Source organism: Heteronotia binoei, chromosome 19, assembly GCF_032191835.1.
Source record: "Heteronotia binoei isolate CCM8104 ecotype False Entrance Well chromosome 19, APGP_CSIRO_Hbin_v1, whole genome shotgun sequence".
NCBI lineage: Eukaryota > Metazoa > Chordata > Lepidosauria > Squamata > Gekkonidae > Heteronotia > Heteronotia binoei.
In genome coordinates, this window is record NC_083241.1 from 33,593,614 (window position 1) to 33,664,952 (window position 71,339).

At 47.7% G+C, this 71,339-nt stretch overlaps 1 protein-coding gene and 1 long non-coding RNA gene across 2 annotated transcripts; both read left to right on the forward strand.

Moving 5' to 3' along the window:
- Positions 1-8,666: 8,666 nt before the first annotated feature.
- LOC132587661 (oocyte zinc finger protein XlCOF6-like) lies at positions 8,667-25,250 on the forward strand. Its single transcript, XM_060259978.1, has 4 exons — positions 8,667-8,828; positions 9,177-9,916; positions 10,277-11,529; positions 25,195-25,250. Exons 1-4 carry the CDS (start codon positions 8,667-8,669, stop codon positions 25,248-25,250), a joined length of 2,211 nt encoding a protein of 736 aa, XP_060115961.1.
- A 17,095-nt stretch (positions 25,251-42,345) lies between these two features.
- LOC132587762 (uncharacterized) lies at positions 42,346-47,711 on the forward strand. Its single transcript, XR_009556467.1, has 3 exons — positions 42,346-42,410; positions 42,607-42,733; positions 47,431-47,711. It is a non-coding gene; the product is annotated as an uncharacterized LOC132587762 (long non-coding RNA).
- The last annotated feature ends 23,628 nt before the right edge of the window (positions 47,712-71,339 follow it).

The window sequence follows — 71,339 nt, forward strand, 5'->3', positions numbered from 1 at the left end:
AAGCTGGTCTTTTCCCATTAAATTAGGAAAAGGACCCCTGCCTCTCCTGGAATCGCCTGCAGCCCCATCCCAAGTCCCTGATGCCTTCCCACTGTGGGGCCAGCTGGGGCTGCCAGCTGCTGTCCAAGGCCTGCCCAGCAGAGGAGAGGGACATTTTTAACAAATAGGTTGTGAGCATGCAAGGAGGGATACCAGCAAAGATCATGGAAACATGACCAACGCCCCCCCCCCCCCCAGCACAGCAGAAGGTGACTCCCCCCAGCCAGGAAGAGAGAGGTGGAGCATCAGGGGTTTTTCTGGTAGCAGGAACTCCTTTGCTTATTAGGCCACACCCCGGATGTAGCCAATCCTGGAGCTTACAGTAAGTCCTGTAAGAAGAGCCCTGTAAACTCTTGTAGGATTGGCTACATACCAAGGAGTTCTTGCTACAAAAAAGGCCCTGTGAAGCATGCTGGTATGACCACACCCCTGGTGTCAGTCTTCCCCGGAGACAAATGGAATATAGGCATGCAGCACTGAGGCCCCTGGTGTGAGTGACCAACGCCCACCCCCACCCCCCTGCACAGAAAGAGGTGACTCCGGAGGGAATTAGACGAGAACAAACTGAAATGGAAAATGTTCTGCTTGGAGATAATGAAAAAATAATTTCAAAAACTTATAAGTTACTTTTAAAATGGTCTACGGAAGATGAAGTAGTGAAATCTCAAATGATTAAATGGGCAATCAATGTAAATAAAGAAATACAGATGGATACTTGGGAATATTTATGGAAGAACTCCATGACTTTCAACATGTCAGAGTATTAAAAAAAATTGTTATAAGATAATGTACAGCTGGTACATGACACCGAAAAAATTAGCAAAGATGAATAACAAGATGCCAGGCGGTTAAAAAGTTGTCAGGGGAAGCTGACTGTCAGTTGAGTTTGATTTGAGTCTTGGTGACTGGTGAGTCGGTTCTGGATGGTATGGTCAGGGCCAGTTATATATTACGGAAAGAAGGAGCGTTTTATCCCCACTTTCATTTATTACTTCTGTTCACCCTGTATTTAAGAATGCCTGTAAATAGTTGCATGTTTTAAATAAATGTTTTATTTGTTTAAAAGGTACTCCCTCTGTACCACCAAGGTTCCCCAACCACACTACTGTTAGAGGGGAGTCCAGGAAGGTATACCGTTGGCAAGGGTGCCAATCCTCCAGGGGTTTTCCAAAGAAGGACTTTGGTCTCTGGGTTAACCAGGTACTGGGTTGGCAGAGGACCTTGAGGCCAGGCCTCAGAACTGGCAGGAAGGGGGAGTCCTGTTCCTCTCAGTCAGGAACCCCTAAATTGAACAAGTGGTGGCAGTGTGCCCTAGTGGTGGGAAGAGGATAAGCTCCCTCCAGGAGTTGGCAACTCCGTAATAAACAATTTTATTAGTAACATATGGTAGCAAAACTGTATCTACAACTTATAAAAACTTAAATAAAAAGAAAAAACTTTCTACCCCATATCTTACTTTTCCCCCACCCCTCCCCCCGTTACTTGATCCCTGCCAGTGTTATTTACTTAAAGGAAACAAATATTAAAGGTACCCTTAACTGTTAAAAAACAAAACAAAACGAAAAGTTATATTCTTATTTTAAAAGATTTAATCATTATCAAAGATTGTCCAATGTCCTTTTATTTTCCACTCTTTTTCTACGTATTTTCTGAACTTCTTCCACTCCAACTTAAAAAGTTCCAAATCATAGTCTCTTAATTTTCTTGTTAGTTTGTCCATTTCACTCCATGACATAACTTTTGTAATCCAATCCCATTTATCTGGTATTTTTTCTTGCTTCCACAGCTGCGCATACAATGTCCTAGCAGCTGAGAGCAAGTACCATATTAAAGTTCTGTCTTCTTTTGGAAATTTTTCCATTTGTAATCCCAGCAGAAAAGTCTCTGCCACTTTATTGAATTCATATCCCAAAATCTTAGAAATCTCTTGCTGAATCATTTGCCAAAACATTTTAGCCCTTTCACAAATCCACCTCATATGGTAGAAAGAACCTTCGTGCTTTTTACATTTCCAACACCTATCTGGCATCTTGTTGTTCATCTTTGCTAATTTTTTTGGAGTCATATACCCTCTATACATCATCTTAAAACTGTTTTCTTTAATACTTTGACATGTTGCGAGTTTCATAGAATTCTTCCACAAATATTCCCAAGATTCCATCTTTATTTCTTTATTTACATTAATTGCCCATTTTATCATTTGAGATTTCACTACTTCATCTTCTGTAGACCATTGTAAGAGTAATTTGTATACTTTTGAAATTAATTTCTCATTATCTCCGAGCAGAACTCTTTCCATTTCTGTTTGCTCTTTCCTTATTCCTTCAGTTTTGATATCATTCTCCACCAAACTTTTTATTTGTTGCATTTGAAACCAATCATATTTATAACTCAGTTCTTCTGCAGTTTTCAGTTCTATTTTTCCACTTTGTATTTTTAGTTGGCAACTCAAAAGGGGAGGTGACGGGACGGGGTCTGAAGGTAGAATTGGGCCGGTTCCATCAATAATGCCTCAAGATTCTTAACCCAAATCTCAGCCTTGTGTGCTTTTCTCTCCTGATCTCAGGTGTTTGTTCTTCCCACAGACAAATTCCTGCCCCTTCCCCTCAGCTGGGTGCTCAGACAGAGCTCTGGCCTAACACTTCAGTCCTGTTGAAGAGATACATGCAATGGTTAAAGGGTCACCAATCCCTGTTGCCCTTTTGGGCTTCCACTTTAAAAATTAACCCCTCGGGCCCAGCCATGGATAGCCCAGGCAAACCCGATCTGAACAGATCTTGGAAGCTAAGCAGGGCAAGTACTTGGATGGGAGACCTCCCTGGAATACCAGGGCAGGGAGGCAGAGGCAGGCTATGACATCGATTATCTTTACACTCATTGCCATCCGTCTCTCTCTCTGTCCCCCTTAGGGAGAAGCCTCTCTTCATAGCCAAGTAAATACAGCCATCTTTTCCCAGTCTGAGGTGACCCAAGAGAAGGGGCAGGAGATGGAAGAAGAGGACCCAGGAGGACCTGGGACTGGCAAGATAGCAAGCAAAGGCCCCCGTCCCATCCCAGCTGGGAGTGCTGTTGAATTCTGGGAAAGAGCTGGGCGAAAGATCCTAGCTCAGGACACCATAACCTCTCATGTCAATTGCCAGCACTTACAGCTGTTCCACTACCATGAAGCCGATGGGCCCCAAGAGGTCTGCAGCCAGCTCCATGAACTTTGCAACCAGTGGCTGAAACCGGGGGAGCACAGCAAGATGCAGATCCTGGACCTGGTGATCCTGGAGCAGTTCCTGACTCTCCTGCCCCAGGAAATGCAGAGCTGGGTCAGAGGATGTGGGCCAGAGAGCAGTTCCCAGGCGGTGGCCTTGGCGGAAGGTTTCCTCCTGAGTCAGGCCGAGGAGAAGAGGCAGGCAGAACAGGTGAGGGCTTTTCCTACAGGCATGTCCAATTCAAGCAACGATATCTGGCCTCATCCTGAAGTTTCCCTGTCAGACCTTTGTCCAAGTGTTAATCATCCAAATGGGAGATGTATCAGCTTCCCTTCAGTTGCATCGTGTGCTAGAGAATTTTTATCTCCATCAGATAACTCACCAGGTCTGCTGACAGAAGGGTGCAGAGTCTGGGAGTGGGGCAGGACCCATTGAATAAGAAGATATTGGATTTATATCCCGCCCTCCACTCCGAAGAGTCTCAGAGCGGCTCACAATCTCCTTTACCTTCCTCTCCCACAACAGTCACCCTGTGAGGTGGGTGGGGCTGGAGAGGGCTCTCACAGCAGCTGCCCTTTCAAGGACAACCTCTGCCAGGGCTATGGCTGACCCAAGGCCATTCCAGCAGGTGCAAGTGGAGGAGTGGGGAATCAAACCCGGTTGTAAGCCAAAATGCCCTCAAAACGAGGTTGGGGAATTAGTTTAATGGACACTTGGCTTTAATAGGAATCTTTTTACCAATGTATACCAGGCTCAACCATCCAGAAGGTAAATGCTCAATAAAATGGACTCTAATTTAATAAAATCAATTGTAATTTATTTGGAATAATAGTTCTTTCACACAAGATAAAAATACAAAACAATCACACATTCACACAGGTCTAAAGAAATAAAGATAGATCGATAGGGGTACATATAAGGATAAACATACAGGGTGATACTACCTCTCGCAGACTCCAAGGAAGACTCCGATGGCGACGAATGAGGGAATGGGGGAGGACCCGAAACTGATCAGGAATCGGGGATGTATCTATACAGCAGGATATGGGGGTTGCTGAATAGAGAGCACACCTGTGGGTAGCTAGTCCACAGGTTATAAAGAGTCACCTCAGTCCCGAGGGGATGGGAGGTGGCTGGGAGGGGAGATGGGAGGTTCTGCTGATGACCACAAAGGCTGGACATCGGCTAGACCAATGGTGAGTCTTTGGTGACACCTGATTGGGTGTATGCTTTAGCCAATGAACTTCACCTTCATCCTGGGCATCCTGGAAACTTCCAAGTTGCGACAGGGGCTAGGGCGGCTCCAGTGATATCAGTATGGAAATGGCTGGGTGATTGGGATGAGATGGGATTATCTGGGAATGTGACAATAGGGAATCAGATATGGACCTAGGTATCCCCGGTGTAGACAAAAGGCGTGGATGTGACAGGAGAGGTCCTTCCTCTTTCTCATCATCTCCTATGTAAGGACTGCTGTTCAGGATGTTACTGAGCAATTAGGATCAACAGTCGAGCTATTAATCCATTCATAAAACAGAGGAGTTGCTTGCGGGCTAGGACTGACTCAGGATGTGTACGTGAGATTCCCATGAAGAAGGAATGAAGTCCAACCAGGCAGGAAGATGGCTACAAGTGGTGTTAGCGAAACACAGTGGCTTCCATGCTTAGCGCTTCAACACCGTTCGCCTGGACAGCTCTGTGGCGGCGTAGTTTCTTCCCCACCATGGCGGGCTCCACGCAGTAGCGGGGAAACGTCCGTGAGTGTTGGCAAGCACTCTGTGCCTGTTTAGAACACTTATACACTTAGGCTGTTTGTACACATGAGTCCCATTTAGTTCCTGGATGGCTTTACTCACACTCTCTGGCCAGACGGGTGCAAGCTCACTTCTCCAGGCGCCCTGGCAACCGTGCTTGTGACTATGATATTGGGAAAAGAGGGGTCATTTCCTCACACGGTTCTCCCAGATAAAGAGTCCGCACACTTAACCACTACACCAAACTGGCTCTCCCATTGCTTGCTGTCTTCCATTCCATCTCTCACCCCTCTCCCTCACTGCTGTTTCAGATGTTGGGACCATCCGTGAAGATAGAAGTTACAATCCCTGAGGCGGAAGGAGGTCCTTCTAAGGCGGGGCAGAGGGCGCAGGCCGTGGAGCGTGCCCAAGATAGTCTCTCCTGTGGTAAGGACTCACTGTGCCTGGGCACAACTGGGGCACCTTTTGAATATGATGGGTCTAGAGTTCAGGTCAGGAAAAATGTTAAATACTTCTTCACACAACACAGAGTTACATCCATACATACACCTTTCTTGGCATAACAACACAGAGTTAATTTGTGGCACTTAATGTCCACTAACTGCGATGCCTCTAAAAGGAGAATAGATAGCGTCATAGAGGGAAATTTCTTCAATTAATTTAAATATTCATATCTCAGCTTCCTTCCAAAAGAGGAAATCAAGGTGCCTCAGAAGAGAAAAGGTGAAGAGATCTCAGCAAAGTTATCCAGACTGGTGAATAAAGGCAGCCTCCATCTTATGAGGCAGCAGAGCTCTGAAAACCAGTGTTTAAAAGCAAAGAACTGTCAAAAAATGTTGACTGTATAGAGGGCAAAGTTTCACGAACCAAGAAGGGGTTCCACGAAGCAGAGAACTAACAAGCAAGCACCCTTCCTTTTTTGTCTCAGTCGCAGGTGCTGTTGAGATGTTGAGCTGCCATCTTTTCAGAGGTGTTGAAACTGCTGCTGCACTACCAGTCCAGGTAGGCGAGGTGAGCAGGGGACAGCCTGGGTCTCTCCTCCTTCCTCAGGGGGGCTTTTGCTCCTGCACTTTCTACACGTTGTTTGGGCTAGAGGTCCTCTAAATGCCATTCCTTGTACCCACACCAAGCCATGCATCCTGTACCTTCCAGGGTGCCATCTCTGCCATGGCCACTGAGGAAGGAATCTGCTTTTTCTTTCAGGGTCCCTTTTCCTTTGAGGAGGTGTCCATCTATTTCACGGAGGCAGAGTGGGCCCTGCTGGATCCGGGACAAAGATCTCTGTACAAGGATGTTATGTTGGAGAACTACGGGAATGTTGCCTTTCTGGGTAGGGATCTTTCATAGGTGCCAAAGTGTGACTTGCTGCCCTTGTGATGAGGCATGAATCAAAATAGTGACTAGCAAAACATGATTTTGAGGCCTGTCCTGGTACTTGGGGAGGGGCTGTGGCATGTAGAAGATCCACGTTTCAATCTCCGGCATCCCCAGTGAAAAGGTTCAGGTAGGAGGTGATGGGAAAGATCTCTGTCTGAGACTCTGGAGAGCCACTGCCAGTCTGAGGAGACAATACTTACTGTGCTGGATCAAGGGTCTAATTCCATATCAAGCAGCTTCATGTGTTCCTATGTGTATGCTTGCTGAGCGGCAACTGAGGTCAGTGTTGTGGTTCTCACCCAAGCCAGAGAAGGTGTCCTCGCCTGAGGCAAAGGAGATGAGAGGCCCTCAGAAAGACTCTGGAAGGGGACAGATCCACATTTCTCTGTTGCCAACTTTTAAAAGTCACCAGGGCTATTTTTTCCTGGGGGAACGGGGCGGAACAGAGTTCTGGAACCTCTTTGTGGAAACAAAATTCTCAAAAAATGTTGAAAGGCTCATGAGGGGCACCCGTGTGTTTCTCCTTCATTTCCCTCTTGAGAGTTCTGGCGCCTCTTTTTCCAGAAAAAAAGCCCTTCAAGACATCCTTCACCCCTGGTTGGGATTACAAACTTCCTCTCTGCCTGTGATCTAGAAAGCACCTTGTCCAGAAAGAAAGCCTGGGTTGCCCTGGGCTAGTAGTCTTTGTCCCTTGGCAACATCCAGTTCATTAGGTTCACGAGGAGAGTGCATACAAGTAAAGCAGACCCCTTTTAAAAATGCATAAATGTTTAGTCGCATTAACCTTTGGGGAAGAAGGGTACTTTGTCTCACAGATCCATTCTCTTTATACTGTTTTTGTTCTTCAACTGGTGTACAATAAATAAATTCTCTCTTTCTCTCCCTCTCCCTCTCTGTCTGTGAAAGAAGTGAGAAGTATAAGAGAGAGTACAATGGAGACGGATAACAGTCTTACATCCAAAGAAAGCCTGCAGAGTTCTTCAAGAGTGTCCCAGGAGCATATTTCCTTCCCAAATGAGCTGGCCGAGAGTGAGTATCCTTCGTGGCTTTGTCAATGGAACAGGCAAGGCATAGCCATGGGGGATTTCTAACTCACTTCTGAATAGAGATGTAAAATTTCCAGAAATTTGGAAGCTTGGCAATTTTGGGGAAAAAATGCTATATTAGCACTTCTTTTTTCTTTTCCAAATTGAAAGTCATTCTGTTACTTTATGAATATAAAATATGACTATGGACAATTTTACTGGGCATTAAAGTATCATAACTAGCATATTAAAAATATAGTGCATCCAAACAGTTATTACAAAAAAAATTACTTTTTAAATATTTATTTGTAATTGTAACAAATGGAGCAACAATCTCCTGAACTAATAGTTTATGTGGAATACACAAAAAAACCTCCACAAAACAATTTTTTAAAATCCAGAAGTAACCATTATTCATATTTCCTCTCCACAGTATTAAATAAAATTAAAAAAAAAACATTCATGTTAAAATAAAATGTTCCATAATCAATATATTTTATTTTATTTTTTCAGTTTTTCCTATTTTTCAGAAAAAAAAACAAAAAGGCTTCAGGAAAAAACCCATTTTTTCTGAATTTTTCCCTTTTTCCCCCTGGGCCTTCACATTTCTACTTCTGAGCAACACTTAGTTGGAACAATTGTACATCCTTTCTGGGTAAGAAGGGAGGCAGGACTTCTGGGGACTAGAAATCTGGAAACTCAGAAACCCCTTCAGGGCAAGAACTCAGCAAGAACTCAGTTTTTTTTCCGGAAAAAAACAAAAAAGGCTTCAGGAAAAAACCAGAAAAACCATTTTTTCTGAATTTTTTTCCTTTTTTCCCCTGGGCCTTCACATTTCTACTTCTGAGCAACACTTAGTTGGAACAATCGTACATCCTTTCTGGGTAAGAAGGGAGGCAGGACTTCTGGGGACTAGAAATCTGGAAACTCAGAAACCCCTTCAGGGCAAGAACTCAGCTGTGGCTCTTGAGAGAGTTTGAGGTATCCTTAAATACTATATATTCTGGGGAAAGCTGGTTAGGGTAGTTAAGGTCAGTCAAGCAGAATGAGGCGAAAGGGCCATCAGTCCTTTTTTACTGCAATAGATGCCTTTAGACCTCACGAGCCCTCCCAGATGCTAACAAGATTTCTCTCTTTTTTCAGCAAAGGATGATCAGAGGAATAAAGAGGGTGAGGAATTTCATCAGCAAATGCAAGATAGAGATAAGAATGAAACCTTAAAAGAAAACATCAGGAATCAAAGCACAGCAAAGAGAAAGAAAGGTGGCAGTATGATTGAGAAACGAGATGGAAGAGAGCATAATGCCCATTTTCCAAAGCACAGGATAATGAAGGGACGTCAATCCATTCATTGTGAAAACTACAATGGAAATAGATCAATGCTCCTTGGGCACCAAAAAACCCACACAGGGGAGAAAACTTTTGAATGCTCCGTGTGTGGAATGAAATTCAGTCAGAGCGGCAAGCTTCAACAACATCAGAGGAGTCACACAGGGGAGAAAGCTTTTGAATGCTCAGAGTGTGGGAAGAAATTTAGTCTGAGAGGCAATCTTCAAAAGCATCAAAGAACTCACACACGGGAGAAACCTTTTGAATGCTCTGAGTGTGGGAAGAGATTCAGTCAGAGTGGCGGTCTTCAAGTGCACCAAAGAACCCACACAGGGGAGAAACCTTTTGAATGCTCAGAGTGTGGAAAGAGATTCCGTCATAGGAGCAATCTTCAACTGCACAAAAGTGAACACATGCGGGAGAAACTTTTTGAATGCTCAGTGTGTGAAAAGAGATTCAGTCACAGTAGCAAACTTCAGTGGCATCAGAGAACTCACAAAGAGAAACGTTTTCAATGTTCAGAGTGTGGAAAGAGTTTTAGTCAGAGTGGCGGTCTTCAACAGCATCTTAGAACCCACACAGGGGAGAAACCTTTTGAATGCTCTGAGTGTGGAAAGACATTCAAGTATAAAAGCAGTCTTCAACTGCACCAAAGAACCCACACAGGGGAGAAACCTTTTGAATGCTCAGAGTGTGGAAAGAAATTCAGTCTGAGAGGCACTCTTCAACAGCATCAAAGAACTCACACAGGAGAGAAGCCTTTTGAATGCTCAGAGTGTGGAAAGAGATTCATTCAGAGTGGCAAACTTCAGCGCCATCGGAGAACTCACACAGGGGAGAAATCTTTTGAATGCTCTGAGTGTGGGAAGAGATTCAGTCAGAGTGGCGGTCTTCGAGTGCACCAAAGAACTCACACAGGAGAGAAACCTTTTGAATGCTCAGAGTGTGGAAAGAGATTCAGTCAGAGTGGCAAACTTCAGCGCCATCGGAGAACTCACACAGGGGAGAAACCTTTTGAATGCTCAGAGTGTGGAAAGAGATTCAGTCATAGAAGCAATCTTGAACTGCACCAAAGTGAACACACAGGGGAGAAACCTTTTGTATGCTCAGAGTGTGGAAAGAGATTCAGTCATGGTGGCAAACTTCAACAGCATCAGAGAACTCACACAGAGAAAAATTTTCAGTGTTCGGAGTGCGGAAAGAGCTTTAGTCAGAATGGCAGTCTTCAACAGCATCTTAGAATCCACACAGGGGAGAAACCTTTTGAATGCTTTGAGTGTGGAAAGAGATTCAGTCAGATTCAGTATCTGCAAAAGCATCAGGGAACGCACACAGGAGAGAAACCTTTTGAATGCGGCGAGTGTGGAAAGAGATTCCGTCAACGTAGCAACCTCCAACTGCACCAAAGGACACACACAGGGGAGAAACCTTTTGAATGTTCAGTGTGTGGAAAGAGATTCGGTGAGAGGGGGTCTGTTCAAAAGCATCAGAGAACTCACACTGAGGAGAAACCTTTTGAATGCTCCTTGTGTGGAAAGAAATTCCGTGAAAGGGGGTCTCTTCGAAAGCATCAGATAACACACAAAGGGGAGAAGCCTTTTGAATGCTCAGTATGTGGGAAGAGATTCAGTTATAGTAAAGCACTTCGGTTGCACAAAAGAACTCACACAGGGGAAAAACCTTTTGAATGTTCAGAGTGTGGAAAGAGATTCAGCATGAGAGATAGTCTTAAAACCCATCAGAGAACCCACACAGGGGAGAAACCTTTTGCATGCTCAGAGTGTGGAAAGAGATTCAGTCAAAGTAGCAATCTTCAAAGTCATCAGAGAACCCATACAGGGGAAAAACCTTTTGAATGTTTTGAGTGTGGAAAGAGATTCCGTCTGAGCGGCGATCTTCAGCTTCATCAGAGAACCCATACAGGGGACAAACCTTTTGAATGCTTTGAGTGCGGGAAGAGATTCAGTAGAAGTGGCAATCTTCAACTTCATCAGAGAACGCATACAGGGGAGAAACCTTTTGAGTGTTCCGAGTGTGGGAAGAGATTCAGTATGAGTCGCCATCTTCAGCAGCATCAGAGAACTCACACAGGGGAGAAACCTTTTGAATGCTCAGAGTGTGGGAAAAAGTTCAGTTATAGAAACAATCTTGAAGTGCACCAAAGAACCCACACAGGAGAAAAACCTTTTCAGTGCTCAGAGTGTGGAAGGAAATTCAGTGACAGGGGGTCTCTCCAAAAGCATCAGAGAACCCACACAGGGGAAAAACCTTTCGAATGCTCAGAGTGTGGAAGGAGATTCAGTGAGAGAGGGTCTCTCCAAAAGCATCAGAGAACCCACACAGGGGAGAAACCTTTTGAATGTTCAGAGTGTGGGAAGAGATTCAGCGTAAGAGGCAGTCTTCAAACCCATCAGAGAATCCACACAGGGGAGAAACCTTTTGCATGCTCTGAGTGTGGGAAGAGATTCAGTCAGAGTGGCGGTCTTCAAGTGCACCAAAGAACTCACACAGGAGAGAAACCTTTTGAATGCTCAGAGTGTGGAAAGAGATTCAGTCAGAGTGGCAAACTTCAGAGCCATCGGAGAACTCACACAGGGGAGAAATCTTTTGAATGCTCAGAGTGTGGGGAAAAAATCAGTCATAGAAACAATCTTGAAGTGCACCAAAGAACCCACACCGGAGAAAAACCTTTTCAGTGCTCAGAGTGTGGGAAGAGATTCAGTCACAGTCACCATCTTCAAAATCATCTGAGAACCCACACAGGGGAGAAACCTTTCGAATACTCAGATTGTGGAAGGAGATTCAGTGAGAGGGGGTCTCTCCAAAAGCATCAGAGAACCCACACAGGGGAGAAACCTTTCGAATACTCAGATTGTGGAAGGAGATTCAGTGAGAGGGGGTCTCTCCAAAAGCATCAGAGAACCCACACGGGAGAAACCTTTTGAATGCTCAGAGTGTGGAAAGAGATTCAGTGAGAGGGGTATCTTCAAAAGCATCAGAGAAACCACAGAATGGAGGAACCTGTCATGATTCATGCAAGTCAGGGGGTATGAAGTCACCCAATGGTTGCGGCCAGGTCTAGGGTTGCCAACTTCCAGGTGGGATGCGGAGATGTCCCAGAATTACAACTGAACTCTAGACAACAGAGATCAGTTCACCTGAAAAACATGGCTGCTTTGGAGAGTGGATTCTATGGCATTTTAAATCCTAAACTGCTGTTGGGCTGGGCTGTGGGTGCAAACAAACTTCTACTACTCCCTGAATAGACAGATTATAATGTTGTTTGGGAAGGTGGTGTGAGGAAAAAGCCCCCTACTTTTCATACATATGGACATCGTGATCACCAGTATGGTTGCCAAGGTGCCTGGAGTTTTGACTCTCACACATCTGCTCTAAGAAGTGGACTTTGCTTACAGTTTCTAAGGCTTATGTGGATACTATAAGCCTCAGCTTTGCAGCAGCATTCTACATCTGGATGGGTGTTAGCCAGAACTACAGATGAGCTGCCAGCTACTCCTTGTGTGCCCAGACTTGGCCACTGCAGTGGCAGAAGCCACACCACCATGCACTGTATAGGCAAGCAGTTTCCAGCCTGTTTCCATGAACCAAACGCTAACAGCACTCGTAGCCATCTTCCTGCCAGGCTGGACTTCATTCCTTCATAGTGGAAAGCTCACGTACACACCCTATGTCACCCTTAGCCCGCAAGCAACCCATCTGCCCCATGAACGGATTAACAGCTCAACTGTTGGTCCTGATTGTCTGGCAAAACCCTAAACAATGGTTCCTGCCCAGAAGACGATGGAATAAGAGGAAGAGCATCTCCTGTCATTACCAAGTCTTTTGTCTACACCGGGGATACCTAGGTCAATATTTGATTCCCTATTGTCACCTTCCCAGATAATACCATTTAACCTTAAGTATCCAGCCATTCCCATTCTTACCCCAGTCTAACACCTTGGAGCCGCCTTAGGCCATATTGCAACTTGGAAATTTCCAGGTTCACAGGACTAAGGAGAAGTTCATTGGTCAAAGCTGGCACCCAATTAGGGGCCACCAAGGGACTCACCATTGGCTCTGCTAATGTACAGCCTTCATGGTCATCACAGAGCCTCCCATTTCTCCTCCCCGTCACCTCCCATCCCCTAAGGCAGGGGTCCTCAACCTTTTTAAATAGGGGGCCAGTTCACTGTCCCTCAGACTGTTGGAGGGCCGGACTGCCGTTACTGTACAAGGCCGCGGGCCATCAGTTCTCCGTCTTCTGCATCTCTCTCCCTTCCCCACACCACACACCCTGGCCTGGGAACTCACCTCACCTCGGTATCACCTCACACTCTGTCTCCGCCACCTCAGCCCAGTGCCGGAAGTGTGCGTTGCTAACGCAAGTTTAGGTCGAACGTCACTTCCAGTCTGATTTTGCCATAACCCGGCAGGCCGCATAAACGTCCTCAGCGGGCCGCATCTGGCCCGCGGGCCGTAGGTTGAGGACCCCTGCCCTAAGGGCTCAGGTGAGTCCTTATAACCTGTGGACTAGCTACCCACAGGTGTGCATCTAGCAGTACCCCAGTTCCACTGTCTAGATCCATCCCCAATTCTGGCCACAGTTTTGGGTCCATTTCCCCCGTCCTCTTTTGTCACCATTGGAGCCTTCCTTGAAGACTACGAAGGTAATATCACCCTGTGTGTCTACCCTTATATGTTTCCCTATCCATCTATCTATATTTCTTAGGACTGTGTGAATGTGTGATTGTATTGTATTTTTATCTTGTATGAAAGAACTATATTTTTCTTAATATATTACAATTGGTCTTATTAAATTAGAATCCTTTTATTGAGCATCACTCTCTGGCTGGTTGAGCCTTGTATACATTGGTAGAACGATTCTTATTGAGCCAGGTGCCCACCTAACTAATTCCCCAACCTCGTTTTGAGGGCATTTAGGCTTACAGTGGAGATCTTGAATGACTTTATACTGCCCGCTTTTGAGGGAATTTGGCTCACTCTTCCTGAATTGATTAAAAGCCGTGTTCCAGCACACCCACATTATCCAGAAGTGACATGAGCACATCAGTGGAATGCTTGCATCACTTTCAGATAACACGGGTGCTCTGGGGGCAGGGCCTGATGCTACCTGGAACAGCGTGCATGCATTGAGCTGAACACAGAGTCAAACCAGACAGGCAAGTTTGGGGCAAGTGCTGGGCAAAGTTTGATCTGAATTTTGGCTCAGATTTGGACCCATTCCTATCTAAGACTCAACCCACAAATCTCCAGGAATTCCCCAACCTTGAACTCACATCCTTGGCAAAGTGTCCTTCCTTGGATGTTTTAAAAAGAGGCTGGATGCCCATCTGATAGCAATGCGGATCCTGTGAATTTAGGGGGAGGTGTGTTTCCTGCATTGTGCAGGGGGTTGGATTGACACTGGAGGTCCCTTCCAGCTCTATGATTCTATGACAGGTCAGACAGGCAAGCAGGTCATGAGCCAAGCTGTACAACAGAGCGCACAGTCCAGTCCAAATAGTCACCGGCCAGAGATATGTTACAAAAGAAGACGTCCAGATACCAAAGTCTGGGAAAGGGAGAGTGGGGTGGAATGTATCCCTGCTGACTCTCCATCAGTACCACAGAGGGTAGTATCCATCTCTGCCAGGTAGCCAAGATGGCAAATGGGGGCACCATCCTCTAGTGCTATCCAGCTGGTGAGTCTCAAAAGGGGGCCTGAGGACCCCTACTTCACTTGTGGCACAGGGTCCCAGAGCTTTCTCTCTTGTCCTCCATGCTTTGGATTCTGGACTATTCTTCTTTAACTGAACATGGCAAAGATTAACCGTTCTGCGGTACCCTTCAGCCACTGTGCCACACTCCTTCTGTGGGGCCACCTGATGTGAACTGTCTTCAGGCAATGGGTCACAATGAAAGTGATAATAAAAGAATGTTCCTTCTGCATTCCAAAATATTGTCCTGAAGTGCCTTTAAGGCAGGGGTGGCGAAACTGCAGCTCGGGAGCCACTTGTGGCTCTTTCACACATATTCCACCGCCCCAACAGCAGGCTTGGAGAAGGTATTTGTCTCTTTTAATCACTTCTCTATGCCAAGCCAGCCGGAGACTCAGAGAATGCATTTGAATTTAAAGTTGCTTTCTGTCCACCTCTCCCTCCCCCCATCTATTTGCCTGCCTTCCTGACTTTCAGATCTGACGTTTACTCTGTGTGGCTCTTACATTAAGCAAGTTTGACCAGCCCTGCTTTAAGGCATCCCACTTTGTTTCTTTGCGGTACTGTTATTTGTTTAATGCTCTTTCTGGCCCTTTCTGTGATGTTCTAGAGCAGGGGTGTCAAACTTATTTGTTATGAGGGCCAGATCTGATACAAATGAAACCTTGTTGGGCTGGGCCATCTCAGGTTGGGTTGGACCAGGTCATATGTGTACCTATTTAAGATTTGGTAGATTAGGTAGCAGAGATATAAATTTTATAAAGGACACAGACAAACACAATTTAAAAAAAATTAAACTTAAAACATGCTTAAAACATCATCACTCAGTGGTATTAAAGGTGCTTTCTTTGTATCTCTCCCATGGGATCCAGGGATCTGGGCAAAGGCTCTCGCTCTTTCCTTCCTTCCTGGACCAGGAGGTGAAAGGAAGAGGCTTGGCTCAGTAGCTCTGCTGTGCAATTGAGCGAGCCTGGAAAAACAAGCTCTGCCTTCCCCTCTTCCTCCCCAAGACAGGAGCCTCAGCCAATAGAGAAAATAGAGGTTTTGCTCAATAGCTCCTGTGTGATTGAGCAAGCCTTGTAAAGCAAGCTGTTATTCAGAAGGAAGCAAGAGAGAGGAAGAAGGAAGCAGATAACAGCCAGTTGCTCAAGGGCCTGATTCGGCCCCTGGGCTGCATGTTTGATACCTCTGTCTAGAGGCATTTTGGCCAGGAAAGGGTTAATAAGTGCTCAGTACTTCTGCATTTAGATTTCCAAAATATTGTTCTGAAGTGACTGTAATGCATCCCACTCTTTTCTGTGGAACTATTGTTTGTTTAATGCTCATTCCGGCCTGTTCCATGGTTTTCCGGAGGCATTTTGGCCTGGAAAAGGTTAGTAAAAGCGCAAGAGGTCCATGTTTTAACTTTTAAAATATTTTTTTTAATTGTCTGTAAAGCACCCCCCCCATTTTTTTTCTTTGCTATACTATTATTTAATGCCTGTTCTGGCCTGTTTCGGGGTGTCCGGGGGGCATTTAGCCTGTAAAGGGTTAATGAAAGGGTAGGCAATCCACAAACAGCCCTGTGGAACAGAGTGGTAAGATGCAGTACTGCGGTCCAAGCTCTGCTCATGAACTGAGTTCGATCCCAGCGGAAGCTGGGTTCAGGTAGCTGGCTTGAGGTTGACTCAGCCTTCCATCCTTCCAAGGTGGGTAAAATGAGTCCCCAGCTTGCTGGGGGTAAAGTGTAGATGACTGGGGAAGGCAACGGCAAACCACTCCGTAAAAAGTCTGCCATGAAAACATTGTAATTCAATGTCACCCCAGAGTCATAAATGACTGGTGCTTGCACAGGGGACTTCCTCTACCTTTTTACCTTTATGCAGGTTTTAAAAGATGTCAGGGCAAATCTCTCATCTGCCAGCCGAGGGCACCTCCAAAAACCATCTGCAAGAAGGGTGACTTTCGGCTACCCAACTGTTCAGACGGTCGTTCCTTAGAGACTCCTGGTTGGTCTCTAAGGGGCTGTTTTCCCGATTTGATGAAGCACCTTTGCTCACCGGGCGGGCAAGAATATGCCTGTTCCACATCGGGGCCATTTTTCTGTCCTCAGCCTCCCTTGGCTGCCATTCTGCCCCCCCCCCAAAAAAAAATTATACTAAGGCTTTTAAAAACCATAATTCATTGAAATATTGATATAAATCAGAGAGCCTGTTTAGTGTAGTGGTTAAGTGTGTGGACTGTTATCTGGGAGAACCGAGTTTGATTCCCCACTCCTCCACTTGCAGCTGCTGGAATGGCCTTGGGTCAGTCATAGCTAACACAGAGGTCCATGAAAGAGCAGCTGCTGTGAGAGCCCTCTCAGCCCCACCCACCTCACAGGGTGTTTGTTGTGGGGGGAGAGGATATAGGAGATTATAAGCCATTCTGAGTCTCTGATTCAGAAAGAAGGGCGGGGTATAAATCTGCAATTTTTCTTCTAAATTAATTAACTTTAGCAGTCGATTATCAATATTGACAACATGATTAGGGTATGTCTGTTACATATTTTGGCAATGTCTGAAAATAGGCTCTGCAGCCACCTGTTTCATACCACTGGGACCTGCAATTAACTGCCATAGGTCTTAAGTTGCTAGATCTCATAGAGGAGTTCACTTTGGCTTGATCCCAGCCTCTCCCCCGCCCCCAAAGTACATCTGGGGCTGACTCTGCTGCCATCACCAGGCCAAGAGTCAGAGGTGCGCCTGTCTGATTGCCTGGTCCCCGAAGGCCTTTAAGAAACTTCTCCAAATTAAAAATTACCCGCCCCAAATCTCCATGGAAACAAAGAACCCTTGAGAATCAAATCAATTCCCAGCTCACAAATCCTGCCTATTTTGGCTGGTACCTTGCTAAGCTTGACCCAACTTTCTCCTTTATATGTGGGTGCTGTCAAGCATGGTACAATTGCAATGGTGATTTATGGTTTTATTGCTCCCTAAAAACTGGTCTGCTTAACATTATGGGGAGCTGGCTTGGCTTGACTATGTTATTTTTCCCCTTCCCCCCTCCTGCTTTATTGCGGTGTGTAGTAGATTAGTGAGAAACGAAACTAGCGAAGGGAGGAAGAGAAATGGCACCTTCCCATACATTCCGACATGGGAGTGTAGGCCATCTGGGAAAGCAAGGACGAGACACTGATAACATTGTGGGAATGTAGACATTTATGATAGTTTATGTGCTGACTGGCAACCCTGTTCCCATGCCATGGGCACCCTTTGAAGTATTCCTTAAAAGTATTGTACCTATGTAGTATTGGTATCACTCTCAAGGTCTCGAACCATGAGAGCATCCCGATTTAGCAATAAACATAGTTTTGTATCCACTTGACTCATTCTTTTGGAAATCGCAAGCTTGACAATGTACAGAGACACACATCCAGGCCCGTAGGGAGAGGTGGTCCCACAGGTAGGAGGTACCCAGCCCATGAATAGGTTTGCACATGATAGCAAGTACCTGAAACTGAAGCGAGGTAGAACGTGTGGCAGTAATCTAGCCTCCAGGTTACCATAGGCTGGATCCAAGCGTCTAGGTAGACATAAGGAAAGCATAACAATGAGCGCAACACATTGAGTGATGCTGAAATTCCATAGTGGGATCCTAGTTTCAAGAAGCTATGCACCGTAGCATGGATCACAGTCCCTAATAATTTCACCAAGTGACTTTGGGAACCATTTAGCACCATGTCACTCTTGCCTGCAAAGAAAAGCCCTCTTGAATAACGCCATGTTGCATGGCTTCTGGCAATAAAAAACAGCGTTATTTCAGATCTCAGGCCTCCCCGACCAGCATCTTCTTGCCTGGGGTATTTTCCACTTGTTCACTTGCAGCCATTTGACCCTCACCAGTCTGGCTCCATCCCTCTGGGAGAGGCTTCCTTAATGGGACGTTTTCTCCATGCCATGGAAACCTGCTCATCTCCACGCACTGAGCCTCTAGGAGAGGACATTTTCCTCCATGCCAGGTGGCAACTGTTGTGGTCCGTTTTGTCTACTCTAACTGGCAGGGGCTCAGAACGTGCTCATTTTTATGATGCTGATGGAGAACTCTGCACATTCCTTGTTGAATGCCTTTTTTCACATCTCACTTTTCAGACACGTTCCGATCTTGTTGAATTCTGCCTCCGTCTTCTGGCAGTGTTTGCTACTCTTCCCAGTTTGGTGCCATCTGCAGATTTAAGGAGATGACCCTCCGTCTCAGTTATAAAGATATTGAAAAGTCTTGGGGTCTAGAACTGAGCCCTGAAGCACCCCACCTGGATACCTCCCTCCAATCAGATGAAATGCCATGTTGGGTGAGGTTCTCCAACCAATTCCCTCTCCAACTTGGTGTTCTAGAGTCCAGTCAGCAATCCTCCGTTTACTCATCAGAACATAATTGGGAACCCAGTCAAGAGCTTTAGATTAGATTGATAGATTAGGGGAGCGACTGTGGCTCAGTGGTAGAGCATCTGCTTTGTAAGAAGAAGGTCCCAGGTTCAATACCCATGTAGAAACAAGTTTAAAACAGTTTGGCTCACTCAGGTAATAACTATGGAAAATTCCCCAAAAAGTGTTACTAAGTCTAGACTAGAGAAACAATGCTGTAAAATAAAGAGGAGGGACCGAAAGGGGAAGTCAGATAGAGGGTTGCTGAGGGGACGCAGTAGGAAATGGCATAACCACAAAACCACATGGAAGGAGGCAGGAAGGTAGCAGTAGAAAAAAACAAGTATAACTGTTAAAACTTGGGGAAGGAGTGGGGGCTTTGGGGCATGTGTGGGTAATTGCTAGGCAGATTGTGAGGGAATCCACCAATTGGTGTGTTCCACGAGGGCTTAGCATTATTATGAATTTCTTTATAAGGCAACAATAGCTTGCTCGCGGCTGCGAATGGTCTAGACTGTACACCCTTCGTCGATGACCAAGCATGGTCACAGGGTTAGCTAGGGTGTGGCGTCGGAAATGCTTAAAAAACAACAGCTTAGACGGAAACAGTAGAGAGAGACTGCCTCCCAGCTGAAGCATCTCTCTCTCCTCCTGCAGAAGTGAAATAAACTTTTGACTCTGAGCAAAGTGTCTCTGCCTGGAAAATTGTTTGGGGTTCAGGGCTGAGGCCCAAAACCGGTTAACACCCAGCATCTCCAACTAAAAAAGCTCCAGGCAAATAGGCGTGAAAAATCTCAGCTTGAGACCCTGGAGAGCCGCTGCCAGTCTGAATAGACAATACTGACTTTGCTGGACCGAGGGTCTGATACAGTATAAGGCAGCTTCATATGTTCATATATGATATCCCAGCAATAAAAGCAATAAATCACAGTAAAACAGTGATGACAGATTAGCAGGAAAATACATTGATTAATCTGACGAGCTGCTTTTATTCCTGAAATCCAGATAGACAACGTTGACAGTGTTCCCACAATCCAGTAAGCTCATCACTCACTCAATGAAGGGAATAAAACAAAGAAGCCATGTAGAGTGTGGGCAAGCCAACCTCTCAGGGTAGCCTACCTCAAAGGGTTGTTGGGAGAGCAAAATGGAAGAGGCAAGACCAGCATACACCCCCCCCCCCCGAGCTCCTCAGAGGGAGGGACTAAATAAAGGACTAGATAAATAGTTTTCAAAGCCACAGCCTTCTCCCTGGAGTGCCACAGGAGAGGGAGGGGCTGTGATGGGCAGGGCCCCATTATGACTTTTGTGGGCCCCAGGCACTTCTGCCTTTGTACCACCACTGCACCTGGCCACCGGAGAGAGATGGGGGTAGAGTTTCCAGATCCAGGTTGGGGATTTGGGGGTGGAGCCTGAGGAGGACAGGGACCCCAGAGGGGCACAATGCCATAGAGCAGGGGTGGCCAACGCTAGCTCTCCAGATGTTTTTTGCCTACAACTCCCATCAGCCCCAGCCAGCATGGCCAATGGCTGGGGCTGATGGGAGTTGTAGGCAAAAGACATCTGGAGAGCTACTGTTGGCCACCCCTGCCATAGAGTGCACCCTCCAAAGCAGCTACTTTCTCCAGGGGGATGATAGCAGAGACAGTTCTTGGTGTACAATAAACATCAAATAACAAGAACTCACCAAAATAATCAATATTGAAATATGATAAATAAATATATTAGAAATTTACAACAATTATCACAATACTGCATTCAAAGCAGCTAAGAAGTCCGTGAGTAATAGCTCCTGTAATCCTAAGGCGTACTGTCTTCTTTAAAACAAAGCCTTCCCGGTCTGTTCCACGTTTGTAGCTTCTGTTTTAGAACTGCTAATGGTCACCAAGGCTCCAAAAATGCAGGAAAGAAGCAGTAGGTCCACAAGAAAAAACTTATCTAATGAACTGAGAGCTGAGAGTACTCGCCCAATCTAGACGATGGCAGTTTCCCAACCTTCATCTGCTCTCTCGTATTGAAAACTTTCCACAGAGCTATATGGAGATGATTACATAAATTACAATGGTACTATTCTAAAAGAGAGAGTAATTCTACAATACAGTCCAAACATACTCACCCACAGTATAATAATCTTTAACATAGGATCAATGCGTGTTCTTCTCTCATTAAGTCTGTCCCCGGTTCTTGGTTCTGGGAGTTGTCGCTCCCGTTAAATACCAAACGGCCAATTATTCTTTTTTTTTTAAAAAAAAAAAATTTTTTTTAAATATAGAAGTTTTATTGAGAAAAGATAGACATACAAAAGAAAAGAAAGAATAAAAAACAAACATAAATCCAAACAAATACAATCAACATTAATCATACAAAGAAAAATGCATTCCAATCACCTTACTGCGCAATACACTCAAGAAGAGCTATATTTATATAAACGCTTAAGCGCGCAATACATTCAAAACACATCTGTATCTAACATCTACCACTACACCCCACTCTTACACACTGGGGGATGGAGAGGATTTGAAAGGAAAAAAAAGCTCTAACTACTCCACGTCGAAGCCTCTACTTTTGACCCATTTATAGATGGGGTCCCATTCCTCCTGACATTTTTGCACATTACCATCTCTTAATCTTGTGGACATTAGATCAGATTCAGCGACATCCAACAGCTTGTTAATAAATTCGTCTCTGTTCGGGATTCTATCATTTTTCCAATACTTGGCATACAGAGTTCTAGCAATGGTAACTATATACAGTAACAATTTCAGTTTTGTCATAGGAAGGTTTTGTCTACAAATATTTAGAAGATACAATTCTGGCACATGCTTAATTTGTATTTTCAAAATTTTTTGAATCCAAATATTAACTTGAGCCCAATATTTTCTGGCTTCTTTGCATTGCCACCATATATGAAACAACGACCCTTTAACTTCACGGCACTTCCAACATTTATTAGAGTATGTGGGATAAATTTTGGCCAGTCTATTTGGTGTAAGATACCATCTATATACCATTTTGTATAGATTTTCTTTAAGATCTGTTGGCTTTATTAGTTTTAAATTCTGTTTCCATAATTTTTCCCATTCATCCAGATCTATATTATAGCCAAAGTCCTTAAGCCAGCGGATCCATGCTTTGGCCAATTATTCTTAAAGCGATTTTACGTCTTTTCGAATTACAAATAAGCAGAATAATCATTATTAAGTCCTCCAGGATACACAGTTTGGGGTTTTTGAATCCAATAACTCTCCTGCTGTAAGAGGATCTTGTTTATATCCTCTGTAATAAATGGTTTGGGTTGGTATTTATATAGTACAAAGAATTTTAGTTTTCTGACGCTATGTTTTGTTTCATTACAATGAAAAACATGGCACTTTCTCGTACAGATTTCCATTCTTGATTTATGTTCCAAAGCCCTTTCAACATTCTTAAAGTTATACCAACATAACATAATTTACATTCACACAATGCTAAATATACTAATTTTTTTGAGTTGCAGCAGGTTAGAGGTTTCAACACAATCTTTTCACCAGTGACTGTATTAATAAACTTCTTAACAGGTAACATCATGTCACATGCTTTGCACATTCCACAAGGGTAGTGTCCTGTGGGTCTATTTTGAATTTGATTATCTTCCTGGTCATTCTTTAGTTCTACTCGAACAAGTTGGTTTCTCAAGATTTTTAGGGTTCATAAACCCAATTTGTGGTGGCATGGAGCAACCTGGAATGTGCACAACTATGTGCCAAAATTTCTGAATGGTTCTACAAATCTTATATGCTGTAAGAGAATTAAGTAAACCACATGTTCAACGTTCCAACTTAGTTCTAGTTATATCCTGGAGCAAGGAGTCTCTTGTTCTATTTTCTGCTCTCCATCTGGCATTGCATGTTACTTTCTCTGGATAGCCTCTATCTAAAAGCTGTCTTCCAAGTCTACCTGCTTCTCTTTTATAATCAAGCTGAGAAGCGATGGGGGTAGGGTTTCCAGATCCAGGTCGGGGGACCCCTAGAGATTTGGGGATGGCACCTGAGGGGGACAGGGACACCAGTGGGGTACAATGCCACAGAGTCCACCCTCCAAAGCAGCCACTTTCTCCAGGGGAACTGATCTCTGCAGTCTGGAGATGGGCTGTTATTCCGAAGGCTCCCCAGATCTCACTTGAAAACTGGCATCCCTACCTACCACTATAATAATAATATTAAATATTTTTGGTTGAAATACTTCAACTTGTTTCTGTTTTGGGCAAAATTTAATAGCTTTTTATGGGCTCTAAAATTTCAGTTGTTTTCTGATGCAAGGAAAAATACATTTTCTTCTACCTGAAATTTCATTTTTCCTTCTGATTTTAAAAGAATTTTTTTAAAAAAATTGGACCCCCCCCCTCCAGTATTGCCAGCCCCAGGCATTGTGCCTACTGTGCCTTATGCAACAGTTGACCCTGGTGGCGAGACAAGCATCCCTTTTAGGGTCAGCCTCTGGCCCACGGAAGATTCACCGCTGGGCAGATCTTAGCCGGCAGCCTCACTGAGGACTGGCAGCTTCAGAAGTGTTAGCGTTGCCTTTCCAGGAGCCAGGAAAGGCATAGGAAATGATGCCAGTAAGGCATGAGGCATTGCTTACTGATCTGACAGCTACTGTCAAATAGATGACTAAGGATGATCTGGCCGATGAGAACTGGTTCTAGCCAGAAGGATGATGTAATCAGGTGAGGAGTGCCGAATGACTCAGCACTGTCTCCTCATTGGTGCAGCAATTAGCATCAACTGTATAATAACGGAACTATGCTGTACCTACTATCCTCTTACTATTATATGATTGATTGGCGGAGCATTATGATGGAGTGTCTGTACATATGTAAATAAAACCTTGTATGTGGTTTAAGAACACAGCGTGGTGTTGGCTGTGTTAAACTATTGCTCATCGGAGTGGCCGGGCAGAGGCAGACAAAGGCAGTCACAAATCTGCTAACTTATACACCGACGAGCCACAAGGACTCCCCTCACCCCCCAAATGTGTTTTCTTTAACCTCTTCCCACCTCTTGCTTGCAACATCTCTAGCCTGCCACCAAGGGTTGCCAACTCCCGAGCTGGAAATACCTGAAGTTTTGGGAGGGGAGGGACGGTGGCTCAGTGGTAGAGCATCTGCTTGGTAAGCAGAAGGTCCCAGGTTCAGTCTCTGGCATCTCCAAATGAAAAAGGTCCAGCCAGATAGGTGTGAAAAACCCGATGCCAGTCTGAGTAGACAATACTGACTTTGATGGACCTAGGGTCTGATTCAGTATAAGACAGCTTCATATGTTCATACGAGGGGGTGGAGCATAGGTATGGAGGATTTTGGGGAGACCTCCATGAGAGGGGGTGATAATGCCATGGAGTCCACCCTGCCAAGTAGCCATTTTTGAAGGGGAATGTCATCTGAAGATTAGTTCTAATTCTGGGAAGTCTCCAAGGCCCCAGGGGGAGGTTGAGAATTTTCTGCGAGCCCCCACCCCGTTCAAGCATAGCAACCCTTTTCCTTCACTGCTTTGTGGCTCCTTTGCACCAATCTCCCCTCCCAACCCCACCAAAGAAAAGGCTGCTCTCTCTGATGTGTTGGAAATGAAGGACTTTGCCCCGTTTCTTAGCCTCAGACTTCAGACGCTGGACCCTAGAGCAGGGTTGGCCAGACTTTGGGGAGGGATGGTGGCTCAGTGGTAGAGCATCTGCCTGGTAAGCAGAAGGTCCCAGGTTCAATCCGCAGCATCTCCACCTAAAAAGGGTCTAGGCAAAAAGGCGAGAAAAACTTCAGCTTGAGACCCCGATGAGCCGCTACCAGTCTGAGTAGACAATACCTACTTGTAGGCCGCTCTCTGACTGATTCAGAAAGAAGAGTGGGGTATAAATCTGCAGCCTTCTTCAGTTTTTCTCCTTCCGTCTCTGGGGCTGCAGGCGGACAGTTTCTTCCCGGAGATGAAGCAAAAACTTGAAGGTGGGGTGGGTGGTCCCCCAAATCCGGCCTCCTATCTCGGGATCAGTGTTCCGTTCCCTCGAAGCCGAATTAGTGTGAGCCTCCAGCTCACACATTTTTTTGTCTTAGCTCAGGAAGGGCGACGCCAGAGCACAATAATTGATGCAGGAGCTCGCAATTTTAATGCCAGTGGCTCACAATTTTGGCTCACAAGACACTGCAGTTTAGCGGGAACATGGCTCGCGACCCGGACTCCGTTCCTTCCCTTCCAGATGGGTGCTTTCTGGTCGCGTTGGAGGCCCTGAGTTTTCTCTCCCGGGGCAACAGAGAAAGTCAGAGCGATCCCCACTCGGTTTTATTGCAAGAACCGCATCATCTCACCCCCCTCCCCCCATTGAGCTTGACGGTCCTCCTTCCACAGGGGGCTCCAGCAGCGCGACCCCGGGCACATTGACTCATCCAGAGGAGCCCCATTGAGCGGCAGAAGGCGTGGCTGACGGCAGCCTGGAGAGGACAGGTTTTCCTTGGCCTGCAGCACTGCAAGGGTTAAACCCATAGAGCTCTTTGCTAGAGAGGCCGAGCAGGAAGGGGGGGGTTGTTTCTGCATGGGGAGAGAGAGCGGGAAGGGCTGCCGCTGTGCAGCAGCGGGAGAAAGCCCTGCAGCCGGATCCCGGGAAGGTGGACTTGGAAGTAAGGCGTTGCATGAGAGGCCTTGAGATCTTGCAAGGGAGGGAGGCAGGCGAGGATCCTTCTCCGCCCTGGTTGGCATTGGGTTGGCATCTCCCGTTTCCCGCCGCGATGCAATAATCAGAGTTTCTTGGGGATGGGTGATCTTGCTTTTCTGTACAAGGAAGGTGAAAGGAACAAAACTGATGTCCTGTCGCTGGCCCTTTGAACCTCCAAAGATCATGGCGGCCTTTCCCCTGTCTGATAAGAAAGGGCTTGGGGGGATTCCTGCCTTTCTTGGACTAGACGCAGCCCCATCCTAAGACCCCCATGCCTTCTAGGAAGGCCAGCCTCCAGGTGGGACCTGGGGATCCCCTGGCATTACAGCTCACCGATCAGTTCCTTTGGAGAAAATGGATGCTTTGCAGAGTGGGCTCCCGGTCCTCTCCAGGCTCCTTCCCCAAACCTCCAGGAGTTTTACAGCCTAGATCTAGGAATCCTAGCGGCCAAGAGCGACAGGGAAACCCCACTGTGGGACAAGCCGTGACTGGCAGTGGCCAAGGCCTGCCCAGCAGAAAAGAGAACGTTTTAAAAACAGGTTGTGAAGATGCAGAGAGGGACGCCAGCAAAGATCATGGAAACCCGCCAGTGTCCCTAAACCACAGCAGGGGGTGGACTCTCCCCAGCCTGGCAGATATAGCCACACCCACTGGTAGCAGCATGGGTTTTTTTGGAGCAGGATTCACTCCATGTAAATCTTCAACTGGCTATCTCCTCAGTTACAGGAATAAGACATTTTTCTGCAGACCTGTTGGTAACCCTAGCCCTAGGCCACTTTATAATATAAACTGAGTGAATTCCCAGAAGGTAAAATTGTATCCACAGCAGAAGCAAATGGGCGGAGATGCCATGAAATGCAAATGTCCGCGACATTTCTATGCAACATGCATTGCTGTGGTAGCTCAGCAGGACTGGCAAGGCACTCTGTTCGTGTTCAGATGCATTGTCAGCCAATGGAAAGCTAGGCAGAAAACAAAAGGGAGTAAAGAATTAGCCTACTAAAGTCAGGGAATGTTCACCCCGTGCTTAGACAAGAATAAGCTGTCCAGAAAATAACAGTGAACACTTCCTAACTAAGGCGTGAGTGCCAGCCAACATCTTGCCTGAACAACATCCAGGGGTGGAATTCTAGCAGTCCTTTGCATATTATGCCACACACCCCTGTTGTAGCCAGTCACCCAAGATCTTACAGGCTCTTATTACCAGGCCTATTGTAAGCTCTTGGAGGACTGGCTACATGGGGGGGGGGTATAGCCTAATATGCAAATGAGTTCCTGCTTCAAAAAAAGCCCTGGATACCAGCCACTCACAGACACAAGGCCAAGAGAAACAAATGCAAAACAGGAGTACATCACTGTGACAATGCTGGAGCACACAAGGGAGGGAGCGCCATGGGTTCGAATACCAATCCACAGCAGTATTTTGTGGAATGGATGCACAGGGAGAGAATTGCCCTTGCCCCCTCATTCTCTCTTTGCAGAGGCAGCAGTAACACAATGCTAAATTCTTCCTTCTGCGCTGCTATTTCGGTGTGAGAAACAGCATCTTTTGGCAGATAATAACCTAAGAGAAGCCATGCTGGATCAGGCCAATGGCCCATCCAGTCCAACACTCTGTGTCACACGGTGGCCAAAAAAACCAGGTGCCATCAAGAGGTTCATCTGTGGGGCCAGGACACCAGAAGCTCTCCCACTGTGCCCCCCTCAAGCATCCAGAATACAGAGCAACACTTGCACCAGACAGAGAGTTCCAACAATACGCTGTGGCTAATAGCCCCTGATGGACCTCTGCTCCATATGTTCATCCAATCCCCCCTTGAAGCTGTCTTCCAGATGAGAGAGTTAACAAACCCCCAGACAACAAAGCGGGGAGAAACACACAGGCGCAGGAGGCATGGGTTCAGGTCCCACAAAGAGAGATTCCAGGGGGGGGGGGGGGAATTCAAAGCTCAATTTTTGGTGGTAAGGAGACCCAGATGGAATCAAATGGGATGAATCATTCATGCTGATTGGCTGGCCCAAATGTCAAGCATTTTGGCTGCCCCCCCCATCTCCAGCAGGGCACCAGTGAGACACTTAGCAGCCACCCAAAGCTGTTCAAGGACTGGGTTTAGGCTAGTTCCCACAACAGGGCAGACTCTGGAAAAATGGTCCTTCTGTCAGAGTCAGTTCGAATATGGGGCAGGAGAAAAGCATGATTCTTCTCTGGAAGAAAGACTTGTGATATCTGCCCTCTTCTTCAAGTGGCAAGAAGCTCCAGGGAATACTGTTTCCCAGGCTTAGTTCCCTTTTAGCCAGTTTGGTATAGTGGTTAAGTGTGCAGACTCTTATCTGGGAGAACCGGGTTTGATTCCCCACTCCTCCACTTGCACCTGCTGGAATGGCCTTGGGTCAGCCATAGCTCTGGCAGAGGTTTTCCTTGAAAGGACAGCTGCTGTGAGAGTCCTCTCAGCCCCTCCCACCTCACAGGGTGTCTGTTGTGGGGGAAGAAGATATAGGAGATATAGAAGATATACGAGTCTCAGATTCAGAGAGGAAGGAGGGGTATAAATCTGCAATTCTTTTTCTTCTTGGAAGGAGAAAGCCCTAGGACCCTCCAGTATCTTGTTATTATTTGCTTCAATGAGAAATATACTGGATGAGCTGAGCACGGGTGGAAGCCAGAGAAATTCCCATAGAGCAGGTCGGATACCCCACAACAGATACAACAGTGCTGAAAGATTCTTGAGCCAAATCAACCCTGACCCGGATATCCTAGGCAAGCCAAATCTCATCACATCTCAGAAGCTAAGCAGGGCTGACTCTGGCAGCAGGTAGTTCAGTAGACCTCTAAGGAATACCAGAGCTGGGAGGCATCGGCAGGCTTTATTCAGCCACGTCTCTGGATAGCCTCAATGCCCCCAGTAGGGATCAGTCACCAGAAGTCACCATGACGTCCGAGGACATACGCATATGTGCATAAAAAAAAAAATACAAAAATGAAATTCTTGAGCCAAATCTGAGCCAAAGCCTGTCTGCCTTTCTCTCCCAATCTCAGTTCCTTGTTCTTCCCACAAGCAGGTTCCTACCCCTTCCCCTCAGCTGGGTGGTTGGACAGAGCTCTTGCTTAACACGTCGGTCCTCCTGCAGAGATACATACAGTGGTTAAGGGGTCCCCAGTCCCTCTTGTCCTTTTGGGGCTCCACTTTACCTTACGAATTAGCCCTTGGGACAGTGTGAACCAATGTAATGTCCTTTCTCAGAATCAGTGTAATGAGACACTAAGCTTGTAACATCCTTAAAGAACCAAACAGAGGTACTCAACTTTCCCTAAGAACCAAAGAGGCATACCTAAAATAACTTGGTATGCAATATGGCAAAATGATATTAAACTATTCTACAAAACACTTTTGTTCTGATCCACCAGGGGGATTCTCACACATCTCCTAAGCATATAAAGGGTTGTGACGTTCAGGAGTGTATCTCCATTCTTTTAAATTTTCCTTTTCACACGTTTCTGTCTGTCTCTCTCTGTCCCCTCAGCCAGAAGACTCTTTCCATAGCCAAGTGAATACAGGCATCTCTTCCCAGTCTGTGACCCAAGAGAAGGGGCAGGAGATGGAAAAAGAGGACCCAAGAGGACCTGGGACTGGCGAGGCAGCAAGTATAGGCCCCCATCCCATCCAATCTGGGAGTGGTGTTGACTTCTGGGAAAGAGCTGGGCCAGAGATTCTGACTCAAGACAGCAAAATTTCAGATGTCGATTGCCAACGCTTCCAGCTGTTCGGCTACCATGAGGCCGATGGGCCCCGAAAGGTTTGCAGCCAGCTCCATGGACTTTGCAACCAGTGGCTGAAGCCAGAGAGGCACAGCAAGAAGCAGATGGTGGACCTGGTGATCCTGGAGCAGTTCCTGACTCTCCTGCCCCAGGAAATGCAGAGCTGGGTCAGAGGATGTGGGCCGGAGAGCAGTTCCCAGGCGGTGGCCTTGGCGGAAGGTTTCCTCCTGAGTCAGGCAAAGGAGAAGAGGCAGGCAGAACAGGTGAGGGGATTTCCTCCAGGCAGGTCCTGAAGCAATGATATCTCAACTGATCAAAGCCACCAAGTATTGCACCGTCTTTCAGTTTGCAAAAATATATTATAAGGATTGTGTACAACACATAATAGACAATACAATAATGATAGAGGCCGGCGGTGCTAGGGCCATTTAAAGTAACAGAAAACCCCAAGGGGCCAAAAAACCTGAGCAGTGTAGCTTCAAGGCAGCCGCTTTCTTAAAAAGACGTCTCTCTAGATTTTGATGGCTCTTTCCGATGTTCACACTGAAATGAGAAGCGTAATGCTGTGATGAGAGAATGTAGAAAAGGGTTCGTAAATAATTAAGCCGTTAAACTGAAGAAAGAATTGAAACGTCATCAAAATCTAGAGAGACATCTTTCTAAGAAAGCGGCTGCATTGAAGCTACCTGGCCATTACATTTAAAGGGACCGCACACCTTTGAAATGCCTTTTCTTCATTGGAGATAATGAGGGATAGGGGCATCTTCTTTTGGGGCTCATAGAATCCAATCCATCGGAAGGTGTTTTGAGGAGAGGCACTGGATGCTATGTTGCAGATATGATGCCTCGACTTAAAAAACAGTTCCCCCCACCAAGCCCCAGATACCCATGGATCAATTCTCCATTATACCCTATGGGAATCAGTCTTCATAGGGAATAATGGAGTGCCCAGCAGACATTTCCCACCCACCCCCGTGCCTTCTGATGACCCTAAAGTGGGGGGAGGGCTTCCAAACCAGGGGATCCCCTGGTTTTTGATTGACAAAAAAAGGGGGAAAAACCCAGAAAGCTGGAGACTAGGGGAAAACTGTGTTGAAAGTGTTAAATCTGCCAACGCATATAACTGTTACTCACAAGTGATACTAGTTTGCTATAATGCATATTTTTGCTTACTCCTAAAAATGGATCACTTTGCACTTATATCATGAATGTGCAGTCTAATTAAAATCAGCCTGCGGCTATCAGCCGCCAATGAGAACTGTTGCCTTGTGAAATTGACCTAAACTTACTTTGAACTGAGTTGTGGTTCCAGAGAAATTAATCTCTTTTGTCAGATGAAGAATCGTATTTGAAACACATATATTACCAGAAACGTGTCACACACAATTCGTTTTCTGGATGAGAAACTCTGGCACCTTTATCTAAGTTTTCAGGTATAAATTGTTATTTTTGTACCAGTGGACTATGCATGGAATTTATTGTCATTTGAATGTATCTTCAGACATGTAGTGTATATTTCTATGTATGTACGTGCATGATATAAGTGCAAAGTGATCAGGTTTTAGGAGTAAACAAAAATAAGCATTATTGCAAACTAGTATTATTTGCGAGTAACAGTTATATGTGTTGGTAGATTTAACATTTTCAACACGGTTTTCCCCTTGTCCCCACCTGGGGATTGGCAACCAGTGATCCCTCTAAACTGAGTTAGCGTTATATTTTTGCCTTAGTTAAGGAAGGATGATCCCAGAGCACACTAATTTATGCAGGAGCTCACAGCGTTAATGCCAGTAGCTCACAAAGTAGAATTCTTGCTCACAAGACTCTGCAGCTTAGAGGGAACATTGTTGGCAACCCTAGAAAGCCACCCGTTTTCTCCAGACGAACTCATCTCTGTCAGGGGCAGGTCAGCTGTAATTCCAAGAGAGCTTCAGGCCCATCGGGAGGTTGACAACCCAATTTTCCACTGCTGTGTAATCAGTTTCTTTTACGGGGAGGGGAGTGAGAATCAATGTCTTTCAGTGCACAGAAGGTTAAAATGAACAAATCCGATGTTCTGTTGCTGGTCATTTTAATCGGCAAACAAAAAGCTGGTCTTTTCCCATTAGATGAGTAGGAAAGGGACCCCTGCCTCTCCTGGAATCGCCTGCAGCCCCATCCCAAGTCCCTGATGCCTTCCCACTGTGGGGCCAGCTGGGGCTGCCAGCTGCTGTCCAAGGCCTGCCCAGCAGAGGAGAGGGACATTTTTAACAAACAGGTTGTGAGCATGCAAGGAGGGATACCAGCAAAGATCATGGAAACATAGGGTGACCATAATGTCTGAAGGCCAGCCAGGGACACGTTGGGGGTGGGGGGGAGGTAGGGGTGCGCGCGCGCGAAGCGCGGGTGCCGCCGGAAACAGGAAGTGACGTCACTTCCGGTGACGTCATGCCACCACAGGAAACAGGAAGTGACATTACTTCCTGTGACATCATTTCCCCGCGTCACCTGCCGGAAATGGGAAGTGACATCACTTCCTGTGACATCATTTCCCCCAAATGACATCATTTCCCCCAAATGCCACTGCCGGAAACAGGAAGTGACTTCACAGCACTTCCTGTGACATCCCCAAAAATCCCCCAAATATCACCGTCGGAAACAATTTTGTTCTGAAATCCTGTATATACTTCATCAGTATATGGGATAAGGCACTTTCTCAACTGTGCTGCATAATGCAGCCTATTTATTTTGTCCTGTTTGCTCTGTTGGCTCTATCTGCGCCACCTTCATCACTTTCGGGTGTGGATCCCCCAGTGGGGTGGTCTCCCGACTCCCTCCGCCGGCTGTTTCTGATAGCCCTGCGCCCCCTCTTTCATTTGATATGTGTCCCGTGCGGGTGCCACCCTCCCGCCGGGAGATGCCGCAAAATGAGCCCCCTTGAGGCTTATGGCGGCAGGGTTATAGAGTGTTTCGAGCCCGTCCCTGTGGCATCGGTCCCATCGTTGTGGGACCCAGGGGGCCGGCGCAGCGGCACGCCGAAGCAGCCTGTCACTAATAACACAGGTCGAGATGCAGGACAGGAACCCGGAAGTGACCGACAGGCTGCTTCAGCGTGCCGCTGCGCCGGCCCCCTGGGCCCCACAACGATGGGACCGATGTCACAGGGACGGGCTCGAAACACTCTATAACCCCTCAAAAGAACAGCAGTCTAGCTCGCTTCCCCCGAGCCCTGCCGCCATAAGCCTCAAGGGGGCTCATTTTGCGGCATCTCCCGGCGGGAGGGTGGCACCCGTACGGGACACATATCAAATGAAAGAGGGGGCGCAGGGCTATCAGAAACAGCCGGCGGAGGGAGTCACGAGACCACCCCACTGGGGGATCCACACCCCGAAAGTGATGAAGGTGGCGCAGACAGAGCCAACAGGACAAAATAAATAGGCTGCATTATGCAGCACAGTTGAGAAAGTGCCTTATCCCATATACTGATGAAGTAAATACAGGATCTGAGAACAAAATTGCACCAGAAGACACAAACACAAAGCTCCCTTACACTGAATCAGTGCTTGGGTCCACCAAAGTCAGTATTATCTACTCGAGTCACAAACACAAAGCTCCCTTACACTGAATCAGTGCTTGGGTCCACCAAAGTCAGTATTGTCACATAAGAACATAAGAGAAGCCCTGTTGGATCAGGCCAGTGGCCCATCCAGTCCAACACTCTGCGTCACATAAGAACATAAGAGAAGCCCTGTTGCATCAGACCAATGGCTCATCCAGTCCACCACTCTGGTCACATAAGAACATAAGAGAAGCCCTGTTAGATCAGGCCAGTGGCCCCTCCAGTCCAACACTCTGTGTCACATAAGAACATAAGAGAAGCCCTGTTGGATCAGGCCAGTGGCCCCTCCAGTCCAACACTCTGTGTCACATAAGAACATAAGGAGGGAAGGAAGGGAGGAGGGAGGGAAGGGAGGAAGGAAGGGAAAGAAGGAAGGAAGGGGGGAGGGAGGGAGGGAAGGAAGGGGGGAGGGAGGGAGGGAAGGAAGGGGGGAGGGAGGGAGGGAAGGAAGGAAGGGGGGAGGGAGGGAAGGAAGGGAGGAGGGAGGGAAGGAAGGGGAGGGAGGGAAGGAAGGAAGAAAGGAAGGGAGGAGGGAAGGAAGGAAGGGAAGGGAGTGAGGGAAGGAAGGAAGGGAGGAGGAAGGGAAGGGAGTGAGGGAAGGGAGGGAGGGAAGAAAGGAAGGCCGCCCCCCGCCCCCCCCCGCTTTCGGCCCCCTTACCTGCTTTCAGGGCGGCGGAGAGTCCAGCGGCGGCGGCGAGTCCTGCGGCGGCGGCCTCTCCTACGCTTCCCTGGCCTCCGCCGGGCCCGCGCGCGGGCGGGGAAGGCGGCGAGGGAGGGAGGGAGCTGCCGGCGCTGGCCTCTGGAGGCCTCCAGGGACCAGCGCCGGCTGCTCCGCGGCCTCTCCGCGGCCTCCGCTGGTCGCTGGGGGCCCTCCAGAGACTCTGGAAGGCCCCCAGCGACCAGCGGAGGCCGCGGAGAGGCCTTCGCGGGTCGGCGCTGGTCCCGGAAGGCCCTCCAGAGTCTCTGGAAGGCCTTCCGGGACCAGCGCCGGCTGCTCCGCGGCCTCTCCGCGGCCTTCGCTGGTCCCTGGAGGCCCTCCAGAGACTCTGGAGGGCCTCCAGAGACCAGCGGAGGCCGCGGAGAGGCCTTCGCTGGTCGGCGCTGGTCCCGGAACGCCTTCCAGAGACTCTGGAAGGCCTTCCGGGACCAGCGCCGGCTGCTCCGCGGCCTCCGCTGGTCGCTGGGAGCCCTCCAGAGACTCTGGAAGGCCCCCAGCGACCAGCGGAGGCCGCGGAGAGGCCGCGGAGCAGCCGGCGCTGGTCCCGGAAGGCCTTCCAGAGCCTCTGGAAGGCCTTCCGGGACCAGCGCCGACCAGCGAAGGCCTCTCCGCGGCCTCCGCTGGTCTCTGGAGGCCCTCCAGAGTCTCTGGAGGGCCTCCAGGGACCAGCGGAGGCCGCGGAGAGGCCGCGGAGCAGCCGGCGCTGGACCCGGAAGGCCTTCCAGAGACTCTGGAAGGCCTTCCGGAACCAGCGCCGGCTGCTCCGCGGCCTCTCCGCGGCCTCCGCTGGTCGCTGGGAGCCTTCCAGAGACTCTGGAAGGCCCCCAGCGACCAGCGGAGGCCGCGGAGAGGCCTTCGCTGGTCGGCGCTGGTCCCGGAAGGCCTTCCAGAGGCTCTGGAAGGCCTTCCGGGACCAGCGCCGGCTGCTCCGCGGCCTCTCCGCGGCCTCCGCTGGTCCCTGGAGGCCCTCCAGAGACTCTGGAGGGCCTCCAGGTACCAGCGGAGGCCGCGGAGAGGCCTTCGCTGGTCGGCGCTGGTCCCGGAAGGCCTTCCAGAGGCTCTGGAAGGCCTTCCGGGACCAGCGCCGGCTGCTCTGCGGCTGCTCCGCGGCCTCTCCGTGGCCTCCGCTGGTCGCTGGGGGCCCTCCAGAGACTCTGGAAGGCCCCCAGCGACCAGCGGAGGCCGCGGAGAGGCCTTCGCTGGTCGGCGCTGGTCCCGGAAGGCCTTCCAGAGGCTCTGGAAGGCCTTCCGGGACCAGCGCCGGCTGCTCCGCGGCCTCCGCTGGTCCCTGGAGGCCCTCCAGAGACTCTGGAGGGCCTCCAGGGACCAGCGGAGGCCGCGGAGAGGCCTTCGCTGGTTGGCGCTGGTCCCGGAAGGCCCTCCAGAGTCTCTGGAAGGCCTTCCGGGACCAGCGCCGGCTGCTCCGCGGCCTCTCCGCGGCCTCCGCTGGTCGCTGGGGGCCCTCCAGAGACTCTGGAAGGCCCCCAGCGACCAGCGCCGGCTGCTCCGCGGCTGCTCCGCGGCCTCTCCGTGGCCTCCGCTGGTCGCTGGGGGCCCTCCAGAGACTCTGGAAGGCCCCCAGCGACCAGCGGAGGCCGCGGAGAGGCCTTCACTGGTCAGCGGTGGTCCCGGAAGGCTCTGGAAGGCCTTCCGGGACCAGGGCCGGCTGCTCCGCGGCCTCCGCTGGTCCCTGGAGGCCCTCCAGAGTCTCTGGAGGGCTTCCAGCGACCAGCGGAGGCCGCGGAGAGGCCTCCGCCACCGCTGCCGGCCCCGCGCGCGGGCGGGGATGGCGGCGAGTGAGGGAGGGAGCGTCCATGCGCGTGCGCAGGGGCCCTGCGCAGGCGCAGGGACGCGCCCTCCCTCACTCGCCGCCTTCCCCGCTGGCGCCCGCAGCCCACCGCCTCCGGGGCTGGCTAAACCGGGACCTCTAAATGGTCCCGGTATAGCCAGCCCGGGAGGCGGGAATAGGGGGCCGGAACCGGGACATTCCCGCGCTCCCGGGACGGTCTGGCCACCCTACGCCACCCCCCCCCCCCAGCACAGCAGAAGGTGACTCCCCCCCAGCCAGGAAGAGAGAGAGAGGTGGAGCATCAGGGGTTTTTCTGGTAGCAGGAACTCCTTTGCTTATTAGGCCACACCCCCAGATGTAGCCAATCCTGGAGCTTACAGTAAGTCCTGTAAGAAGAGCCCTGTAAACTCTTGGAGGATTGGCTACATACCAAGGAGTTCCTGCTACAAAAAAGGCCCTGTGAAGTATGCTGGTATGACCACACCCCTGGTGTCAGTCTTCCCCGGAGACAAATGGAATATAGGCATGCAGCACTGAGGACCCTGGTGTGAGTGACCAATGCCCACCCACCCCCCAGCACAGAAAGAGGTGACTCTGGAGGGAATTAGACGAGAACAAACTGAAATGGAAAATGTTCTGCTCGGAGATAATGAAAAAATAATTTCAAAAACTTATAAGTTACTTTTAAAATGGTCTACGGAAGATGAAGTAGTGAAATCTCAAATGATTAAATGGGCAATCAATGTAAATAAAGAAATACAGATGGATACTTGGGAATATTTATGGAAGAACTCCATGAAACTTTCAACAGGTCAGAGTATTAAAGAAAATTGTTATAAGCTGATGTACAGCTGGTATATGACACCGAAAAAATTGGCAAAAGATGAATAACAAGATGCCAGATAGATGTTGGAAATGCAAAAAACATGAAGGTGCTTTCTATCATATGTGGTGGACTTGTGAAAGAGCAAAACAGTATTGGCAGATGATTCAACAAGAAATTTCTAAGATCTTGGGGTACGAATTCAAGAAAGTGGCAGAGACTTTTTTACTGGGATTACAAATGGAAAATTTTCCAAAAGAAGATAGAACTATAATTTGGTATATGCTCTCAGCTGCTAGGACATTATATGCGTAGCTGTGGAAACAAGAAAAAATACCAGAAAAATGGGATTGGATTGTAAAAGTTATAACATGGAGTGAAATGGACAAATTAACAACAATTTTAAGAGACTATGACTTAGAAGTTTTTAAGATGGAGTGGAAAAAATTTAGAAGATACGTAGAAAAAGAGTGGAAAATAAAAGGACATTGGACAATTTTTGATAACGATTAAGATGAAGTTTTAGAAGAAAGAAGAATTTAAAATTTTGTTCTTTATTAGTTTAGGGTACCTTTAGATATTACTATTTTGAATTAATAACACCAGCGGGAGTCAAGTAAAGGGGGGAGGGGTAGTTAGAAAGTAATATATGGGATGGCTGAAAAGAAAATATTAATGATGTAAAAAGTAGAGATTCCTACCATATGTTACCAATAAAATTGTTTAAACACAGAAAGAGGTGACTCCCTACAGCCAGGAAGAGAGAAGTTGAGAATCGGGGCCTTTTTTGTAGCAGGAAGTCCTTTGCCTATGAAGCCACAACCCCTGATGTAGCCAGTCTTCCTGGAGCTTCCAGTAGGCCCTATATGAAGAGTCCTGCAAGCTCTTGGGGGACTGGCTACTTCAGGGGTGTGTGGCCTAATATACAAAGGAGTTCCTGCTACAAAAAAGCCCTGTGGAGCATGCTGGTATGACCACACCCCAGGTCTCAGTCTCCCGCGGACACAAATGGAATGCGGGCATGCAGCCCTGAGGATCCTGGTGCGAGTGACATAAAAACACCAGGGAGCTCTATGGATGTGGGTCCAATCACCCACCCACACAGTATTTTGGGGAAAGGAGGCACAGGGAGAGAACACGGGGTGGGTGGGCGTTGGTCACTCACACCAGGGTCCTCAGTGCTGCATGCCTATATTCCATTTGTGTCTGAGGAAGACTGACACCAGGGGTGTGGTCCACAGCTCACTTAGCAGAGGCAGCCCTAACACAATGCCAGATTCTCTCTCCTGCACTGGGGTTTGGGTGGGAGGAACAGCATCTTTTTGCCGGGCAAGAGAGATACAGACCCCCGGGCAACACACCAGGGAGAAACACAAAGACACAGTCCCAGGAGGTGTGGGTTCAGGTCCCCGCTAAGGGGATGCCAACAAGACTACCAAGTTCACCATTGGAGAGGCCCAGAAAGGAGTCCCAGGTGGGATCAAATGGGGTGAATTGTTCATGCTGAGTGGCCGGCCTAAATGTCAAGCATTTTGGCTGGTCCCCACCCCCAGCAGGGCACCAGTGAGACGCAAGGTAGCTATTAAAAGCTGTTCCAAGACTGGGCTTAGGCTTGTTCCCACAAAAGGCTGGACTCCACAAAAACGGTCCTTCTGTCAGGGTGAGTTCAGATATGCAGCCAGGAGAAAACTGCAATGCTTCTCTGGATGGAAGACTTGTGATACCCGCCCTGCTTCTTCAAGTGGTCAGAAGCTCCAAGGGATCCTGTTTCCTAGGGTTGGTTCCCGTTTGAAGGAGAAAACCCCAGAGCCTTCAAGTGTCTTCTTATTATTTAACGACAAATATACTGGCAGAGCTGAGTACGGGTGGAAGCCGGAGGAATTTCCACAGAGCAGTAGGTGTGGTACCCCACAATAGATGATGTGGAGAAACACCATTTTGGGCCTATGTTTGTCTGGGATTGGTTGGAGGAGTCTCTCCTCCTGTCTGGGCTTTGGGCCTAGTCTCTTCCTCCTTCCTTCTCTCCTGTCTGGGAAAAGTAGGCTTGCCAAATCCAATTAAAGAAAAATCTGTGGACTTTGGGGGCGGAGCCAGGAGACATTTGGGGTGGACCCAGGAACAAGGATGTGACAAACATAATTGAACTCCAAGGGAGTTCTGGCCATCACATTTAAAGGGACAGCACACCTTTTTAAATACCTTTCTTCCATAGGAAATAATTAAGGATAGGGGCACCATCTTTTGGGGCTCATAGAATTGGACCCTCTGGTCCAATCGTTTTGAATCTTGGGGGGTATTTTGGGAAGAGGCACTAGATGCTATACTAAAAATCTGGTGCCTCTACCTAAAAAAATAGCCCCCCCAGAGCCTCCAATACCCATGGATCAATTCCCTATTATTCCCTATGGGAATCGTTCTCCATAGGGAATAATAGAGTGCCCAGTAGACATTTCCCTCACCCCCACGCTTTCTAAAGGGGGGAAAGGCCTCCATACCAGGGAATCCCCCCTCCCTGCCCCCTGCCTCTCACACACACAAATACTTACTTGGTCTTCTTCCAGCAGAACTTTGCTTGCTGTGGAAACGAAAGCAAGGCTGCACAGGAAAAGAAAGGGAGGGGCCGTTCTCCATGGAAACTGTTACTGACCTTTTCCCATGAATCCCTTCCTGTTTCCTGTGCAGCCTTAAAGGGACACATTTTAAAAACGGATCAGAAGCTCTACAACAACATGACGCCTACAGGTATGTTCTCTCTCGCCCCCCCCCGCCCCCGCTTCCAGATTTTTTGAGAGCGGGGGAGGAGGCTGCAAATTTCGGGGGTCCCCCGCCAGGGCGGGGGGTTGGGAAGCCTAGGGAACAGCAATTCTGAGGAGGCCTCCTAGAGTGACAGGAAGTCTGTCAGGCTGGTCTCCCAGAATGCTGCAAGCAGGAAAGCCAGTTCCTGGGCGGGAACTGGGTTTGATATTAGAGGGTTTTGGAGGGAAACAGCCGGTTAAAAAGTTGTCAGGGGAAGCTGACGGTCAGTTGAGTTTGATTTGAGTCTTGGTGACTGGTGAGTCGGTTCTGGATGGTATGGTCAGGGCCAGTTATATATTAGGAAAAGAAGGAGTGTTTTATCCCTACTTTCATTTATTACTTCTGTTCACCCTGTATTTAAGAATGCCTGTAAATAGATGCATGTTTTAAATAAATGTTTATTTGTTTAAAAGGTGGTCCCTCTGTACCACCAAGGTTCCCCAACCACACTACTGTTAGAGGGGAGTCCAGGGAAGGCATACAGTTGGCAAGGGTGCCAATCCTCCAGGGGTCTCCCAAAGAAGGACTTTGGTCTCTGGGTTAACCAGGTGCTGGGTGGGCAGAGGACCTTGAGGCCAGGACAGAACTGGCAGGAAGGGGTATTGGGAGACCTGTTCCTCTCGGTCAGGAACCCCTAAATTGAACAGGTGGTGGCAGTATGCCCTAATGGTGGGAAGAGGATAAACTCCCTCCAGGAGCTGGCAACTCAAAAGGGCAGGTGACGGGACCGGGTCTGAAGGTAGAATCGGGCCGGTTCTGTCAATAATGCCTCAAGATTCTTAACCCAAACCTCAGCCTTGTGTGCTTTTCTCTCCCGATTCCAGCTGTTTGTTCTTCCCACAGACACATTCCTGCCCCTTCCCCTCAGCTGGGTGCTCAGACAGAGCTCTGGCCTAACACTTCAGTCCTGTTGAAGAGATACATGCAATGGTTAAAGGGTCACCACTCCCTCTTGCCCTTTCGGGGTTCCACTTTAAAAATTAAGCCCTTCGGCCCAGACATGGATAGCCCAGGCAAACCCGATCTCATCAGATCTTGGAAGTTAAGCAGAGCCAACCCTGGCAAGTACTTGTATGGGAGACCTCCCTGGAATACCAGGGAAGGGAGGAAGAGGCAGGCTGCAAAGTCGATTATCTGAAAGTTCCTTTACACTCATTGCCATCCATCTCTCTCTGTCCCCCCCAGGGAGAAGCCACTCTTCACAGCCAAGTAAATACAGGCATCTTTGCCCAGTCGGAGGTGACCCAAGAGAAGGAGCAGGAGATGGAAGAAGAGGACCCAGGAGGAGCTGGGACTGGCAAAACAGCAAGCAAAGGCCCCCGTCCCATCCCAGCTGGGAGTGCTGTTGAATTCTGGGAAAGAGCTGTGCCAGAGATCCTGGCTCAGGACACCATAACCTCTGATGTCAATTGCCAGCACTTACAGCTGTTCTGCTACCATGAGGCTGATGGGCCCCAAGAGGTTTGCAGCCAGCTCCATGAACTTTGCAACCAGTGGCTGAAACCGGGGGAGCACAGCAAGATGCAGATCCTGGACCTGGTGATCCTGGAGCAGTTCCTGACTCTCCTGCCCCAGGAAATGCAGAGCTGGGTCAGAGGATGTGGGCCAGAGAGCAGTTCCCAGGCGGTGGCCTTGGCGGAAGGTTTCCTCCTGAGTGAAGCAGAGGAGAAGAGGCAGGCAGAACAGGTGAGGGCTTTTCCTCCAGGCATGTCCAATTCAAGCAACGATATCTGGCCTCATCCTGAAGTTTCCCTGTCAGACCTTTGTCCAAGTGTTAATCATCCAAATGGGAGATGTATCGGCTTCCCTTCAGTTGCCTCGTGTGCTAGAGAATTTTTATCTCCATCAGATAACTCACCAGGTCTGCTGACAGAAGGGTGCAGAGTCTGGGAGTGGGGCAGGACCCATTGCTTGCTGTCTTCCATTCCATCTCTCACCCCTCTCCCTCACTGCTGTTTCAGATGTTGGGACAATCCATGAAGATAGAAGTTACAATCCCTGAGGCGAAAGGAGGTCCTTCTGAGGAGGAGCAGAGGGCGCAGGCCATGAAGTGTGCCCAAGACGGCCTCTCCTGTGGTAAGGACTCACTGTGCCTGGTCACAAGTGGGGCAACTTTTGAACTTGATGGGTCTAGAGTTCAGGTCAGAAAAAAATGTTAAATACTTCTTCACACAACACAGAGTTGCATCCATACATACACCTTTATTGGCATAACGACACAGAGTTAATTTGTGGCACTTAATGGCTACTAACTGCGATGCTTCTAAAAGGAGAATAGATAGCTTCATAGAGGACAATTCCTTCAATTAATTTAAATATTCATATCTCAGCTTCCTTCCATAAGAGGAAATCAAAGTGCCTCAGAAGAGAAAAGGTGAACAGATCTCAGCAAATCTATCCAGACTGGTGAATAAAGGGAGCCCCCATCTTATGGGGCAGCAGAGCTGTGAAAACCAGTGTTAAAAGGTAAAGGTAGTCCCCTGTGCAAGCAGCAGTCGTTTTCCACTCTGGGGTGACATTGCATCACAATGTTTTCACGGCAGACTTTTTACGGGGTGGTTTGCCCTTGCATTCCCCAGTCATCTAAACTTTCCCCCCAGCAAGCTGGCGACTCATTTTACCCACCTCGGAAGGATGAAAGGCTGAGTCAACCTTGAGCCAGCTACCTGAACCCATCTTCTGCCAGAATCAAACTCAGATCATGAGCAGAGAGCTTCAACTGCAGTACTGCAGCTTTACCACTCTGCGCCACGGGGCTGCTAAACCAGTGTTTAGGGCCCAATAATCATGGGCCAAATTACCAAGACCTCTGTGGTGTCATGAAAACCTGGTTGTGAAGTTAGGACTCCAAGAGACAGTCTGAAAACTCATTTCTATTACCCTCAAGTCTCCAGAGGCACTCAGGTTACATCCGGACCAAATGTGATGGTGACCTGTCATGCAATGTCATTTCCACTCCCTCTTTCCCTGATCCCTCCCACAGTTCACTTTTAGGTCACATAGAAGTCTGAAATACATTGGGAGTATTTATAATCCTTGAGCGAGGCCAGCCCTGCCGCTAGGCAAACTAGGTGATTGCCTAGGGCGCTGGCCTTCTGGGGGTTACGAATTGGGCACCCCATGTGACTTGGTGATGTTATCAGTGCAGGGGCGGGGCGCCAGAAGTTAGCCTCTCCTAGGCCGGCCCTGTCCCTGAGGCTAAGTTCCTGCTGCTTCCTTTATGCCTCTCCCAGAATTTAGGAAGAACTGTCAAAAATTATACAGAGGGCAAGGTTTCACAAACCGGGAAGGGGTTCCACGAAGCAGGGAACTAACAAGCAAGCACCCTTCCTTCCTCCTTTGTCTCAGTCACAGGTGCTGATGAGATGTTGAGCTGCCATCTTTTCAGAGGTGTTGAAACTGCTGCTGCACCACCTGTCCAGGTAGGCGAGGTGAGCAGGGGACAGCCTGGGTCCCCCCTCCTTCCTCAGGGGGGCTTTTGCTCCTGAACTTTCTACAGGTTGTCTGGGCTAGACGTCCTCTTAATGCCCTTCCTTGTACCCACAGCAAGCCATGCATCCTGTACCTGCCAGGGTGCCGTCTCTGCCTGGCATGGCCACTGAGGAAGGGATCTGCTTTTTCTTTCAGGGTCCCTTTTCCTTTGAGGAGGTGTCCATCTATTTCACGGAGGCAGAATGGGCCCTGCTGGATCCAGGACAAAGAGCTCTGTACAAGGATGTTATGTTGGAGAATTACGGGAATGTGGCCTTTCTGGGTAGGGATCTTTCAGGTTAAGCACTTAACCACTACACCAAACTGGATAGCCAGTTTGGTGTAGTGGTTAAATGTGCGGGCTCTTATCTGGGAGAACCGGGTTTGATTCCCCCACTCCTCCACATGCACCTGCTAGCATTGCCTTGGGTCAGTCATAGCTCTGGCAGAGGTTGTCCTTGAAAGGGCAGCTGCTGTGAGAGCCCTCTCCAGCCCCACCCACCTCACAGGGTGTCTGTTGTGGGAGGAGATTGTGAGCTGCTCTGAGACTCTTCGGAGTGGAGGGTGGGATATGAATCCAATATAGTCTTCAAGTGCAAATTGCTGCCCTTGGGATGGGGCATGAATTAAAATAGTGACTAGTAAAACATGTTTTTGAGGCCTGTTCTGGTACTTGGGGAGGGGCTGTGGCATGTAGAAGATCCATGTTTCTCTGGCATCTCCAGTGAAAAGGTTCAGGTAGGAGGTGATGGGAAAGACGTCTGTCTGAGACTCTGGAGAGCCACTGCCAGTCTGAGGAGACAGTACTGACTGTGCTGGACCAAGGGTCTGATTCCATATCAAGCAACTTCATGTGCTCCAATGTGTATACTTGCTGAGAGGCAACTGAGGCCAGTGTTGCAGCCCTCACCCAAGCTAGAGAAAGGTGTCCTCGCCTGAGGCAAAGGGGATGAGAGGCCCTCAGAAAGACTCTGGAAGGGGACAGAGCCTCATTTCTTTGTTGCCAACTTTTAAAAGTCACCAGGGCTATTTTTTCCTGGGGGAACGCAACAGAACAGAGGTCTGGAACCTCTTCGTGGAAAAGAAACAAAATTCTCAAAAAATGTTGAAAGGCTCGTGAGGGGCACCCATGTGTTTCTCCTTCATTTCTCCCTTTTCTGGCTCCAGAAAAAAAAGCCCTTCCAGACACCCTTCCCCCTGGTTGGGATTACAAATTTCCTCTCTGCCTGTGATCTAGAAATCATCCTGTCCGGAAACAAAACCTAGGTTGCCCTGGGTCAGTAGTCTTTGTCCCTTGGCAACATCCAGTTCATTAGGTTCACGAGGAGAGTGCATACAAGTAAAGCAGACCCCTTTTAAAAATGCAAAAATGCATAAATGCATTAACCTTTGGGGAAGAAGGGTACTTTGTCTCACAGATCCGTTTTCCTTATACTGACCTTGTTCTTCCAGAAGAATTTTTACTCTTCAGTTTCTTTCCTTCCCCATATGAGAATGATCACTTTCTCTTCCCTAACCTGGATATCACAGGCTAGACCTATCTTGTCAGATCTCGGAACCAAAGAAGGGCCACCTCCAAGGAACATCAGGGCCATGACACAGAAGCAGACAATGGAAAAATCACCTCTAAATTTTCTCTCTAGCTTGCCACCTTGTGGTGCATAATGCTAAAGAGCTGGAACTTTTGGCTGCCAGATGATCTTAGGATCCCATGGCTACATAACACACTGCTGTACAATAAATAAATTCTCTCTTTCTCTCCCTCTCTGTCTGTGAAAGAAGCAAGAAGTATGAGAGAGACTACCATGGATACAGATAACAGCCTTACATCCAAAGGAAGCCTGCAGAGTTCTTCAAGAGGGTCCCAGGAGCATATTTCCTTACCAAATGAGCTGACCGAGAGTGAGTATCCTTCATGGCTTTGTCAATGGAACACGCAAGGAATAGCCATGAGGGATTTCTGACTCACTTCTGAGTAGAGATTAAAATTTCCAGAAATTTTGAAGCTTGGAAAACCCCCCAGTTTTTTCCAATTTATTCCCCGGCAATTTTTGGAAAAAATGAAAAAAATGCTACATTAGCACTTCTTTTTTCTTTTCCAAATTGAAAGTCATTCTGTTACTTTAGGAACATAAAATATGACTATGGACAATTTTACTGGGCATGAAATTATTACAACTAGCATATTAAAAATATAGTGTATCCAAACAGTTATTACAAACAGAATTTACTTTTAAAATATAAATAAGAGCCAGTTTAGTGTAGTGGTTAAGTGTGCGGACTCTTATCTGGGAGAACCGGTTTGATTCCCCACTCCTCCACTTGCACCTGCTAGCATGGTCTTGGGTCAGCCATTGCTCTGGCAGAGGTTGTCTTTAAAAGGGCAGCTGCTGTGAGAGCCCTCTCCAGCCCCTCCCACCTCACAGGGTGTCTTTTGGGGGGGAGGAAGGTAAAGGAGATTGTGAGCCGCTCTGAGACTCTTCGGAGTGGAGGGCGGGATATAAATCCAATATCTTCTTCTATCTTATTTGTAATTGTAACAAATGGAGCAAAAATCTCCTGAACTGTTTGCTAGTTTATGTGGAATACATAAAACAAAACAATTTTTGAAAATCCAGAAGTAACCATTATTCATATTTCCTCTCCACAGTCTTAAATAAAAAAGTTAAACATTCATGTTAAAATAAAATGTTTCATAATCAATTTATTTTATTAGGGTTTGTAGAATCCTTCGGGCTCAAGTGCCATGTTCTACTGGAGAAAGTTTTCCTTCCAGACGTTTCGTTGTCAGCTGCGGAGAACATCCTCAGTGGCGTTGCAGCCGGAGCAGGCGCTCAGACCTTCTTGGCTGCTGTGCATTGAGTGAGGCCAGGGCTGCTGGAGAGCTGCTATTTCTAGGCTGGAGGGGGTGTGGTGAGAGGGCAATTGGTTTATGAATGTACCCATTGTTTGGTGGGGCTGCCCTCCTAAAACCACGTTGCTGGTTCCGGTATATAGATGATGCCTTTGCCATCTGGAGTCATGGAGAGGCTGCGTTGAATAAGAACATAAGAGAAGCCATGTTAGATCAGGCCAATGGCCCATCCAGTCCAACATTCTGTGTCACACAGCGGCCAAATATATATATACATACACACATATATACATACACACACACACTGTGGCTAATAGCCACTGATGGACCTCTGCTCCATATTTTTATCTAACCCCCTCCTTCATCTGAATTCAGCTTCACTTTCTCCTTCATCTGAATTCAGTCCATCCTCGTATCCAGTTCACCGTGGAGAAAGAAAACAATGGTCAACTTGCCTTTCTTGACGTCCTCATCACCAGGAAAGATGACGGAAAACTCGGCCACACTGTATTCTGGAAACCCACACACACCGACTGCTATCTAAGTAAGAATTCCAATCATCATCCTCGCCAAAAACGTCCTCGCCAAAAACGTGCAGTTGTAAAAACCCTCATCCACCGAGCATCACGTATCTGTGATCCAAGCCAACTCCAGCACGAGCTACACCACCTCAACCAGTCACTGCAGGCCAATGGATACTCCCAACAAGAAATTAAAAGAGCCCTCTACCCCAGGAGACCATCCACACCAAATCCCGAGCCACACACAAATGTAGGTACAGCCTTCCTGCCCTACATAAAAACTGTCACTATCCGCATTGGCAAAATTCTCAAACACCACAATGTGGACACAGTCTTCAAGCCCACACAACAGATCCGCCACATGCTGCGCTCTGCCAAAGATATGAGAGATCAACTTTCAACCCCTGGAGTCTACAAAATACCCTGCTCCTGTGGTGCAATCTGTGTTGGCACTACCCAACGCAGTATCAACACCCGCCTCACCGAACACAAGAGACACTGTCGCTTGTTTCAGCCAGAAAAATCAGCTGTCGCTGAACATGCACTTCAAGAAGGAGATCACATCATCCACTTTGAAAGAACTGAAGTCCTTTCTACGGTCTCACATTATCACACCTGCCTGAACAGAGAAGCTATTGAGATTTACAAACACCAGCACAACTTTAACAGAAAGGAAGAAGGCATTTCCATCCACCATTCTTGGTATCCAGCTCTGCAAAACACCCTACAGACTAAAAATTGCAGAAGGTCACAGAACAAGCAGCACATTCCAGAGAACAATCAGCACAATCAACAACCATCTTCCTTATCTTCACACCCCTTCCAACCCTCCTAGCAATCAACACAGAACAATGGTCATATTCCACAGCCAGTTTCCTTATCACCACCCTTCCAGGAAGCCCCACCAAACAATGGGTACATTCACAAACCAATTGCCCTCTCACCACACCCCCTCCAGCCTAGAAATAGCAGCTCTCCAGCAACCCTGGCCTCACTCAATGCACAGCAGCCAAGAAGGTCAGAGCGCCTGCTCCGGCTGCAACGCCACTGAGGATGTTCTCCGCAGCTGACAACGAAACGTCTGGAAGGAAAACTTTCTCCAGTAGAACATGGCACTTGAGCCCGAAAGATGCTACAAACCCTAATGATGATGCCAGCCGTGAAAACCTGAAATCTTTGACAATTTATTTTATTTTATTTTTTCAATTTTTCAGGAAAAAACAAAAAAGGCTTCAGGAAAAAACAAAAAGACTCGTTTTTTCTGAATGTTTCCAGGTTTTTTTCCGGGCCTTCACATTTCTACTTCTGAGCAACACTTAGTTGGAACAATCATACATCCTTTCTGGGTAAGGAGGGAGGCAGGGCTTCTGGGGACTGGAAATCTGGAAACTCAGAAACCCCTTCAGGGCAAGAACTCAGCTTTGGCTCTTGAGAGAGTTTGAGGTATCCTTAAATACTAGATAGTCTGGGGAAAGCTGGTTAGGGTAATTAAGGTCAGCCAAGCAGGATGAGGCCAAAGGGCCATCAGTCCTTTTTTACTGCAATAGATGCCTTTAGACCTTACGAACCATCCCAGGTGCTAACAAGATCTCTCATTTTTTTCAGCAAAAGATGATCAGAGGAATGAGGAGGGTGAGGAATTTCATCAGCAAATGCCAGAGAGAGATAAAAATGAAACCTTAAAGGAAAACGTCACGAATCGAAGCAGAGCAAAGAGAAATAAAGGTGGCAGTATGGTTGAGAAACGAGATGGAAGAGAGCATAATGCACATTTTCCAAAGCACAGGATAATGAAGGCAAGTCAATCCATTCATTGTGAAAACTACATTGGAAATAGATCAAAGCTTCTTGGGCACCAAAGAACCCACACAGGGGAGAAATCTTTTGAATGCTCAGTTTCTGGAAAGCAATTCAGTAAGAGCGGCAAGCTTCAACAGCGTCAGAGGAGTCACATAGGGGAGAAATCTTTTGAATGCTCAGTGTGTGGAAAGAAATTCAGTCAGAGCAGCAATCTTCAAAAGCATCAGAGGAGTCACACAGGGGAGAAATCTTTTGAATGCTCAGTTTCTGGAAAGAAATTCAGTAAGAGCGGCAAGCTTCAACAGCATCAGAGGAGTCACACAGGGGAAAAATCTTTTGAATGCTCAGTGTGTGGAAAGAAATTTAGTCTTAGAGGCAATCTTCAAAGGCATCAAAACACTCACACACGAGAGAAACCTTTTGAATGTTCTGAGTGTGGAAAGACATTCAGTCGAAAAAGCAGTCTTCAGCTGCACCAAAGAACCCACACAGGGGAGAAACCTTTTGAATGCTCTGAGTGTGGAAAGACATTCAGTCAGAAAAGGAGTCTTCAACTGCACAAAAGTGAACACATGGGGGAGAAACTTTTTGAATGCTCAGAGTGTGGAAAGAGATTCAGTCACAGTGGCAAACTTCAGTGGCATCAGAGAACTCACAAAGAGAAATGTTTTCAATGTTCAGAGTGTGGAAAGAGCTTTAGTCAGAGTGGCAGTCTTCAACGGCATCTTAGAACCCACACAGGGGAGAAACCTTTTGAATGCTCAGAGTGTGGAAAGAGATTCAGTCTGAGAGGCACTCTTCAACAGCATCAGAGAACCCACACAGGGGAGAAACCTTTTGAATGCTCAGAGTGTGGAAAGAGATTCAGTGAGAGGGGGACTCTTCAACAGCATCAAAGAACTCACACAGGAGAGAAACCTTTTGAATGCTCAGAGTGTGGAAAGAGATTCATACAAAGTGGCAAACTTCAGCGCCATCGGAGAACTCACACAGGGGAGAAACCTTTTGAATGCTCAGAGTGTGGAAAGAGATTCAGTCAAAAAATCAATCTTGAACTGCACCATACTGAACACATGGGGGAGAAACCTTTTGAATGCTCAGAGTGTGGAAAGAGATTCAGTCATGGTGGCAAACTTCAAAAGCATCAGAGAACTCACACAGAAAAAAGTTTTCAATGTTCAGAGTGTGGAAAGAAATTCAATCGGAGTGACTCTCTTCAACAGCATCAGAGAACCCACACAGGTGAGAAACCTTTTGAATGCTCAGAGTGTGGAAAGAGATTCAGTTGGAGTACCAGTCTTCAGATGCACCAAAGTATCCATACAGGAGAGAAACCTTTTGAATGCTTCGAGTGTGGAAAGAGATTCAGTCAGATTCAGTATCTGCAAAAGCATCAGAGAAGGCACACAGGAGAGAAACCTTTTGAATGCTTCGATTGTGGAAAGAGATTCCGTCAAAGTAGCAGTCTCCAATTGCACATGCAAAGAACACACACAGGGGAGAAACCTTTTGAATGTTCAGTGTGTGGAAAGAGATTCAGTGAGAGGGGGTCCGTTCAAAAACATCAGAGAACTCACACTGAGGAGAAACCTTTTGAATGCTCCTCGTGTGGAAAGAAATTCTATGAAAGGGGGTCTCTTCGAAAGCATCAGATAAGACACACAGGGGAGAAGCCTTTTGAATGCTCAGACTGTGGAAAGAGATTCACTTATAGTAACGCACTTAAGTTGCACAAAAGAACTCACACAGGGGAAAAACCTTTTGAATGTTCAGAGTGTGGAAAGAGATTCAGCGTGAGAGACAGTCTTCAAACCCATCAGAGAACTCACACAGGGGAGAAACCTTTCGAATGCTCAGAGTGTGGAAAGAGATTCAGTCAGCGTTGCACTCTTCAAAGTCATCAGAGAACCCATACAGGGGAAAAACCTTTTGAATGTTTTGAGTGTGGAAAGAGATTCCGTCTGAGCGGCGATCTTCAAAGTCATCAGAGAACCCATACAGGGGACAAACCTTTTGAATGCTTTGAGTGCGGGAAGAGATTCAGTAGAAGTGGCAATCTTCAACTTCATCAGAGAACCCATACAGGGGAGAAACCTTTTGAGTGCTCTGAGTGTGGGAAGAGATTCAGTCTGAGTCGCAATCTTCAGCAGCATCAGAGAACTCACACAGGGGAGAAACCTTTTGAATGCTCAGAGTGTGGGAAAAAATTCAGTTGTAGAAGCAATCTTGAAGTGCACCAAAGAACCCACACAGGAGAAAAACCTTTTCAGTGTTCAGAGTGTGGGAAGAGATTCAGTCACAGTCAGCATCTTCAAAATCATCTGAGAACCCACACAGGGGAGAAACCTTTCGAATGCTCAGAGTGTGGAAGGAGATTCAGTGAGAGGGGGTCTCTCCAAAAGCATAAGAGAACCCACACAGGGGAGAAACCTTTTGAATGCTCAGAGTGTGGAAAGAGATTCAGTAAGAGGGGATATCTTCAAAAGCATCAGAGAAACCACAGAACGGAGGAACCTGTCATGAGTCATGCAGGTCAGGGGGTATGAAGTCACCCAATGGTTGCTGCCAGGTCTAGGGTTGCCAACTTCCAGGAGGGATGTTGAGATCTACCAGAATTACAACTGAACTCTCGACAACAGAGATCAGTTCACCTGAAAAACATGGCTGCTTTGGAGAGTGGATTCTATGGCATTTTAAATCCTAAACTGCTGTTGGGCTGGGCTGTGGATGCGAACAAACTACTACTAATCCCTGAACTTTAACCCCCGAAAACCTTTAAGAAACTTCTCCAAATTAAAAATTACTCACCTGCCCAAAAACTCCATGGAAACAAAGAACCCTTGAGAATCAAATCAATTCCCAGCTCACAGATCCTGCCTACTTTGGCTGGTACCTTGCTAAGCTTGACCCAACTTTCTCCTTTATATGTGGGTGCTGTCAAGCATGGTACAATTGCAATGGCGATTTATGGTTTTATTGCTCCCTAAAAGCTGGTCTGCGTAACATTATGGGGAGCTGGCTTGGCTTGACTATGTTATTCTTCCCCTTCCCCCCTCCTGCTTTATTGCAGTGTGTAGTAGAATAGTGAGAAATGAAACTAGCGGTGGGAGGAAGAGAAATAGCACCTTCCCATACATTCCGACATGGGAGTGTAGGCCATCTGGGAAAGCAAGGACGAGACACTGATAACATTGTGGGAATGTAGACATTTATGATAGTTTATGTGCTGACTGGCAACCCTGTGCCCCTCCCATGAGCACCCTTTGAAATATTCCTTAAAAGTATTGTATCTATGTAATATTGGTATCACTCTCAAGGTCTCGAACCATGAGAGCATCCCAATTTAGCAATAAACGTAGTTTTGTATCCACTTGACTCGTTCTTTTGGAAATCGCATGCTTGACTTTTTTTTTATAATTTAAATTTTTATTAAGAACATTTTTATAAACCATAGCAACTAACCAGTGTAAAAAAGAAAACCATACAAAACAGTCATCATGAATAAGTGTTATACATACATCACCAGCCATATCAGAGGGACACTCCATACTAGTACATAAATGACAATATACCAGCCACCATTGAGATAAGGGGACAGCAATCCATTAAACTGAAATTAATAAATCGAAAAATTCATATATTTTTCCGGAATTTTACCAAATGCAGTGTTCTTATTGTTAACATATTCAAGAAAGCAAAACCATCTTTCTAAGAACCAGTCTCCCGCTTTTGCATTATCCAGTAAGGAAATACAGGTAGTTAACTTATCGTGAATTAATATGTCCCACACTTTATTACTCCAACTTCGAAATGTAGGACTTTTATTTTGTTTCCAACAACTAGCAATAATGATCTTTCCAGCCAAAATCAATAAAGCCACTAATTCTTGTTTTAGAGATGAGAGCTCCGCATCAGGCCATAAGTTCAACAATACCACCTCAGGTGTCAATGGAACAATGCTCCCAACAATTTCTGATATTTTTCCCAAAATATTTTCCCAAAAAGCCTTAATCATCGGACACTCCCACCAGCAATGGAGGAAAGTACCAGTTTGCCCGCAGCCTTTCCAACAGTTGGGATCAACCTTCGCTCTACCCTTAAACAGTTTGAAAGGAGTCACGTACCACCTGGCAAATATTTTATAATTCTGTAAACGAAAATAGAGTGATTTATACTTAAATAAAGACGAAGTCCACAATTTTCCCCATTGCTCTTCATTAATTGAAATCTGACAATCCCTTTGCCAGTTGTTTTGATGACTCGCTGTACATTTCCACAGAGTTTGATTTAGAAGAGAGTATATAATAGAGATTACCCCTCTTATAGTGGTGTTTCCTTTATTAATTAGTTTCTCAAGCGGGTTGAGCGTTCTGTTAGTCATAATAATTGAAATTATTTGATGTAGTACGTGATGTACTTGAGCATATTGAAACCACGGGATAGAGATTTGAAATTTGTTTTCTAATTGAGAGTGTGAACACAATTTTCCGTTGATTGAGACATCCATAAGCTTGAATATGTTATTGTCTCTCCACACTTTAAACTGATTTATATCTTTACCCGGACGAAACCAAGGTTGACCCAAGAACGCCATTACTGGTGAAGAAGCCGGAGTCAGAGCATTCCTCCATTGATCCCAAAGCTGTAAAGTATATTTTAAAAATGGTTTCAAGATAACATATTCCTTTCTATCTGCCTTAGGGTACCAGATGAATTCATGTAGCAAGATATTTGATAAATCAGCCTTTTCAATTTGCACCCAAGCAGGGGTAGAGAAGGGAGAAGCATATAAAACAATGCATCTCAATTGAGCTGCCAAAAAGTGCTTGTCTATCAACGGAACTTCTAATCCTCCCCTGTTGTAGGGTTTTGCCAAGAGGGATAACGCTATTCTGGGCTTTCGATTATTCCAAAGGAAGGAGGTCCATTGTGCTTGCCAATTTAAGAGTTCTTTCTTTGGAACCGGAATCGGTAGGTTTTGAAATAAAAATAAAAGTCGAGGAAGTAAGAATGTTTTCCGAAGATCTATTTTTTCCAGTATTGAGAAATTTAATTTAGACCATTCACCTAGCATAGAGGTCATGTATTTAGATGCTGTCCCATAATTAACTTGATATAAGTCTGCCAAATTCAACGGAAACAAAATACCTAGGTGTCTCCAAATTTTAGTGACCCATTTAAAAGGAAGAGAAAACTTAATCCTGTCCTGAAGGTCTGGGGCTATGTTAATAAGATAAATTTCTGATTTGTTAATTGAAAAGCCAGAGTGGCAACTAAATTCATCGAGTTTGTTTTTAAGAGAGGTTAAAGAGGTGAGAGGGTTGGTTAAATAAAAAAACCACGTCATCAGCAAAAAGACTTACTTTATATTCTATCTTGTTAACCAATATACCTTTAATTTCAGATGCATTCCTGATTACATGTGCAAAGGGTTCTACAGACAGGCAAACAAAGGGTCCACAAGAAAAAAATTCTCTAATGAACTGAGAGCTGAGAGTACTCACCCAATCTAGACGATGGCAGTTTCCCAACCTTCATCTGCTCTCTCTCTCGTATTGAAAACTCTTTCCACAGAGCTATATGGATATGATTACATAAATTACAATGGTACTATTCTAAAAGAGAGAGTAATTTTACAATATAGTCCCAACATACTCAACCACAGTATAATAATCTTTAACAAAGGATCAATGCGTGTTCTTCTCTAATCAAGTCTGTCCCCGGCTCTTGGTTCTGGGAATTGTCGCTCCCGTTAAATACCAAACGTCCAATTATTCTTAAAGCGATTTTACATCTTGTCGAATTACAGATAAGCAGAATAATCGTTATTAAGTCCTCCAGGATACACAGTTTGGGCTTTTTGAATCCAATAACTCTCCTGTTGTAAGAGGATCTTGTTTATGTCCTCTGTAATAAATGGTTTTGGTTGGTATTTATATAGTACAAAGAATTTTAGTTTTCTGACGTTATGTTTTGTTTCATTAAAATGAAAAACATGGGACTTTCTCGTACAGCTTTCCATTCTTGATTTATGTTCCAAAGCCCTTACTTTCAACATTCTTAAAGTTATACCAACATAACATAATTTACATTCACACAATGCTAAATATACTAATTGTTTTGAGTTGCAGGAGGTTAGAGGTTTCAACACAATTTTTCACCAGTGACTGGATTAATAAACTTCTTAATAGGTAACATCATGTCACATGCTTTGCACATTCCACAAGGGTAGTGTCCTGTGGGTCTATTTTGAATTTGATTATCTTCCTGGCCATTCTTTAGTTCTACTCTAACAAGTTGGTTTCTCAAGATTTTCAGGGTTCCTAAACCCAATTTGTGGTGGCCTGGAGCAACCTGGAATGTGCACAACTATGTGCCAAAATTTCTGAATGGTTCTACAAATCTTATATGCTGTAGGAGATCTAAATAAACCACATGTTCAACATTCCAACTTAGTTCTAGTCATATCCTGGAGCAAGGAGTCTCTTGTTCTATTTTCTGCTCTCTATCTGGCATTGCATGTTACTTTCTCTGGATAGCCTCTATCTCAAAGCTGTCTTCCAAGTCTATCTGCTTCTCTTTTATAATCAAGCTGAGAGCGATGGGGGTAGGGTTTCCAGAACCAGGTTGGGGGACTCCTAAAGATTTGGGGATGGCACCTGAGGAGGACAGGGACACCAGTAGGGTACAATGCCATAGAGTCCACCCTCCAAAGCAGCCACTTTCTCCAGGGGAACTGATCGCTGCAATCTTGGGATGGGCTGTAAAAGCTGGCATCCCTACCTCTCACTATAATAATAATATTAAATATTATTTTTTGTTGAAATACTTCAACTTGTTTCTGTTTTGGGCAAAATATAATAGCTTTTCATGAGCTCTAAAATTTCACTTGTTTTCTGATGCAAGGAAAAATACATATTCTTCTACCTGAAATTTCATTTTTCCTTCTGATTTTAAAAGAATTGTTTTTAAAAAAAAATTGTGACCCCCCCCCTCCAGTATTGCCAGCCCCTGGCATTGTGCCTACTGTGCCTTATGCAACAGTTGACCCTGGTGGCGAGACAAGCATCCCTTTTAGGGTCAGCTTCTGGCCCACGGAAGATTCACCACTGGGCAGATCCTAGCCGGCAGCCTCACTGAGGACTGGCAGCTTCAGAATAAATAATAATAATAAATTAGCGTTGCCTTTCCAGGAGCCAGATGAGTTGGCATAGGAAATGATGCCAGTAAGGCATGAGGCATTGCTTACTGATCTGACAGCTACTGTCAAATAGATGACTAAGGATGATCTGGCCGATGAGAACTGGTTCTAGCAGAAGGATGATGTAATCAGGTGAGGAGAGCAGAATGACTCAGCACAGTCTCCTCATTGGTGCAGCAATTAGCATCAACTGTATAATAACGGAACTATGCTGTACCTACTATCCTCTTACTATAATATGATTGATTGGCGGAGCATTATGATGGAGTGTCTGTATATATGTAAATAAAACCTTGTATATAGTTTAAGAACACAGTGTGGTGTTGGCTGTGTTAAACTATTGCTCATCGGAGTGAACGGGCAGAGGCAGACAAAGGCAGTCACAAATCTGCTAACTTATACACCGACCAGCCACAAAGACTCCCTTCACCCCCCAAATGTGTTTTCTTTAAACTCTTCCCACCTCTTGCTTGCAACATCTCTAGCCTGCCACCAAGGGTTGCCAACTCCCGAGCTGGAAATACCTGAAGATTTGGGAGGGGAGGGACGGTGGCTCAGTGGTAGAGCATCTGCTTGGTAAGCAGAAGGTCCCAGGTTCAGTCTCTGGCATCTCCAACTGAAAAAGATCCAGCCAGATAGGTGTGAAAAACCCGATGCCAGTTTGAGTAGAGAATACTGACTTTGATGGACCTAGGGTCTGATTCAGTATAAGACAGCTTCATATGTTCATACGAGGGGGTGGAGCATAGGTATGGAGGATTTTGGGGAGACCTCCCTGAGAGGGGGTGATAATGCCATGGAGTCCACCCTGCCAAGTAGCCATTTTTTGAAGGGGAATGTCATCTGAAGATTAGTTCTAATTCTGGGAAGTCTCCAAGGCCCCAGGGGGAGGTTGAGAATTCTCTGCTAGCCCCCCCCCCCCGCCCGCTTCAAGCATCGCAACCCTTTTCCTTCACTGCTTTGTGGCTCCTTTGCACCAATCTCCCCTCCCAACCCCACCAAAGAAAAGGCTGCTCTCTCTGATGTGTTGGAAATGAAGGACTTTGCCCCGTTTCTTAGCCTCAGACTTCAGACGCTGGACCCTAGAGCAGGGTTGGCCAGACTTTGGGGAGGGATGGTGGCTCAGTGGTAGAGCATCTGCCTGGTAAGCAGAAGGTCCCAGGTTCAATCCCCGGCATCTCCACCTAAAAAGGGTCTAGGCAAAAAGGCGAGAAAAACTTCAGCTTGAGACCCCGATGAGCCGCTGCCAGTCTGAGTAGACAATACCGACTTGTAGGCCGCTCTCTGACTGATTCAGAAAGAAGGGTGGGGTATAAATCTGCAGCCTTCTTCAGTTTTTCTCCTTCCGTCTCTGGGGCTGCAGGCGGACAGTTTCTTCCCGGAGATGAAGCAAAAACTTGAAGGTGGGGGTGGGGTGGGTGGTCCCCCAAATCCAGCCTCCTTTCTCGGGATCAGTGTTCCGTTCCCTCGAAGCTGAATTAGTGTGAGCCTCCAGCTCACACATTTTTTTGTCTTAGCTCAGGAAGGGCGACGCCAGAGCACAATAATTGATGCAGGAGCTCGCAATTTTAATGCCAGTGGCTCACAATTTTGGCTCACAAGACACTGCAGTTTAGCGGGAACATGGCTCGCGGTCCGGACTCCGTTCCTTCCCTTCCAGATGGGTGCTTTCTGGTCGCGTTGGAGGCCCTGAGTTTTCTCTCCCGGGGCAATAGAGAAAGTCAGAGCGATCCCCACTCGTCCTTATTGCAAGAACGGCATCATTTCACCCCCCTCCCCCCATTGAGCTTGACTGTCCTCCTTCCACAGGGTGCTCCAGCAGCGCGACCCCGGGCAAATTGACTCCTCCAGAGGAGCCCCATTGAGCGGCAGAAGGCGTGGCTGACGGCAGCCTGGAGAGGACAGGTTTTTCTTGGCCTGCAGCACTGCAAGGGTTAAAACCATAGAGCTCTTTGCTAGAGAGGCCGAGCAGGAAGGGGGGTTGTTTCTGCATGGGGGAGAGAGCGGGAAGGGCTGCAGATGTGCAGCAGCGGGAGAAAGCCCTGCAGCCGGATCCCGGGAAGGCGGACTTGGAAGTAAGGCGTTGCATGAGAGGCCTTGAGATCTTGCAAGGGAGGGAGGCAAGCGGGGATCCTTCTCCGCCCTGGTTGGCATCGGGTTGGCATCTCCCGTTTCCCGCCGCGATGCAATAATCAGAGTTTCTTGGGGATGGGTGATCTTGCTTTTCTGTACAAGGAAGGTGAAAGGAACAAAACTGATGTCGTGTCGCTGGCCCTTTGAATCTCCAAAGATCACGGTGGCCTTTCCCCTGTCTGATAAGAAAGGGCTTGGGGGGTGGGGGGATTCCTGCCTGTCTTGGACTAGACGCAGCCCCATCCTCAGACCCCCATGCCTTCTAGGGAGGCCACCCTCCAGGTGGGACCTGGGGATCCCCTGGCATTACAGCTCACCGATCAGTTCCTTTGGAGAAAATGGATTCTTTGGAGAGTGGACTCCCGGTCCTCTCCAAGTTCCTTCCCCAAACCTCCAGGAGTTTTGCAGCCTAGATCTAGGAATTCTAGCGGCCAAGAGCGACAGGGAAACCCCGCTGTGAGACAAGCCGTGACTGGCAGTGGCCAAGGCCTGCCCAGCGGAAAAGAGAACGTTTTAAAAACAGGTTGTGAAGATGCAGAGAGGGACGCCAGCAAAGATCATGGAAACCCGCCAGCGTCCCTAAACCACAGCAGGGGGTGGACTCTCCCCAGCCTGGCAGATATAGCCACACCCACTGGTAGCAGCATGGGGTTTTTTGGAGCAGGATTCACTCCATGTAAATCTTCAACTGGCTATCTCCTCAGTTAGAGGAACAAGACATTTTTCTGCAGACCTGTTGGTAACCCTAGCCCTATGCTACTTTATAATATAAACTGAGTGAATTCCCAGAAGGTAAAATTGTATCCACAGCAGAAGCAAATGTCCGCGACATTTCTATGCAACATGCATTGCTGTGGTAGCTCAGCAGGACTGGCAAGGCACTCTGTTCATGTTCAGATGCATTGTCAGCCAATGGAAAGCTAGGCAGAAAACAAAAGGGAGTAAATAATTAGCCTACTAAAGTCAGGGAATGTTCACCCCATGCTTAGACAAGAATAAGCTGTCCAGAAAATAACAGTGAACACTTCCTAACTAATAAGGCATGAGTGCCAGCCAACATCTTGCCTGAACAACATCCAGGGGTGGAATTCTAGCAGGAGCTCCTTTGCATTTTATGCCACACACCCCTGTTGTAGCCAGTCACACAAGAGCTTACAGGCTCTTATTACCAGGCCTACTGTAAGCTCTTGGAGGACTGGCTACATGGGGGGGGGGGTATAGCCTAATATGCAAATGAGTTCCTGCTTCAAAAAAAGCCCTGGATACCAGGCACTCATAGACACAAGGCCAAGAGAAACAAATGCAGAACAGGAGTACATCACTGTGACAATACTGGAGCACACAAGGGAGAGAGCGCCATGGGTTCGAGTACCGACCTACAGCAGTATTTTGCGGAATGCATACACAGGAAGAGAATTCCCCTTGCCCCCTCATTCTCTCTTTGCAGAGGCAGCAGTAACACAATGCTAAATTCTTCCTTCTGCACTGCTATTTCGGTGTGAGAAACAGCATCTTTTGGCAGATAATAAGCTAAGAGAAGCCATGCTGGATCAGGCCAATGGCCCATACAGTCCAACACTCTGTGTCACATAAGAACATAAGAGAAGCCATGTTGGATCAGGCCAATGGCCCATCCAGTCCCACACTCTGTGTCACATAAGAACATAAGAGAAGCCATGTTGGATCAGGCCAATGGCCCATCCAGTCCAACACTCTGTGTCACATAAGAACATAAGAGAAGCCATGTTGGATCAGGCCAGTGGCCCATCCAGTCCAACACTCTGTGTCACACAGTGGCCAAAAAAACCAGGTGCCATCAGGAGGTTCATCAGTGGGGCCAGGACACTAGAAGCCCTCCCACTGAATACAGAGCATCACTGCCCCAGACAGAGAGTTCCCACAATACGCTGTGGCTAATAGCCCCTGATAGACCTCTGCTCCATATGTTTATCCAATCCCCCCTTGGAGCTGCCTTCCAGATGAGAGAGATAACAAACCCCCAGACAACAGAGCAGGGAGAAACACACAGGCGCAGGAGGTGTGGGTTCAGGTCCCACAAAGAGATTCCGGGGGGGGGGGGATTCAAAGCTCGATTTTTGATGGTGAGGAGGCCCAGAAAGGAGACCCAGATGGAATCAAATGGGATGAATCATTCATGCTGATTGGCTGGCCCAAATGTCAAGCATTTTGGCTGTCCCCCCCATCTCCAGCAGGGCACCAGTGAGACACTTAGTAGCCACCCAGAGCTGTTCAAGGACTGGGTTTAGGCTAGTTCCCACAACAGGGCAGACTCTGGAAAAATGGTCCTTCTGTCAGAGTCAGTTTGAATATGGGGCAGGAGAAAAGCATGATTCTTCTCTGGAAAAAAGACTTGTGATGTCTGCCCTCTTCAAGTGGCAAGAAGCTCCAGGGAATACTGTTTCCCAGGCTTAGTTCCCCTTTAGCCAGTTTGGTATAGTGGTTACGTGTGCAGACTCTTATCTGGGAGAACCGGGTTTGATTCCCCACTCCTCCACTTGCACCTGCTAGAATGGCCTTGGGTCAGCCATAGCTCTGGCAGAGGTTTTCCTTGAAAGGACAGCTGCTGTGAGAGTCCTCTCAGCCCCTCCCACCTCACAGGGAGTCTGTTGTGGGGGGAGAAGATATAGGAGATATAGAAGATATAGGAGTCTGATTCAGAGAGAAAGGAGGGGTATAAATCTGCAATTCTTTTTCTTCTTGGAAGGAGAAAGCCCTAGGACCCTCCAGTATCTTGTTATTATTTGCTTTAATGAGAAATCTACTGGATGAGCTGAGCACGGGTGGAAGCCAGAGAAATTCCCATAGAGCAGGAGGTCGGATACCCCACAACAGATACAACAGTGCTGAAAGATTCTTGAGCCAAATCAACTCTGACCCGGATAGCCCAGGCAAGCCAAATCTCATCACATCTCAGAAGCTAAGCAGGGCTGACTGGCAGCAGGAAGTTCAGTAGGAGAACTCTAAAGAATACCAGAGCTGGGAGGCATCGGCAGGCTTTATTTAGCCATGTCTCTGGATAGCCTCAATGCCCCCAGTAGGGATCAGTCACCAGAAGTCACCATGACTTCCGAGGACATACGCATATGTGCATAAAAAAAATACAAAAATGAAATTCTTGAGCCAAATCTGAGCCAAAGCCTGTCTGCCTTTCCCAATCTCAGTTCCTTGATCTTCCCACAAACACATTCCTACCCCTTCCCCTCAGCTGGGTGGTTGGACAGAGCTCTTGCTTAACACGTCGGTCCTCCTGCAGAGATACATACAGTGGTTAAGGGGTTCCCAGTCCCTCTTGTCCTTTTGGGGCTCCACTTTACCTTATGAAGTAGCCCTTGGGACAGTGTGAACCAATGTAATGTCCTTTCTCAGAATCAATGTAATGAGAGACAAAGCTTGTAACATTCTTAAAGAGCCAAACAGAGGTACTCAGCTTTCCCTAAGAACCAAAGAGGCATACCTAAAATAACTTGGTATGTAATATGGCAAAATGATATTAAACTATTCTACAAACCACTTTTGTTCTGATCCACCAGGGGGATTCTCACACATCTCCTAAGCATATAAAGGGTTGTGATGTGCAGGAGTGTATTTCCATTCTTTTAAATTTTCCTTTTCACACGTTGCTGTCTGTCTCTCTCTGTCCCCCCAGGTAGAAGACTCTTTCCATAGCCAAGTGAATACAGGCATCTCTTCCCAGTCTGAGGTTACCCAAGAGAAGGGGCAGGAGATGGAAGAAGAGGACCCAGGAGGATTTGGGACTGGTGAGGCAGCAAGCAAAGGCCTCCATCCCATCCAAGCTGGGAGTGGTACTGACTTCTGGGAAAGAGATGTGCCACAGATCCTGGCTCAGGACAGCGTAACCTCAGATGTCGATTGCCAATGCTTCCGGCTGCTCTGCTACAAGGAGGCTGATGGGCCCCGAGAGGTTTGCAGCCAGCTCCATGGACTTTGCAACCAGTGGCTGAAGCCAGAGAGGCACAGCAAGAAGCAGATGGTGGACCTGGTGATCCTGGAGCAGTTCCTGACTCTCCTGCCCCAGGAAATGCAGAGCTGGGTCAGAGGATGCGGGCCGGAGAGCAGTTCCCAGGCAGTGGCCTTGGCGGAAGGTTTCCTCCTGAGTCAGGCAAAGGAGAAGAGGCAGGCAGAACAGGTGAGGGGATTTCTTCCGGGCATGTCCAGCTGAAGCAATGATATCTCAACTGATCAAAGCCACCAAGTATTGCACCGTCTTTCAGTTTGCAAAAATATAAGGATTGTGTATAACACATAATAGACAATACAATAATGATAGAGGCCGGCGGTGCTAGGGCCTTTTAAAGTAACAGAAAACCCCAAGGGGCCAAAAAACCTGAGGAGTGTAGCTTCAAGGCAGCCGCTTTCTTAAAAAGACGTGTCTCTAGATTTTGATGACGGATTTTGATGGCTCTTTCCGATGTTCACACTGAAATGAGAAGCGTAATGCTGTGATGAGAGAATGTAGAACAGGGTTCCTAAATAATTAAGCCGTTAAACTGAAGAAAGAATTGAAACGTCATCAAAATCTAGAGAAACATCTTTCTAAGAAAGCGGTTGCAATGAAGCTACCTGGCCATTACATTTAAAGGGACCGCACACCTTTGAAATGCCTTCATTGGAGATAATGAGGGATAGGGGCATCTTCTTTTGGGGCTCATAGAATCCAATCCATAGCACTGGATGCTATGTTGCAGATATGATGCCTCGACTTCAAAAAACAGTTCCCCCCACCAAGCCCCAGATACCCATGGATCAATTCTCCATTATACCCTATGGGAATCAGTCTTCATAGGGAATAATGGAGTGCCCAGCAGACATTTCCCACCCACCCCCGTGCTTTCTGATGACCCTAAAGTGGGGGGAGGGCTTCCAAACCAGGGGATTCCCTGGTTTTTGATTGACAAAAAAGGGGAAAAAACCCAGAAAGCTGGAGACTAGGGGAAAACCGTGTTGAAAGTGTTAAATCTGCCAACTCATATAACTGTTACTCACAAGTGATACTAGTTTGCTATAATGCTTATTTTTGTTTACTCCTAAAAATGGATCACCTTGCACTTATATCATGAATGTTCAGTCTAATTACAATCAGCCTGCAGCTATCAGCCGCCAATGAGAACTGTTGCCTTGTGAAATTGACCTAAACTTACTTTGAATTGAGCTGTGGTTCCAGAGAAATTAATCTCTTTTGTCAGACGAAGAATCGTATTCGAAACACGTATATTACCGGAAACACATACACAATTCGTTTTCTGGATGAGAAACTCTGGCAGCTTTATCTAAGTGTTCAGGTATAAATTGTTATTTTTGTACCAGTGGACTATACATGGAATTTATTGTCGTTTGAATGTATCTTCAGACATGTAGTGTATATTTCTATGTATGTACGTTCATGATATAAGTGCAAAGTGATCAGTTTTTAGGAGTAAACAAAAATAAGCATTATTGCAAACTAGTATTATTTGTGAGTAACAGTTATATGTGTTGGTAGATTTAACACTTTCAACACGGTTTTCCCCTTGTCCCCACCTGGGGATTGGCAACCAGTGATCCCTCTAAACTGAGTTAGCGTGAGCTAGCTCACAGATTTTTAGCCTCCAACTCCCACATTTTTGCCTTAGTTAAGGAAGGATGATCCCAGAGCACACTAATTTATGCAGGAGCTCACAGCATTAATGCCAGTAGCTCACAAAGTAGAGTTCTTGCTCACAAGACTCTGCAGCTTAGAGGGAACATTGTTGGCAACCCCAGAAAGCCACCCGTTTTCTCCAGACGAACTCATCTCTGTCAGGGGCAGGTCAGCTGTAATTCCAAGAGAGCTTCAGGCCCATCGGGAGGTTGACAACCCAATTTTCCACTGCTGTGTAATCAGTTTCTTTTATGGGGAGGGGAGTGAGAATCAATGTCTTTCAGTACACAGAAGGTTAAAATGAACAAATCCGACGTTCTGTTGCTGGTCATTTTAATCGGCAAACAAAAAGCTGGTCTTTTTCCATTGGATGAGTAGGAAAGGGTCCCCTGCCTCTCCTGGAATCGCCTGCAGCCCCATCCTAAGTCCCTGATGCCTTCCCACTGTGGGGCCAGCTGGGGCTGCCAGCTGCTGCCCAAGGCCTGCCCAGCAGAGAAGAGGGACATTTTTAACAAACAGGTTGTGAGCATGCAAGGACGGATACCAGCAAAGATCATGGAAACATGACCAATGCCACCCCCCCCCAAGCACAGCAGAAGGTGACTCCGCCCCAGCCAGGAAGAGAGAGGTGGAGCATCAGGAGTTTTTCTGGTAGCAGGAACTCCTTTGCTTATTAGGCCACACCCCCGGATGTAGCCAATCCTGGAGGTTACAGTAAGTCCTGTAAGAAGAGCCCTGTAAGCTCTTGGAGGATTGGCTACATACCAAGGAGTTCCTGCTACAAAAAAGGCCCTGTGAAGCATGCTGGTATGACCACACCCCTGGTGTCAGTCTTCCCCGGAGACAAATGGAATATAGGCATGCAGCACTGAGGACCCTGGTGTGAGTGACCAACGCCCACCCACCCCCCAGCACAGAAAGAGGTGACTCCGGAGGGAATTAGACGAGAACAAACTGAAATGGAAAATGTTCTGCTTGGAGATAATGAAAAAATAATTTCAAAAACTTATAAGTTACTTTTAAAATGGTCTACGGAAGATGAAGTAGTGAAATCTCAAATGTTTAAATGGGCAATCAATGTAAATAAAGAAATACAGATGGATACTTGGGAATATTTATGGAAGAACCCCATGAAACTTTCAACAGGTCAGAGTATTAAAGAAAATTGTTATAAGATGATGTACAGCTGGTACATGACACCGAAAAAATTGGCAAAAGATGAATAACAAGATGCCAGATAGATGTTGGAAATGCAAAAAACATGAAGGTTCTTTCTCACATATGTGGTGGACTTGTGAAAGAGCAAAACAGTATTGGCAGATGATTCAACAAGAAATTTCTAAGATCTTGGGGTACGAATTCAAGAAAGTGGCAGAGACTTTTTTACTGGGATTACAAATGGAAAATTTTCCAAAAGAAGATAGAACTATAATTTGGTATATGCTCTCAGCTGCTAGGACATTATATGCGCAGTTGTGGAAGCAAGAAAAAATACCAGAAAAATGAGATTGGATTGTAAAAGTTATAACATGGAATGAAATGGACAAATTAACGAGAACTTTAAGAAACTATGACTTAGAAGTTTTTAAGATGGAGTGGAAAAAATTTAGAAGATACGTAGAAAAAGAGTGGAAAATTAAAGGACATTGGGCAATTTTTGATAATGATTAAGATTAAGTTTTAGAAGAAAGAAGAATTTAAATTTTTGTTCTTTAGGGTACCTTTAGATATTACTATTTTGAATTAATTACTATTACTATTTTGAATTAATAACACCAGCGGGAGTCAAGTAAAGGGGGGAGGGGTAGTTAGAAAGTAATATATGGGATGGCTGAAAAGAAAATATTAATGATATAAAAAGTAGAGATTGCTACCATTTGTTACCAATAAAATTGTTTAAACACAGAAAGAGGTGACTCCCTCCAGCCAGGAAGAGAGAAGTTGAGAATCGGGGCCTTTTTTTTTGAAGCAGGAAGTCCTTTGCCTATGAAGCCACAACCCCTGATGTAGCCAATCTTCCTGGAGCTTCCAGTAGGCCCTGTACTAAGAGTCCTGCAAGCTCTTGGAGGACTGGCTACTTCAGGGGTGTGTGGCCTAATATACAAAGGAGTTCCTGCTACAAAAAAAGCCCTGTGGAGCATGCTGGTATGACCGCACCCCTGGTCTCAGTCTCCCTCGAACTCTGTGTGTGACTTTGTGTATGACTTTGGTTGCAGTCACACACACAAAGGTAGGAGGGCCTCCTGGAGCGGGGCGGGGGGGAGTGGTAGGTTAACTGCGTACTGCCTAGCCCTTGTAGGATACCAAATTTGTATCATAGCATCCAGTGCCTCTTCCCAAAATACCCTCCAAGTTTCAAAATAATTGGACCAAGGGGTCCAATTCTACGACCCCAAAAGAAGGTGCCCCTATCTTTCATTATTTCCAAAGGAGGGAAGGCATTTAAAAGGTGTGCAGTTCCTTTAAATATAATGGCAAGAACTTCCTTTGGAGTTCAAATATGCTTATCACGCCCTTGCTGCTGGCTCCACCCCAATGTCTCTTGGCTCCATCCCCAAAGTCCCCAGATATTTCTTGAATTGGACTTGACAACTCTAATGCCAACAAGAGTACCAAGTTCACCATTGGAGAGGCCCAGAAAGGAGTCCCAGGTGGGATCAAATGGGGTGAATCATTCATGCTAGGCTTCCCAACCCTCCCGCCCTGGCGGGGGACCCCAGGATTTCCAGCCTCTTCCCCCGCTCCCCAAAAAAATGGAAGCGGGAGGAGGGGGGAAACGGCGCCAAGGAGCGAGCCCCCCCTTCTCGGAGCGGGCGACACCGCTGCGCTGCTGCCGCCTCTTCTCCTGTGGGACCCAGGGGGGCGGCGCAGCGACCCACCAAAGCAGCCTGTCACTAATAACACAGGTCAAGATGCAGGACAGGAACCCGGAAGTGACCGACAGGCTGCTTCAGCGGGCCGCTGCGCCGCCCCCCTGGGTCCCACAACGATGGGACCGATGCCACAGGGACAGGCTCGAAACACTCTATAACCTCTCAAAAGAACAGCAGTCTAGCTCGCTTCCCCCGAGTCCTGCCGCCATAAGCCTCAAGGGGGCTCATTTTGCGGCATCTCCCGGCGGGAGGGTGGCACCCGCACGGGACACATATCAAATGAAAGAGGGGGCGCAGGGCTATCAGAAACAGCCGGCGGAGGGAGTTGGGAGACCACCCCACTGGGGGATCCACACCCCGAAAGTGATGAAGGTGGCGCAGATAGAGCCAACAGAGCAAACAGGACAAAATAAATAGGCTGCATTATGCAGCACAGTTGAGAAAGTGCCTTATCCCATATACTGATGAAGTAAATACAGGATCTGAGAACAAAATTGCACCAGAAGACACAAACACAAAGCTCCCTTACACTGAATCAGTGCTTGGGTCCACCAAAGTCAGTATTGTCCACTCCAGTCACAAACACAAAGCTCCCTTACACTGAATCAGTGCTTGGGTCCACCAAAGTCAGTATTGTCACATAAGAACATAAGAGAAGCCATGTTGGATCAGGCCAATGGCCCATCCAGTCCAACACTCTGCGTCACATAAGAACATAACAGAAGCCCTGTTGGATCAGGCCAGTGGCCCATCCAGTCCAACACTCTGCGTCACATAAGAACATAACAGAAGCCCTGTTGGATCAGGCCAGTGGCCCATCCAGTCCAACACTCTGTGTCACATAAGAACATAAGAGAAGCCCTGTTGGATCAGGCCAGTGGCCCATTCAGTCCAACACTCTGTGTCACATAAGAACATAAGGAGGGAGGGAGCGAGGGAGGGAAGGAAGGAAGGAAGGAGGGAGGGAAGGAAGGAAGAAAGGAAGGAAGGAAGGGAGGAGGGAGGGAAGGGAGGAGGGAGGGAAGGGAGGGAGGGAGGAGGGAGGGTGGAAGGAGGGAGGGAAGGAAGGAAGGGAGGAGGGAAGGAAGGGAGGAGGGAGGGAAGGAAGAAGGAAGGAAGGAAGGAGGAGGGAAGGAAGAAAGGAGGGAAGGAAGGGAGGAGGGAGGGAAGGAGGGAGGAAGGAAGAAAGGAAGGGGGGAGGGAGGAAGGAGGGAGGGAAGGAAGGAAGAAAGGAAGGAAGGAGGGAGGGAAGGAAGGAAGAAAGGAGGGAGGGAGGGAGGAGGGAAGGAGGGAGGGAAGGAAGGAAAGAAGGCCGCCCCCTCCCGCCAGCCCCCCCCCCCCGCTTTCGGCCCTTTCCCTCCCTGCCTGCCCTCCTTACCTGCTTCCAGGGCGGCGGCGAGTCCGGCGGCGGCGAGGCGGCTGGAGGGCCTCCAGCGACCAGCGCCGGCTTCTCCGACGCCCTCCCCGGCCTCTGCCTACACTGGAGGCCCGCGCGCGGGGCCCTGCAGCGGTCGCGGAGCCGGGGAAGCGTCGGAGAGGCCGGCACTGGTCGCTGGAGGCCCTACAGCGACCAGCGCCGGCCTCTCCGCCGCTTCTCCGGCCTCCGCCGCCGGGCCCCGCGCGCGGGCGGGGAAGGCGGCGAGTGCAGCCGGCTTCTGAGGGGCCCCTTGGCATTGCCAAGGGGCCCCCCAGACCCTCCAGACCTGGGGCGACCCGCCCTCCCCTCCCTCCGCCACTGGTTGTAGCCATACTGCAGGGACCCAATGACAGCCACAAACACAGCACACACCAGGGGACAGGTTATCCTCTGTGGAAGGAAAGAAAGGGCCGGTCAGTTCAGCTACACTTCCCGAAATGTACTCTGTAAATAAAGTGCAATCTCAAGTTTGGCCTTCTTGAAAAATCAAAATCAAGATGGCATCTCGCCTCCCAGACTGAATGCACAGGCTTCTACACCTTCCAAGAAAAATCTTTAAAATATTTCTGGCTGCCTATGAACTCAAGGTAGCTGGGGATTCCCACAGACATCTACCTGCACCCTCCCCTTTCTGTTGAGCCAACGGCCTTGCTGAACTCCATGGGCCAAGCGCAAGAAAGAACTCTACTGGGACTTGATGCTCGGAGTGACCGTCCAACCAGTCCATCTCCCTCTGCAGTCCTGCCCTCTTCGTTACACTGATGCATCTCATCTCACAAAACCTGATGCCCCCCTTCCTTATTTCAGTCAGAAGGGGGCCTAGAACGTTTTGTGAATGGGAAGTCAAAGCCTCAACCACACTACAGGGCAACTACCCCTTCAGAGCACTCCAGAAGTTGCTCAAGACTTGTGCTGCTGAGGCCGGTTCCTGACCATCAAGGGGAAAGCAGCTGATGAGATCAACTGGACCAGGCACATCTGCATACTAAGAAACCTCCAGAGGCTTCTTCTAAGCAAGCTCTTCCTTCTTGTTTACAGAGCCGGGGTTTGCAAAGCCTAGAAGCGACTTTCTCAGAGGGCTTGACCAAAGCCGTAAGCGGCAAGGCAGGAAACGAGCTGGGGGTAAGAGGGCCGGAAACCAGCAGCAACTGGGCTGTGCCGATGGCTAAAACAAGGAGCTAAAAGAGAATGTCCAAGTATGAAATACTTAGGGGAGGGACGGTGGCTCAGTGGTAGAGCATCTGCTTGGTAAGCAGAAGGTCGCAGGTTCAATCCCCGGCATCTCCAACTAAAAAGGGTCCAGGTAAGTAGGCATGGAAAACCTCAGCCTGAGATCCTGGAGAGCCGCTGCCAGTCTGAGAAGACAAGACTGACTTTGATGGACCGAGGGGGAGTCTGATTCAGTATAAGGCAGCTTCATATGTTCATATATGTTCAAACAGGAAACGTTCCGTTCAAATCTTCAGTGGCTCCTTAACATTGAACCGAGAAACCCTGAAACCTCTTCACCTCCTTTCTATATGACCGGCAGCACAATTGTAAGCAGAGTTTCCCCCGCACCCCCATCTCTCACTGGGGGAAGTCCCCCGGGAGGGAGGTCTCCCGGCCGGAGCCCCGGCGGCAGCTTGGAGGGTCCCGCCAGGCCAGCCTCCCCCTTTCCCCCGGCTGATGCCACCCGAACCAGCCCCAGCAGCGCCTCCCCCGGCCCAGGCGGCAGCCCCCAGCCCCAAGGACAAGACCCTCCCCCCGCCACGGGAGAAGCCCGAGGAGGCTGGTGCGCATGCTGCCGCATGCGCGCCTTCTGAGGCGAGGGAGCGACGACTCCGAGCGAGAGAGGAGAAAAGCGACGGACGCGGCGCGCCTTTCCCGCGCTTTGCTTATTTTCAATTGTGTGAGTGACTGAGGGGGAAAAAAGGGGGAGGGGGGAAGGGAAGGGAACGAGGAGCCCTGCGTGCGCGCGCCGCTCCCCACCCCCTTCTTCCGCCGTGCGCGCGCGCTCCCCCTCGCGCTGTCGGGCGCCGCGGGCGCCTCCATTCTTTTTCTCCCCCCCCCTTTCAGCGCAGGCGCAGCAACGTCACGGCCATTGTTTTGGGGGCCCCCTTGCCAACGCGGGGACCCCCAGACCTGGGGCGAGCCGCCCTCCCCGCCCCCCCCCTCCCTACGCGTCTGTCGTCACAACCTTGATCTTGGCTCCACCCCTAATGTCTCCTGGCTCCACCCCCAAAGTCCCCAGATATTTCTTGAATTCGACTTGGCAACCCTAGTTCATGCTGATTGGCCGGCCTGAATGTCAAGCATTGTGGCTGGTCCCCACCCCCAGCAGGGCACCAGTGAGACGCAAGGTAGCTATTAAAAGCTGTTCCAAGACCGGGCTTAGGCTTGTTCCCACAAAAGGCCAGACTCCAGAAAACGGTCCTTCTCTCAGGGTGAGTTCACATATGCGGCCAGGAGAAAACTGCAATGCTTCTCTGGATGGAAGACTTGTGATACCCGCCCTGCTTCTTCAAGTGGTCAGAAGCTCCAAGGGATCCTGTTTCCTAGGGTTGGTTCCCGTTTGAAGGAGAAAACCCCAGAGCCTTCAAGTGTCTTCTTATTATTTAACGACAAATATACTGGCAGAGCTGAGTACGGGTGGAAGCCAGAGGAATTTCCGCAGAGCAGGAGGTGTGGTACCCCACAATAGATGCTATGGAGAAACACCATTTTGGGCCTCTGTTTGTCTGGGAGTGGTTGGAGGAGTTTCTCAAACTCTAGACGGGCTTTGGGCCTAGTCTCTCCCTCCCCCCACTCTCCTCCTGTCTGGGAACAGCAATTCTGAGGAGGCCTCCTAGAGTGACAGGAAGTCTGTCAGGCTGGTCTCCCAGAATGCTGCAAGCAGGAAAGCCAGTTCCTGGGCGGGAACTAGGTTTGATATTAGAGGTTTTTGGAGGGAAACAGGCAGTTAAAAAGTTGTCAGGGGAAGCTGACGGTCAGTTGAGTTTGATTTGAGTCTTGGTGACTGGTGAGTCGGTTCTGGATGGTATGGTCAGGGCCAGTTTTATATTAGGGAAAGAAGGAGCGTTTTATCCCTACTTTCATTTATTACTTCTATTCACCCTGTATTTAAGAACGCCTGTAAATAGTTGCATGTTTTAAATAAATGTTTTATTTGTTTAAAAGGTAGTCCCTCTGTACCACCAAGGTTCCCCAACCACAGTACTGTTAGAGGGGAGTCCAGGAAGGCATACAGTTGGCAAGGGAGCCAATCCTCCAGGGGTTTTCCAAAGAAGGACTTTGGTCTCTGGGTTAACCACGTGCTGGGCTGGCAGAGGACCTTGAGGCCAGGCCTCAGAACTGATGGGAAGGGGGATTGGGAGTCCTGTTCCTCTCAGTCAGGAACCTCTAAATTGAACAAGTGGTGGCCTTGCGCCCTAGTGGTGGGAAGAGGATAAGCTCCCTCCAGGAGTTGGCAACTCAAAAGAGGAGGTGATGGGACCGGGTCTGAAGGTAGAATCTGACCGGTTCCGTCAATAATGCCTCAAGATTCTTAACCCAAAGCTCAGCCTTGTGTGCTTTTCTCTCCTGATCTCAGCTGTTTGTTCTTCCCACAGACACATTCCTGCCCCTTCCCCTCAGCTGGGAGCTCAGACAGAGCTCTGGCCTAACACTTCAGTCCTGTTGAAGAGATACATGCAATGGTTAAAGGGTCACCAATCCCTGTTGCCCTTTTGGGCTTCCACTTTAAAAATTAATCCCTCGGGCCCAGACATGGATAGCCCAGGCAAACCCGATCTCATCAGATCTTGGAAGCTAAGCAGGGCCGACCCTGGCAAGTACTTGGATGGGAGACCTCTCTGGAATACCAGGGCAGGGAGGCAGAGGCAGGCTATGACGTCGATTATCTGAAAGTTCCTTTACACTCATTGCCATCCGTCTCTCTCTGTCCCCCTTAGGGAGAAGCCTCTCTTCATAGCCAAGTAAATACAGGCATCTTTTCCCAGTCTGAGGTGACCCAAGAGAAGGGGCAGGAGATGGAAGAAGAGGACCCAGGAGGACCTGGGACTGGCAAGACAGCAAGCAAAGGCCCCCATCCCATCCCAGCTGGGAGTGCTGTTGAATTCTGGGAAAGAGCTGGGCGAAAGATCCTAGCTCAGGACACCATAACCTCTGATGTCAATTGCCAGCACTTACAGCTGTTCCACTACCATGAAGCCAATGGGCCCCAAGAGGTTTGCAGCCAGCTCCGTGAACTTTGCAACCAGTGGCTGAAACCGGGGGAGCACAGCAAGATGCAGATCCTGGACCTGGTGATCCTGGAGCAGTTCCTGACTCTCCTGCCCCAGGAAATGCAGAGCTGGGTCAGAGGATGTGGGCCAGAGAGCAGTTCCCAGGCGGTGGCTTTGGCTGAAGGTTTCCTTCTGAGTCAGGCCGAGGAGAAGAGGCAGGCAGAAC

Excerpts from the sequence above, each read along its gene's own strand:
- LOC132587661 (XM_060259978.1), top strand. The coding sequence starts at position 8,667 with ATGATTGAGAAACGAGATGGAAGAGAGCATAATGCCCATTTTCCAAAG. Across the intron at positions 9,917-10,276 it reads AAAAATTTTCAGTGTTCGGA|GGGGTCTCTTCGAAAGCATC; the intron begins GTGCGGAAAGAG and ends ATTCCGTGAAAG. Across the intron at positions 11,530-25,194 it reads AGATTGTGGAAGGAGATTCA|GGGGCTCCAGCAGCGCGACC; the intron begins GTGAGAGGGGGT and ends CTCCTTCCACAG.